General features: G+C 36.8%; 1 protein-coding gene across 1 annotated transcript; it reads right to left on the bottom strand.

Moving 5' to 3' along the window:
• Window positions 1-29,092: 29,092 nt before the first annotated feature.
• Window positions 29,093-56,907, bottom strand: wnt10a (wingless-type MMTV integration site family, member 10a). Its single transcript, NM_130980.1, is given in 4 exon segments — window positions 29,093-29,816; window positions 51,482-51,855; window positions 55,473-55,735; window positions 56,661-56,907. Coding segments are annotated over 4 exon segments (1,329 nt in total). The 5' UTR covers window positions 56,885-56,907; the 3' UTR covers window positions 29,093-29,348.
• Between the last annotated feature and the right edge of the window lie 15,182 nt (window positions 56,908-72,089).

Here is a 72,089-nt window from a genome sequence, read left to right as displayed (position 1 = left end):
TGATCTCACAAGAAAACGTAAGTATTTTACGTTTTGCCAGTTTAGTGGCTAATTCGTACAAATTTGTACGAGTTCAGTCGTACGAAATGGTACGATTTTAAAAAGGAGGCGTGGCACCTGACCCCACCCCTAACCCCAACCGTCATTGGGGGATAAGCAAATCGTACTAAATTGTACGAATCAGATCGTACGAATTCATACGAATTAGCCACTAAATAAAAAAGTTACGAATTGCCGTGAGATTGTGTTGGCAAATCATGTACTTGAGCAAATGTATAGATAATCTAAAAAGCCAGTAACACTTTATAATCCTTTTACAAACATGATCAAATAAAGAACAATACATTTATTACAATATTTGTTAACCTTTGCTAATGTTAATGAAAAAAAAAAAAAAAAAACAGTTGTTCATTGTTAGTTCATGTTAACTCACAGTGCATTAGCTAATGTTAACACTAGGGTTGGGCGATGTTGACCAATTTGGCATCGTACGATGTGTAATGTAAAACATCGCGATGGATGATGGTATTGTTGTCATAGGTGAGGGTGATTTAATTATTTATGAATAATTAATTAATTCATAACAAATAAATTATTTGTAACCGTACATTTCAACTACCTGACACGCATGGTCTTTGTTTTACCCATAACCCAGTCATAAATGAATAAAGGTAAGTTACACACAAATGACCACCTGTCATTCACTTTTTCCACAGGACTCTGGCATGAATATGCAGAGTGATCTGTGTCGTTACAATGGCAGTTGGTAAAAAAGGTGTACAACCAACAGGAAGCAACCAACAGTATCTGAGGTTTTCGCTAAAATTAATTGTTACACGTGTGAAAGCACGTGTACTGATGCTGTGACATGTTAACTGATAGATTCAAAAGACAGAAGAGTCGTTAAATAGAGACAAGATGAATTCACATTTAACAATAGTGAGACACAATCCAGCGGTACATCCTTGATAAACTGTTCGACGTGCGCTGCTCTCTGAGGTTTTGTGCTCGAAGCACCTGCTGACTGCTGGAGCTTAGACATAAGCATACACTGCAGCAGAGCTGGCTCTCTCTATAAGCCTGTCCACACTGAGACGGTGCTCGCTGCAGAGACATTTCAGCAAAGCTGAGCTCCAGCGAGGGGGAGCATGAGCTCTTGCTCATCCTCCTATAAGCTGTTTTAATGCGTACACCAACCCCACCCCTAACCCCACCCCCAGTGACATCACTCGTAGAAGAAGTGCAAGAAAGGATGAGCGAGAGCTCAAGCTCCCCCTCGCTGGAGCTCAGCTTTGCTGAAATGTCTCTGCAGCGAGCACCACATGTCCAAACTCGGCTCTGGAGGGCCCGTGTCCTGCAATGTTTAGTTACAACCCCAATCAGACACACCTGGGCTAGCTAATCAAGCTCTTACTAGGCTTTCTAGAAACACCCTTGCAGGTGTGTTGAGGCAAGTTGGAGCTAAAATCAGCAGGACACCGGCCATCCAGGACCGACTTTGGACACCCCTGCTATAAGCGAACTAAACAACTACTTAGGGCTCCTCGTCCACTAGGGGGCCCCCACAAGCTGCTAGTAGTACGAGCCATTACCTTGCTTAAATCATTTTTATTTGCATTTTATAAATGATCTTCATTGACAGTGCTTTAACTGAAAAAACCTTCACTGAAAAAAAAATCATAATTTTATTGATGTTGAAATTATTTTCGTGTGAAATGTGATCAACAGGAAGCTCGCAGCATCTCTTTCCTCATGTGTTCTCGTAGTTCGAGTTTACTCTTTTAAGGTAACCTTCGAGACTGACCAGTCACCACAAGAACAGGAATCCGTGCAGCCATGGCCTTTGCTTCATTGCCTGACCCATTTATATACCTGATTAATTTGGAAAGTGAACCGCAAAAATGAAACAAATTTAACTTTACTGTTCAGAAATAGAAAAACGGAAGGGAAAATTGATTGAGAAAATGACGAGAAGAGACAAGCACAAAATCATTTTTAGCATCGCTTTTAAGTGCTAATGATGATGTTAAAGACAGAATATAATAGCACTTTTATCAAAAATAGGCAATTCTAGATCAATAAACGTCATCTGCTTGTATGAAATATACAATTTCTTCCTGGTTTTACAGACCCGATTTTTTAAACTTAGTCTAAAATGCATTTTACGGAAATGCAATACTGTCATGGTTGATGGGTTTTTGTGTTCTTTCTGTATGCTATTTGTCACGTCTTGTGTGTTGTGTTCGAGGGTGTGTTATCGTTTACCTTTTGTGTTGACAACGTGCTTTCGAATTCAGCTGACTTAATTAATCATCCTCCAGCTGATCATTGTTTACTGACTATATATTTCAGCCTGTGGTTACTGCTGGTTATCTGTTCGTTGATTGTCCTTGTTCCTGTCTGTTGTTCCTCGGAATTCTTCGCAGTCTGTTTCGTCAGTTGACGTCTACGTTGTGGCCTGTGGCTCACTTTTGTTTTGAACATTTCTTTGTCTCCGGAACATCCAGTTGAATCCTTTGATACAGTCTTTCATTTTTCATTAAAGTACTTGCAATTAGATCCTCTCTGTCTAAATGTCGTGACAAATACTGACACTAATTCTCATATATACTGTGTATATATTTAAAAAAAAAACTCAGGAACAGGGAAAGTGACTAAAAGGAATAATAAAGTTGGTGTTTGAGTATTAACTTTAACTCGGTATTTGTTGCTTTCCTTTTTCTTATGTTTTTTATATTCATATTTTTCTTCATATTTACTTTATATTATTTTCTTTTTGATTTTATTATTTATAGATCAATTTTCGCATTCATGTTAACGTTTTTTTTTTGTTTTTTTTTTATGAGTTCGGGATATATATTTCATTACCATGTAATTCATTTTCAACTTTGGCTAATTGTTGTTCAGTGTTGTTTCATAGCAAGGTTTTTGGTTTTGGAATTTAAAAATAAATAAACAACAACTCAACCTAGAATCCTTTATAGAATCTTTATTCTGTTTGCTAAATTAATGTTTCAAACACTCCAAAAGGACGCAAAGTATGGAATCAGTGGTCCCTTTATTAAAGATTGTTTAATTCTTCATTTAGGGAGCTGCCAAAAACTGTGTCGTTTTAAAATGTCCAATCATTCAGACAGTTACTTTATTAAGTATAGAAGAAATCGCTTTTCTCTTTCATTGCATTTAATAAGAATTAAAATCATTGTGGGCTGGTTTGCAATGGCAATACTCGACTATTTAGATAAAGGTAGGGCCCTAAAATTATTCTGCTTAGGGCCCTCAAATGTACAGGGCCGGCCCTGCGCTGCAGCACATGACAGAGTGTGCATGTGTGTTTATGTGTGTGTGTGTGTTTGTGGTCAAGTGATGTGTGTTTTCAGCAGTGTAGTGTGGAAGGAGGGCTGTTCAGAAATGCTTGGCGAAACGCTAGTGTGGACGAGGATCATTTTCATTTTAAAATGCCATTTTAAAACTAGGACGTATTTGTGTAAACAGGACCAGGTGTGTATTTTTCATGTGCGGGTTGTTGCTGTGACTGGGGCGAGGTCGAGTATCGCGATGCAGTCTCAGCTTTGTGATTTCTATCGCCCACCGTCAATTTTATATTTTAATTAATGCCATAATAAGTGTTATTTTAACAGTATCTGTAATTTATACTATGTAACTGTTGAAATCTTGATTCTGATTTATTTATTTATTTATTTATTTATTTATTTATTTATTTATTTATTTATTTATTTATTTATTTATTTATTTATTTATTTATTTATTTATTTATTTATTTATTTATTTATTTATTTATGTTTTGTTTTGTTTCATTTATTTATCTATGTTTTATTTATTTATTTAACTGTGTTTTATTTATTTATTTATTTATTTATTTATTTATTTATTTATCTATGTTTTGTTTTATTTTTTCTATCTATCTATCTATCTATCTATCTATCTATCTATCTATCTATCTATCTATCTATCTATCTATCTATATATCTATCTATCTATCTATCTATCTATCTATCTATCTATCTATCTATCTATCTATCTATCTATCTATCTATCTATCTATCTATCTATCTATCTATCTATTTATCTATGTTTTATTTATTTATTTAACTGTGTTTTATTTATTTATTTATTTATTTATTTATGTTTTGTTTTATTTTTTCTATCTATCTATCTATCTATCTATCTATCTATCTATCTATCTATCTATCTATCTATCTATCTATCTATCTATCTATCTATCTATCTACCTATCTATGTTTTTTTTATCTATTTATTCATTTATTTTAATTTTTTTTAATTTATCTATTTTTAATTTAATGTAATTTTTATTTATTTGTTTTAGGTAAACGCACAGCTAAAGTGGTTCAAGGCATGTCTTAACATTACAGCTCTATATCATTACACTGAATGATTTCCTTTATTTCAACACCAACAACTGTTAAAAATCTAATCAAGAAAGTATCAAGTGGATATATTCAAGGACTAGTCCTGCGAACAGGAACTGTTTGAGGGAAAACCTGGCAAATGTCTTTAAATAAAACATCTGAAAAGTGTCTTTAGAAGTTTTGACCATTGTAAAAGTTAAATAATTTACTCTACTTTGACAGGCTGTTCAATTATTAGAAAAATAATGCACAGTAGAGTGTATTTTTTAATTATATAACTAAATAATTTAATCCATCATCAATTATTCCTTACACAATACTCTGTTTAGGTGATATAAGCAAATTCAAGTGTGTCAACAATTGGGTTTAAACAGCTCTTTGGTTTTACAGCAGACTTAGTTCACAAACATGCATTGCCTTTGATAAAGATTTGTCAAATGAATCAAAAAATTGACCCCAAGTAGACAATTTTTCTTATGGAGCCAGTCCTGAGTCTCTCTATCTGAATAACAGTTTCATATTAGAAATCCAGTTCTGGCATGAGGGAGGTAAAGTTGATTTCCAGTTATTAAGCATTAAGCCTTGCATTAAAGGCTCTTGCATTGTGTGAGGAAGAGAAGATTTGTTTTGTAAGAAGCCAAAGATGGAATACCAGTCAAAACATGAAGTACCAGATGTCTTGGAGTATCAGTCAAATACTGGATGTTTGTTTACAATCTGTTCAGTAAGGGACAGAGCCAAAAGGTGTGAGCAACCGTGTCCTCTGCTGTTTTACATCTATTGCACATTTGTGAGACAGAAGGAAAGATTTTATGGAGCTTGGCTTTAGTGCTTTGGCTTTGTCCTCCTGACAACAGTAAGCTCTCATTCAGTATAGGCCTACTAAAAGGCTTTGCTTATGGCTTGTTTGGGTCAGTCGCTAAAAAATGGACAAGCAGAAAGGCCAGGGGGAGAAGAAAGAAAGAGAGAGAGAGCTTAAGATTAAAGGGTAAGGTTGCTTCTACATTTTATGTTATTAATGTTGGAATTGCTAATTATACTCTTTAGAAGTTTTGAAGGCTGGTTGATGATGCAGCAATTTAACTCATTTAGTGCAGATAACTTTGATCAAAGCTGTAGAGCCCAGGGTCACCGTGAGAGGGTCGGAGCTTAGAGGTAAATCAGGGGGCATAGACAAGAACACTTGATTTCCAGGATGACCGTGCGTAAACATTTTCAAAGACTGTATTTAAATATGTCAGAATGTGGTGAGGTGGTGGGAGGCCTGTTATCCCAGCCGTCTGCATGCTAACCTCTGCAAAACTCCTCAGAGAGATGCATGCAAATATGTGGCCAAGTTTGAGATAAAGACTCGTTTTCTGATATTAGGCCCTGTTGGCACATTATAAGGTATTTTAGGTATTTAAGGTATTTAAGAGCAATAAGGGGTGAAATAGTTCAGTCATCTTTGAAAGGCTTTCCTGAGAGGAACAAAGATAATCTTTCGTACCTTGCTCAGTTTGTTTTTGTTGTTGTTTTTCTTTTTTTTCTTTTTGAAATCTCAAAGAAGATCAGTTTATTTATATATTATTTCTGAAAGAACATTTCTTAAGCAACAATTTAGGTCAGAACAGTAACAAGACGGGAAAAGCTTGCCAATTATTCAAAATAAAATTAAAAACACAATTGAGCAAAGGTGAAATTGTCATGCACATCTTGTCAGGGAAGCACAGTTGTGTGATCAGCAGTAAATATCCTAAAAGCATCTACTGGACATTTACTAAAACCGGCTTTACAGTTTAAAGAGCCCATATTATACATAAAATAGGGTCATATCTTGGTTGTAAGGGTCTCCAACAACAGTTTAATATGCATGCAAGGTCAAAAAACACCTTAATGGTCTTATAATCTACATTTATTTTTACCTAATTATCCCATCGACTCCTGTATGAATCGTCCAGTGATTCATTTGTTCCCAAACCCCTTCTTAGCGCGAAGCTAATCTGCGCTGATTGGACCAATGACAGTCTGTTGCGATTGGTCGACTGCTTTCAGTGAGAGAGTGAAATGCCCAACAGCTAATCAGCAATATAAAAGTAATCACAGTTCATACACGCTCGATAGTGTAGGTGTGGATTTATCTGCCAGTGGGTCAATGTAAATACAGACTATGGACTTGAAAATACAGACGTCTATCCATTTTATTGAGCAAAAACTCCAAAAACAGTTGAGATCTTCTAGCTTGTCTCACTCTGCTCTTTTCACAGACAACGCGCGCACACACACACACACACAAACACACACACCTCCGGACGACAGCACGCGCACACGCACACACACACGCACACACAGACACACACACTACTCCTCCTCCATGGAGCTCCATAAACAAAGCAGCACGCGTCGCAATTTAAACGTGGCTTTGCACCCTATATGAGAATAAAGCGAGTTAACCTCATACAGTACACGCAGTTACAAGTAACAAATCACAACTAAATACATTTGCAAGCTAGAGTAAACGAGGCAACTTTAATTGCACGTACTAACACTTGAGAAATGGAGGAAGGAACCCATCCTGACGTCCATCAGTAAGTTACTCTTTACTGATCCTTCTTTTAACAAACGCCGATGAAGTATTCTTTGTAGCATGTAGTTTCCAGAAGTTTCCAGTAGTTTCCAACTGCTTGGTTATAATGTTGAGGTTTCATCTTTGGGTAGAGACTCAATAATATCCATCTGCAGTGTGACTTTAATGCATGTTTGTGTGTGTGTGTTTGTGTGTGTGTGTGTGTCTGGGTTTCTATGTTAGAGGGCGGGGCCGCAGGTTTGAAATCTCCCGGGTTTGCGCGTGCACGTGAATAACTTGGTTTTGTTCGTACGTCATGGCGAAACACCTAATGACTCGGTATCAAGGCGACTCGTTTGAAGCACTATGAGTCGACTCTTTTATAGATGAATTAACAGTTTTAAACACTGTACACTAACAGATTTAAGCCTTAGCTGGATACTTCACTTCACTTAGAGCTGTGTAACAAACTACATAGAAGGGCATTTTCAAAAACCCATAATATGGGCTCTTTAAATGCACATGAAATCTGCCTTCAATTATCAGTCAGCCTTAAAGACGGGGAAACAGTTTAATATTTTTTTTTTTTGTACAAAAGCAATACTTTAATTAAATTTAATTAAAAATTAAATGTATTTTATTTATTTATTTATTTATTTATTTATTTATTTATTTATTTATTTATTTATTTATTTATTTATGTATTTATTTTATTTATGCCCAGGGAGATTTAATTTAGAATAAGCATTCTACATTTAAGATCTGGTTTGTTCAAAATCAAAGATCTTTACTGCCTGATTAAGACACAATAGGAAGGGGGTCTAACACCAGACAAGATGTACTGCATTAATAGGTGTGAACCTACACTAGTTACTATTATCGTGCCATTGATTTGGTTCAATTCGATATCTCGGTGCATCACATTGCATTGAGGACTCTTTTCATAGACAATTTATATTTTATCTCACAGCACAACAATTCTTGTATTAAAAAGTATAAATATATTTATATATTAACTGTAACACAATTTTGTCCTTTAATACAAAAAGTCAGATATTTAAACTGTAAACTTCAGTAAAATGCACAGAACAACTTGAGCATTCATGACAAATAAATAAATGTCAATTATATTTTGCTCGCTTTCTGAGCATTCTCGAGCGAGTTCTTACACCCCTTTAATTGCTTACGTGCTCAACAGATAGGGCTGGGATTGGCTCTGGTGCTGTTCACCAATGATAAACACTGATATATGTCAGCGGCAATCACAGCTCATCCGTGATAGACGTGGAGGAGAAAACTCTTTATGGAGACACGCGCTCGTGTCTGGATCAACCTCACACCAGCTAGTCAAAGGTCTTGAGCAGGCATGTTCAAACTTGGTCTTGGAGTGCTGGTGTCCTGCAAAGATTAGTTACAACCCCAATCAGACACACCTGGGCTAGCTAATTAAGCTCTTACTAGGCTTTCTAGAAATATCTTTGCAGGTGTGTTGAGGCAAGTTGAAGCTAAAATCTGCAGGACACCGGCCCTCCAAAACTGAGTTTGGATGCCCCTGGTTTAAAGAGAGACAGAAATTGAGTTTTCTCCACAGCAGGTGCTTCACACACACAGTGAATTGTGCAGTGCATCTGCATTTTTAAGTAGTTGGAGTGTTTTAATTACTCTCAATTGCCTCTCTCGCTCTAGTAAGCTACTGCAACCACAATGAGATAAATGACGTCAGTATGTAATAACAGGTTATGATTATTACTGAACCGATACCAAATTGTTTGCATCTGCATCGCGGTGCGTGGAAAAAACAATTAATTTTGACACCCCTATGCATTGCATTCCTTTAAAATTATGATTATTTATTTTACCACTGTATTTTTTGTCATAATTGAATTAGGCCTGCTTAACTGACATTTTTTTTTTATTAAATTATATTATCAATTCTGTAAAAGGAAATTGATCAAATAGAAGAACCCTTCACCTGAAGTTTTTTCGGTAACTGAAAAACAATTCTTTGCTTGAACCTAATTGCTCATGCTGTTTGTAGTGTGGTCCTGGTACTGAAATGTTAAAAAATGTCAATTATCCGCTAACATTTAAGTGTACATTCTTAAACACAGTTGATTTGCCATAGTGTTCACCAGTACTCAACAGAAATGACTGTGTTTGAGCATGAAGGTCATCACTTCACCGCTCCTCAACAGGTGCAAACACATACACTGGAGCATTTTAAAGCTGCGAAGATGAGTCAGTTCATCAGCGGATTACATGTCTGTGTTTGCACTCGGTAAACATCAGTGAAGTGCGGTGAACTGATGAACTTCACTGCCCTTTCTGGCCACTTCGCAGTCATTTCAGTTGAGCCATGGTGAACACTACGAAAAATTAGAGATGTTAAAGAATGCGCTCAGCACCGCTTAAATGTTAGCAGGGAAATTTGTGTTTTTTTTTTATTTCAGTACAGGATTTTATTATTGTGACAAGTCTTATATAGTGAAAGAATCCGTTCATTAACTTGAGTTTGATAAATGGCATCTAAAATGTATGTGTAACAAAGAAAATGTTAGCTAACTAGTGCCTTTTCCTCTAACTTAGCTGAAAATGAAGGATGATATCCTTTTTATTTTCTCTTTTCATTTAGAATGGAGCTTCGAGTCACTCGGAAACTAGTGAAATGATAAACTTGTGTCAATTTCTCTTCGCTGATAAAATATACAGCTAGGTACACAACAATTCGACATTGCAGACACCGTTCCTGTGTGATTCCAGGCGATACTTCCAGGTGTCTTCCCACCACATCCTCGCTTTCGCTTTTAAAATGGCGGCTGCGTAAAATCAGTCTATAGCCTAATGGTACTGTGCGCCGACATTTATAGCACAAAAGCAGGCCCGTGCAGAGACTGTCAAAAGGTCTTGTGCAGGATAAATTTTTTGAAGACCGGGAGATCTTGTTGTCGCTGTCGTTCTGATCAGCGGTGTTGTCGTGTGCCTACTGTAGGGGGGGGGGGGGGGGGGGGGGGGGGGCTTTCTATCCAAGACTAAAAAGGGCATGTGCACTGCACAGGTTGAGCCCTATGTGTGCATGTGCCTGCACAGAAGTGCTCACGGTGACCCAAGTTCAATTCCCGTCTTGAGGTCCTTTGCCGATCTTTCACCTCTCTCACCTCTCAATGCTTTCCTGACTGAAATATTCATTGTCCTATATCATGGATAAATAAAAAAAAATGATCTGCCTGTTCTTTCTAAGATGTTTCACCTGCAAATATTAAAGCATATGATCTTCGAGGATAGCGTGTAGAATTAAACTGGCAACCACATCTGCTGCATTACATAAAACAGCGTCTGCTGTAAAACAAGGGTTTCTCCAGTGGAGGGTTGTACAAAATATTCCGCTCTGCAAGAACATGAACCGCTTTTAATTCGGTCCATTCAGAAGAGCATGTTTCATGCCATATACTCATTGAAAGCCTGCTGTGTGGGAGCAATAAATATTTACTGAATAAAAAAAAGCCTTTTGTTAGAGTTCTTGCAGAAGATGAAGTAAACAAATAAACAAACAAAAAGTTAACTGAACAAATGCGGTTTTGCCTCTGCTAAGTGATATTTCACTGTTACCAGTCTCCATTAAAACTCGCAGCTACCACTTGAGCATCCATCTTGGCACGCCAGGCAGTGTATTGCAAGTTCTAAAAAATACAGGAGACCTGAGAAAAAAAAAAAAGCGTTTGGGTCTCTGTCAGATCGCAGCTCTCCCGCTGTGCGCCTGAAGAACGTGATGTTCCTTAAGACATGCAACAAGTGACTTAAGGAGCCCATGTGAAACAGAGCTCATGCAGTATTCACCACGGCTCAATACAGAGGGCGCACTTAAATAAAGTCCAGATTTGCTGTTAGGACAGGCGGGGAAACCAAGGAACAGGAGTGGGTAGACTGTGAGCTAAAGGTTTTACGCATGGGGCTGGAAGCAGAGCCTCGCTCGCTGGCCTAAGTCCATTTATAGCACCAGCGACTGGGAAATATTTAACCCTGTTGATCAATATTTCAAAGAATGGCTTCCAGTGTCGTTCCCCATCTCGGCACTTGTGAGGCAGCTGTCACAGAGCCTAATCTAGAGTAAAGTGGAACAGTCGCTGGGGAAAGCGCCACTTCACATCTTCCTTCTCTGAAAATGGAAGTGAATTCTCTGGCAGTGTTGTCTAAGGTCACCCCAAACATGTTGCAAATGGTGTTAAAAGCATGTACTCGCTGGCCCGGTCTCAATATTTCATAAAAACTGCACGCAAATTATCCCTCGCGCTGCCTCAAAAACTCTGCCACACTGATGCGGCCTATTAAAATAATCATAAGGATCAAACTGTGATGTTAGCACAGATCAAGTATTTGTAAAGAAGCTGACAGAATGAGGTATGAAGCCTCTAGGGAAGAGCTGCATGTGACGCAGATGTATATATTAAATTATAGTCTAGAGTTTCCTTTCATTGGAATTTACTCAATTAAAGCTGGAGTGACTAGCATGACCTGGAATTCCTTGAAAATTAGTTGTAAGTTATTGACTTGTTGTCAGATGTAAGAGACTCAGAGAGAGAGAATGGGTAACGGTTTACATTAAAGGCTCATTTGTTGTAGAGCTAGTTCATCTGGAAATTCAAACATTGCCATCAATTTGCTTACCCTCATGTCATTCCAAAACCATAACTCAAACTCATCTTTGGCATCCTGTGGGAAATCCTGTGAGAGGCTGTGATGCTGTTTGGTCACATGCCCTTTTCATGTTTTATTGGAACATGGTTTAAACAGTATTCCATTATTAAAATAGAGTTTTATTTCATGTCAATCTAAATAAAATGTGCAAAGTTTATACTCTTTGCGTCAATAAATATAAATAAATCATAGACTGTAAAAGATATGGACGTAGTATCCGTGACGTCACCCATAGGTTTCTAAAGAGTGCAAATAAAGATGCAGGTAAACGTGGTCAACCGTCGCCATTTTCTTCATTCATCATCACACCAATCGAGGTTTACCAAACAAGGGAAAAGAGGTGGAGCTTGAGCGGAGCTGCTGGCATTTTGCTTAGACTGGCTTTTCTTTGGGAGAAACGCTTAATACTTTATTACCTGCGACTCGTTTTTGTTCTGACCACATGTGCTTGTTTGTACACTATATCAATAAAGTGTTTAGTCTTTTAAAAACACTTTTGTAAAACAATAAGCCACTAAGCATTGTACTTATGATGCTTTTCTACAGTAGGAAAACACAAATAACTTCCAAACAATTCAAATATAGTCTGTGTTAGTAAATGCAAGATATAACACTGTATCGCAACATTTCAGATAACTGTTCTATAGCCTACAGCTAATCAATCTGTCAGATTCTGGAGTGCTTCACAGGTCTGAAGAAAGTTATAAATGATAAATTATCTTAAATAACACAAATAAATTAATATATATGGTATATACGTATATAAGAATTTCCCTCACCTGGGAAATGGAGGCCACTTGAATGGTTTGTGCACTCAGCTTGCAATATTATCCGATTATTGTAAAAAAAAAAAAATTCCAAAAAGCAATTGACTATCACATAAAACAAAACAAAAATATGATGTATATGCCGAGTTCAGCGGCTAATCAGCCGAAATCAGCTGAGATGACGGCAACCAGCAAGACCTAGCTGTCACTCAAGTGTCCACAGTCCAAAGACATGCGCTGTAAGTGAATTAGATTGACGAAATTGGCTGTAGTGTATGAGTGTGTGTGAATGTGAGGGTGTGTGGGTGTTTCCCTGTACTGGGTTGCGGTTGGAAGGGCATCTGCTGCATAAAAAACATATACCATTTTAATGTTTAGGGGTTTGCCTTATGTTTCAAATTTTAGTTATTTAAATATATATGTATATATATATATATATATATATATATATATATATATATATATATATATATATATATATATATATATATATATATATATATATATACATACATACGTATATATTTTTGTAAATGACACAGTATTGAACTGTAATGTGAACTGTATTTCACTGTAGGACAGTTATGCAGTATGTTACCGTATTTTAAAACTGCATTAAAAAAAATACTGTATATTTTACAGTAAAGATATACAAGACTGTAAATGCATATATAGTGAGATATTGCTGTGAATGTAAATACAGTATTTTTGCTGTAATTGATTTAAAGAAAGTTACTGAAGATTCTACAGGACATTAGTAGCAATGCACTATTAATAATTTTTGTAAAATACACAGTATTTAACTGTAATGTAAACTGTTTTTTTGCTCTAGGACAGTTATGCAGCATGTTACCGTATTTTGGATTGCACTGTGAAAATTACTGTATACCTTACAGTAAAGATATGCAAGACTATAAATGCATATAAAGTAATATAAATAGTGCTGTAAATAAATACAGTATTTTTACTGTAAATGATTTACAGTAAGTTACTGGTACTGCTGCCAGTAAGTTACTGTAGATTCTGCAGCAAACTGTTAACAGTGTAGCAAATAATTTTATGTCCCATTATCATTGGCACTGCGACCCGGTGGCGCAGTAGGTAATGCTGTCGCCTTACAGCAAGAAGGTCGCTGGTTCAAGCTTTGGCTGGGTCAGTTGGCGTTTCTGTTTAGAGTTTGCATGTTCTACCTGCGTTCGCGTGGGTTTCCTCCAGGTGCTCCGGTTTCCTCCACAGTCCAAAGGCATGCGGTTTTCTCACTGCCATTTTTGCAGTGTTAACAGGAACACTACAACAAATAAAACCCTACTAAAAATGTAAATAAAACAATAATAATAATAAGAAGAAGAAATGGGAAAATGTGAGCTATAGAAATTTAATACAAAGTTTAAAGGGGGTGGGGGGGGGGGGGTTGTTCTGACACCACAACTTAACAGAGAAAATGAATACGTAGATCCTCAAGTCAAACTCGATGATTGTGCAGAATGGGATAGTTGGAACAAAGCACATCTCGGGTCTTCAGGGTGCACTGAAGTGAGATATTGCAATATAATCTTGATGTATAAGTCAGGGCTTAAGATGATTAAGTCTGCTGGTGTGCGTGAGTTCTCTTCTGATCATGCACTGCAGGCTCGATCGCGGCTGACTGTGGCTTATCTTAGAGCTCATCCACCAAACCTGAACTCCTCTAATCGCCTCCAACCGGATCAGGTGCTTGTATTTGCTGTAGCCCATGACCACCTATACACTGCCAGATCTGACTCCATGCACCTTTTTCCTATTTTTACAGTAATCATTATTGAAATAAAGTTGCTCCAAAATGTTAACTTATTTCATTATTCTTTTGATATTTGCAAGATTTCTGAGACCAAACAAAAAAAATCTGTACACTCTTTATTATTAGATTGAATCATCTTTTGGCTTCAGAATATGGCTGGACGAATTAATCGATTATTCGAAGGCCATTTTTATGCGCATTTTGTTACATAGAGTTAAAGTAATGTAAAAAAAAAAATAATAATAATAATTTGTCTATAATGGCATCCAGATAATCATTCTGTGAGAATGACAGCTGTTTGTGTCACTTCTTATTGAATTATAGCCTCTGGTTAATAAATGCTATATATGAAATGAACATATAAAATAACATGGATTTCCTTCAAACTTCAACTGAGTGAATTAATGAAAGCATTTAAAGCTTCCTTGGATTTCCTTGTTCTTCATGGGTGTTTTGGAGTTTCCGCTCAATGCTGCCCTTTGGCTTTCATTGGAGATTTACTGTGGATCACGCAAATGTGCTATCCTGACAAGATGTACATGACAATAACAACATAAGATTTTGGAATTTCATTACAACTAAATGCCCAGCCCTTCTTTAGATCTGCTTAAATTCATCATGGCATGTATTCAACAAGATGCTGGAAACATTACATTTTGATCCATGGCTTCATGCAGTTTCTTCAGATTTGCTGGTTGCACATTCGTAATGCAGTTCTCCCTTTCCACCACATCCCAAAGGTGCTTTGATTTGAGATCAGGAGAATATTGAAGACATTTGAGTACAAGAAAGTCAATGTCATGTTGAGAGGATTTGAGCTTTGTGTGTTCAGTGTGGTTGTAAAGAAAAACTTAGGTTAGGCTGTGGTGTTTAAACAAATGGTGCTCATATTTTAGTAAGACCACACTAGAGTTATTTTGAAGAGACTGAGGTCCATATTTTCAGAAATATGGGTCCAGTAGTTTGGTGTGCATCGAAGTTCAGATGATAGTAAATTGCACCACGCTAACAGTGCAATCAAAGAGCATAGAATCACCAGGAGGCGACACTCTAGTGCGATTTAAGTAACAGCTACTAGATGCCGTGGCGGCCATTTTAGAATGAAAATTCCAATAAAACAACAGCATATTATAAGTCAGTAAAAAATACTATAAAAAGTGCTGATGATTGTGGTAATGAGTGTTGAATTGTCGTCTTTCAGGTTGTATCTCAACTTTAATGCGCTTTTTAAATAAATAAAAAAAAACAAAAAAAAACAAAAACAAAGCAGCTGCTTACCAACGCAACCGCAATAAGATACAATAGACGGCTAATCGCTTTCACTCCAAAATGGCGGAATCCGGGGCTGTTGCTGAGCGTTGCTTTTGCAATGGAACGTTTTATCGAGTTTTGCCTCTTGGTGATTCTAAGCTCTTTGGTGCAACCAAACAAGATTTTTTTAAACCATAAACAAACCTACCAAATGTAAACACATCCCTTGGCATTTGAATATTTACAGTTGAAGTCAAAATAATTAGCCCTCCTTTTTTGTGTCTTTTTCAAAAAACATTTCCCAAATGATGCTTAACAAAGCAAGGAAATATTCACAGTATTTTCTATAACAATATTTTCTTCTGGATAAAGTCTTATTTGTTTTATTTTGACTAGAATAAAAGCAGTTTTAATTAACAAAAAAAAAAAAAAAAAAGAAGACATTTTAAGGTCAATATTTTTAGCCCCCTTGAGCTATTTTTTCCCCGATTGGCTAGAGAACAAACCATGGTTATACAATGATTTGCCTAATTACCCTAACTTGCCTTATTAACATAATTAACCCAGTTAAGCCTTTAAATTGCACTTTGACCTGAATACGATAGTATCTTGTAAAATATCTAGCAAAAAATATCTAGTAAAATATTATATATATATTTTTTTTTTATTTCTGTTTACTTTTCCCCGTAAACAGAAATATAATAATACAGGAGGGCTAATAATTCAACTGTATATTTTGTCTTCTCATTTGACATTGATATATAAAATTGGGTTGAAATGTGGATCATGTGTTGCTTGCATCATAACCATGACAATTACTAAAGGTCCCATTTTCAGCTTTGTTTTCCAAAACAGGGTTTGTGAATGCCATGGAGTAGATTGTTCACTTATTTCAAAAGAGCAAGGAAAATGTTATTCCATGAAATGTCTCATTCCGTCAAAGCAAACATTAAAAAAAGTTACTGAAAACTGCAGATCAGTAGTGGAAGAAAAGGTATCGCCTTATAAAAAAGTTAGCGGTTAATAGTTTGTTCTTTCTGCTGTTGCTTTGTGTTTGACCTTTCTAGTGTCTGAGTGTGGAGAATTCCCTGCTTTCTGTCTTTCTGCTGTCTCGCTGTGCGTCATGCTTTAATCCTTGTGAGGCCTATTGCAAATCAAGGGTCTGAGCCTTGTTTTTTTGTCTTTGTTTTTCACTTTCACTATTTTATTTTTTAAGATATCCAAAATCTTCGTAATGCCATTAAGAGGGCCGAGCGTTCCTACCTGGCACTAAGATGTACTTTTTGTGACCCAGAGATCAGTTGAAAAAAACGAAAGAACAAAATAAAAAGCAAATATTGTCAAGAACTGAATGAGCGTATAATAGACCAAAACTGGATAGCGGTGTGGTGGGTGTGCTATACAATAAGAAAAAATCTTTAACAAGCTCAATCCTGCCTGTTCATTTTGAATGTTCAGAAAATCACACGCATCACAGAGCCACAGAATTTCAGGGGGCAGCTGTTGCATGCAGAGCCTGACATTCGCACAAAGGGTGTTACCAAACATTATTACAATGCACGATCGCAAGAAAAGCTTTGATTGATCGCATTGATAAAAGAGGAATGTGCTCGATTTCCTCTTAATTATGATGATGTCAATATTTATTATAAATGAAGCAATCATCATGTTGACAGCAACCTTAAAGGGACAATGACATGTAAGAGTGTTCAGAAATCTATTCAAAACTTGTCAATAAAGTCTTAATTAATTCAATAATTAATTCAACACAAGTCTTTGTACATGAGGCCCCTGGAGATCAGCTGAATAGTTTAAATAAAAGGTGAAACTGTTTAACTCCTGGGAAGTTATTTTTGTACAAAAGTGGAGTTGTAATATTTATAATATTTTGGATTAGTAAACAGGCTGAATAATTCAAATGAATCACTTCTGCTCTCTTCATTAGGTTAAAAAACACAGGTTTCTTTACAATTTAAATGGCGTAAGTGGATATTTTTCTGCTGGAGATACTGTTGTCCTAAAAAAAGAAATTGAAATAAAAATTCTTACACATACCTTAGGAATGGTATTAAAGAAAATGTTGACAATTTTAAAACCTTGACTTTTACAAACCGCGATATACCTTGAAAACGGTTATCGTCCCGTGCCTAAATATATGTTTCATTTTTACTCAAAAAAATCTGTAATGTTGAATGAACATGAAACCTTATTTCATCTATATACCGACATTTTATTTTCCCTAGAGGTATAAACATTCATTCATTCATGCATTCATTCATTCATTCATTCATTCATTTTCCTTCAGCTTAGTCTTTATTTCAGTTGTTATTTCCAGCATATGTTTTACGTAGCTAATGACCTTCCACTTGCAACCCAGTATAGGGAAACACCCATAAACACTCGATCACACACACACACACACACACACACACACACACACACACACACACACACACACACACACACACACACACACACACACACACTATGTCCAATTTTGTTGACCCAATTCGCCTGTATTGCACGTCTTTGGAAACTTGAAACCCATGCAAACACAAGAGAACATGCAAACAAAGAAATGTCAAGCTCTGATTAGTCTCTATTTCAGAGGTCGCCTCAACAGAATGAACCGCCAACTATACCAGTATATGTTTTATGCAGTGGATGCCATTCCATCTGCAACCCAGTACAGGGAAACACCCATACACACTTATTCACACACACACACACACTGCAAAAATGCGTTTCTTGCTTAGATTTTTTGTCTTGTTTCTAGTCCAAATATCTAAAAATTCCTAAATCAAGATTAATTTTCTAGACAAGCAAAACATATTGCCTTGTTTTGAGAAACAATATGCCAATATTAAGTGAACTTTTCCTTAAAACAAGCAAAATAATCTGCCAATAGGGTAAGCAAAATAATGTTACGTCAAAAGAAAGAACAAGACTAATTTGCTTACCCCATTGGCAGATTGTTTTGCTTGTTTTAAGGAAAAATTCACTTAATATTGGCATATTATTTCTCAAAACAAGACAATATGGTTAGCTTGTCTAGAAAATGCTTCTTGATATAAGAAATTTTAGATATTTAGACTATAAACAAGACAAAAAATCTAAGCAAGAAAAGCATTTTTTGCAGTGCACACACACACACACACACACACACACACACACACACACACACACACACACACACACACACACACACACACATACATTACACACTACGAATATTTTTTTTTACTCAATTCACCTATACTGCATGTGCTTGGACTGTGGGGGAAATCAGAGCTTGCACATGCAGTGTGAACCAGGTGTGATATATGGAAGTGCTCCATATAAAGTTCTGTTCTGATGGTCATGGAGGAGTGGAGCAGGGGTGACTGATTCCTGTGAGACTCAAGGGACAGACGAGTCTTCGCTGACGTTCAGCATTCTCCAGTCTCCGGCACCTAGACTGCAGCTCTGCACAAGACGTTTGGCCATAGGAGAAATGTTAGTCCTCAACTGAGCCTGGTTTCTCTCAAGGTTTTTTATTCTTCATTTTTACCGATTGTTGAAGTTTTTTCCTCGCCGCTGTCCCCACTGGCTTGCATGGTTTGGGATTTGTAGAGCTGCGCATTGATGGATTTGCTCAGCAGTGAATATTAAACCACACTAAACTGAACTAAACTAAAATAAACTCAACTGAAATGACACTGTTCCAATTCCCTATAATCTTCTTTATGAAGCTGCTTTGACACAATCTTGTTAAAGCGCTATACAAATAAAGATTAATTGAATTGATCAGCTTCTGTACATGCGATTTGACAAGGGAAAGTGGTTGATTTGGGATTTGGGTGTGTTTTTAAACATACAAATACATTAAATCATATGTAAACATCTCCATCCTGATGTCTTTTATTTGAAACACAAATAATTTTGTCTTAAATCAGCACAAACAGTATGAGAGTAATCAAATATTTTTATTATAGAGCTGTGCATAGCTCTCCACGCAATGCAAACACAAATGCTTGATCATGGCCCAGCCTGACGCAGATACAACGACATAAATATATTTTTCCTACATTATAAAAACCGAGACAGTTGTATCGCCCTGACATGAAAAAAATGCATTATTACATCAGCAAATCAAATTTCCCCCTCATATTTCTCTTAAATTCACCTGTTGAAAGAAAAACAGTAATTTTTGTAACCAGTGAGGCGCAGTTAAACCACCACCCAAAGACTGTCAGTGTGTTTGTCTGAATTCCTCACGTAAAAACAGCAGAGCGATACCTGCTCAAACATTCATGTGTGGTCTTACAGTTCACCCGTGTTTGCAAACACATCATTTAAATGAGCCTTCGACTCTCAACATCATGGTCAAACAACCATGGCCAAACGCTCTCCCTGCCTTACGCATGCCATGCTTTTGATTCAGCTAAGAAAATAATAATGACTTCTCACCGGCTGCAAGGAAAAGTGTGTCATTGGGAGCTCAGTCTCTCCGTCTGTTCTGTCCTGTGCTTGTAGAGACTGGCCCATCACTTCAGCTTGACGTGATCCACCCTTGGGGAAAAACGCAGAACATTTATTTCACATCAGGCATTGGCACTGAGGTGCTTGTTTTTTCCATCGGCTGCTTTCCCCAGCTGGCCCCTATTTTTTTTTTTCAATGTCTGCTAAAACTTTTCTATGATTGTCAACTTCCTTGCACGTCTTTACACCCATGTTGGTTTTGATAGTTTTTTGAGGACTCTCCATAACCGTAATGTGTTTTATACTGTAATAATTATATGCTTTTACCATACCCCAACTCTTAACCTCCCTCCTTAGAAGAAAATGTGGCATATTTTGAATATTAAAACACCTTGTTAAGAGTGATTTAAAAAAAAAAAAAAAAAAAAAAAATATATATATATATATATATATATATATATATATATATATATATATATATATATATATATATATATATATATATATATATATATATATATATATTATTTTGAATTATGGGCGAGGCAGTGGCGCAATAGGGAGTGCTGTCGCCTCACAGCAAGAAGGTTGCTGGGTCGCTGGTTCGAGCCTCGGCTCAGTTGGCGTTTCTGTGTGAAGTTTGCATGTTCTCCCTGCATTTGTGTGGGTTTCCTCTGGGTGCTCCGGTTTCCCCCACAGTCTAAAGACATGCGGTACAGGTTAATTGGGTAGGCTAAATTGTCTGTAGTTTGAGTGTGCGAATGTGTGTGAATGTTTCCCAGAGATGGGTTGTGGCTGAAAGGGCATACGCTGTGTAAAAACTTGCTGGATAAGTTGGCGGTTCATTCCGCTGTGGCGAGCCCGGATTAATAAAGGGACTAAGCTGACAAGAAAATGAATGAATGAATAAATATTTTGAATTATGAAGTCTCAGCTTATGTCCTCATAAACCATCTCAACATTGTAATAACTAGATCAGACCCATGATATTATACAAAACTGTCCTCAATAACTGCCAAAACCACTACACACACACAGCACTTTGCTGACTGATATCAAATTAACAATATATGCAAATGAAGTCTTTCTTAGTGACATGAGTTTGAATGTATCTTCTACGAATCTATCAATGCGTACTGTATATACAGTAACAATATATATATATATATATATATATATATATATATATATATATATATATATATATTTTTTTTTTTTTTTTTTTTTTTTTCTTAGCTTTTTTCTGTGCAGGATTTAGTTTTGCTTGCAACTGGTCAAAGGGTGAAACAGTTTTCGATTTTAGTCTATTACACACATGCATAGTTTTTGTAAACAGCTGAAATGTGCGTGCAGGGATGTGACATCAGAATTAATAGGTGAAGATTAAACTGACGTCTTCTGTGCGCTGGATAAAATTCAGATGCTGCCTTTTTGAAATCAACAGCACATTTGCATGAAGACTCTGATTCGGTGGAGCTGTTTGTGTTTAGCCTCAATGTTCTGTTCAGGAAAGAACAAAACAAAGGAGATCATATGAATATTTGGTTTCAGGTAGATTTTTTAACACTACGTTCCATGTTACACAGTAAATTCCATTTTAATTTACAATTAAATAATTATTTAGCATTAAAGTTAATAATAAATGTTATTAATAGTGAATAATAGCACTTATAGCACATCAGTTCTGCACTGTAAAAAAATACACCGACCGGCCACTTTATTAGGTACACCTTACTACTACCGGGTTGGACCCCCTTTTGCCTTCAGAATTGCCTTAATCCTTTGTGGCATTCAACAAGGTACTGGGAAATATTAATCAGAAATTTTGGTCCATATTGACATGATAGCATTACGCAGTTGCTGCAGATTTGTTGGCTGCACATCCATGATGCGAATTTCCCGCTACACCACATCCCAAAAGTGCTCTATTAGATGGAGATCTTGTGACTGTGGAGGCCATTTAAGTACAGTAAACTCATTGTGATGTTCAAGAAACCAGTCTGAGATTATTTGTGCTTAATGACATGGCGCGTTATCCTGCTGGAAGTAACCATCAGAAGATGGGTACACTGTGGTCATAAACAGATGGACCTAGTCAGCAACAATAGGCTGTGGCATTGACACGATGCTTAATTAGTGCTAATGGGCCCAAAGTGTGCCAAGAAAATGTTGCAGCAGAAATCAAGACTCATCAGACCAGGCAACGTCTTTCCAATCTTCTCTTGTCCAACTTTGGTGAGCCTGTGTGATTTATAGCCTCAGTTTCCTGATCTTAGCGCCCGGTGTGGTCTTCTGCTCCTATAGCCCATTTGCCTCAAGGTTGGATGTGTTGTGTGTTTAGAGATGCTCTTTTGCATCCCTCAGTTGTAACGAGTGCTTTTTTTTGAGTGACTGTTGCCTTTCTATCAGCTGGAACCAGTCTGGCTATTCTCCTCTGACCTCTGGCATCAACAAAACATTTGCACCCACAGAAATGCCGCTCACTAGATATTTTCTCTTTGTCAGACCATTCTCTAGTTGTGCTTGTAAATCCCTGTAGATCAGCAGTTTCTGAAATACTCAGACCAGCCCGCCTGGCACCAACAACCATGCCACGTTCAAAGTCACTTAAATTATCTTTCTTCCCGATTCTAATGCTCTGTTTGATCTGCAGTAGATCATCTTGACTGATTTTTTGCATTAGCGAGCAGTTGGACAGGTGTACCTTATAAAGTGGCCAGTGGGTGTATACAGGTAACACTTTAATTACTAAGTACAGTAAGTAACTGGCTTATTACTTTCCTGGTCACACTTTACAATAAGGTTCATTAGTTAATGTTACTTAATCCATTTACTAACATGAACAAACAATGAACAATACATTTACTACAGTATTTGTTCATGTTAGTTAACGTTAGTTAATGAAAATACAGTTGTTCATTGTGAGTTCATGTTAACTCATGGTGCATTAACTAATGTTAACAAGCATGAGTTTGGATGTTAATAATGCATTAGTAAATGTTCAATTATGATTAATAAATGCTGTACAATTGTTGTTCATGATTAGTTCATGTTAGTAAATGCATTAACGAAAGAACCTTATTGTAAAGTGTTACCACCTTCCTAATATTAAGATATTAACTTTTTATTACCACCTATAAAGTATGATACACTAATCCTTCCCAATGCCTAAATCCAACTACTATCTTACTAACTATCAATACTCAGCTAAGTAGTAGTTTATTGAGCTAAAAGTCTTAGTTAATTATTTGTTAATAGCCTGAATTGTTCATTAAAATATAGTGTGACCAATATACTGTGCATATAATCAATAAGTTATGACCACATGTTTTTATGTACATTATAACTTATTATGAAGTAAATACTTTTCTTACTTTATTTATTTTTTATTGTACAAGCTACTTTAAGTTGGTTTATTCTAATTTAATCCAATGGTTATGATTCAAATGGTTAATTTGAGTGAACTTAAAAATAAGGCAACCAGTGTGATTTATTTTGATGTTTTTTTTTTATTTAGCTCTTTATACTGTTAAAGGAACTACATATTCATAATGTTTGTAAATATTTTGTATAATTTAGTGCTATGAGTATCCTATTTCATACTCACATTGTTTCTGAATGGAATTATATAATTTAACTTGTACACTATGGTGACTTATGTGTTTTTGTTTATCTCTGAACAATGTTTTAAAAAACAATATTCTGGAAAATATGGTAACGCAATCAGTCATTTATTAATGTTTACTTATTTGCCTATCATGTTCACACAGCAGAAATTATGCCTGTGCACTTTTCATTTGTCAAAGAGCTTTATTATGTTCTCAGTTCTTGAGTTATGACTTTGTTCTCTATGACAATTATGGGTTAAAAGGTTTACTTGGCTAATTTTTTTGCTACATCATGTTTATATAAAGGCACCGACGATCAGTTTTGCTACTCTATAAATGGCTGTCGACTGACTGAAGCCCCGAGGGTGTCTTTCTGCAGGCTGCAACAATGTACATGCAAAATACTTTACTTTAGCCACAGATCAGGAAAGATGATTTCTCCTCTGTGCTTTTGTATTCTCTTTAACTTTCCAGAAATGTAAAAACAAAACAAATGTGCATAACAGGATGTTGATCTGAATGATGACCAACACAAAAGTCCTGTATAATGTGTGGTTTTCTTTCTTCCTGCTGCATATGCAAAGCAGGGCAATGTGAAAGCTGGTTTGCAGGAATGTTAGCATCACCCATCAAGCATGTATAATTAAGGTCTTTATTGTTTACAAATATTAAGTTATCCACAAAATAAAATAACTTATATATATTCAAACTTAAAAAAACAAACAAAAAAAAATAAACATTATACCATTCAAAATAAACAAATGCATATTATCGCGTTCACCCCACACAGTATTTCCATGTCAGTCATTTCTCAGGATAGTTGGTCTAATTGTGCAAAGAATCAATCTGAACTAAACATCAACGGGAACTCAAATCCAACTGACAAAATACACTTTTGATGGTTAGGTATAACATCGAGGAACAAAAATCACATTAATAAATAAATACAACAACAAAGCAAAACAGAAGGACAGAACAACATTTGCAGATTAAAGTAAATTCTTCTTCTTTCATTATGGGACTAAAAGCTAAATTACTAAATGAAACAAACAAAGGCTGATGTTCCCTTTAAAATGTTTTAAATAATTGTGAATAGTTCATTAGATGCTATATAATGAAGTTTGGATGGGCAAATATGTTTAAAAGCTTTTTTATGTATAAATATTACCATTATTATTATTATTATGCAGAAACTTCATACTTTTTTCGAATCAAAAAGTCATCCCACACTTTCCCAGCAGGCGCAGGATGTCAACATGACGTCAGATTGACGTTGTACCCCAACATTGTGGGACATTGCATTTTGTTTTGAAATGAAAACTGTTTGCCGTCAGAACCTAACGTCAGAGCCGACGTCAATGTCCAACGTCGGACACAGTAACGGATTTAGGCATGAGCAATATGGGCGATTAGCCAGAGTGGCATCTTGCTGAGGGCGGCACAGGGAGACGGTGCAGAAAAAAAACAAACGTGCCCCAAAAAGCTTTGAGAGGTGCAAGTAACTTTATGCAAATTTATTAATTAAAGGTGCTTTCACACCTGTGAATCGATTCAGTTGTTCCGAAACAGAGATTACAATTGTTACATTGTTGCTCTTTGCTCTTGGAGCGGTTCGCTTTCACACTGCAAAGTTTCTAATCGGACCAAAAGAGCTAAAACAAGTCACGTGCAAGTAAACTCTCCTCACATTGGTCAGAGTGTCAGGGTTTATTTTGCAGCGTCCTGCTCAGCTGTCAGGAGAGGTGGTGGTTTGGTGGTGACTGACAGGGTGCACGCACTACGTGACTGAAGAGAGATGCGGTGGGGAGGGGTGGGGAGGGGTGAGAAGGGTGCGCGACGATGCCTATTTGAGGACCGGGAGGGAGACGCAAGATTACCGGGAGATCATCACTCGTTTGTGGGCATCCGGAGACTCGCGAAACTTCCCGCCCTACTCATAATTATCTCTTCATATAGCCGTAAGCCTATTACATATCCATAAAACACTGTGATTTAACCGCACTCGGATCGGATCGCTTTCTCACTGCAATCGAACCGCTCCAGGGTTCGTTTCAATCGAGCCGAGACCACTTCATTCAAGCGATCTCGGAGCAATTACTTTGACGCAGAACAGAGCGCGATTGCCCTGTTCACATATGCCAAACGAACCGCACTAACTTGGCAAACGAGATACGTTCCGAAACAAAAGTGTAGGTGTGAAAGCACCCTAAGAGTGCTAATCCCAGAATCCCGTCTTTTGCATGCGCAAGTTTGTTTTTCTAGACATGCACCTGAAGCAACGCTGGTGAAAGCAAACTGATGTTTGCGTGCAGAAAACTATTCCTGCGTAACGCACGCACTGCTCCTTCTCTTTTTTACTTGCACGATGATAAAATATGCTTTGCTTTTTCATTCATTCATTTATTAATTAATTAATTAATTAATTAATTCATTCATTCATCTTCTTTTCGGCTCACTCCCTTTATTAATCTGGGGTATCCACAGCGGAATGAAGCCCCAAATTGTCCAGCATATGTTTTACGAAGCGGATGCCCTTCCAGTTGCAACCCATCATTGGAAAACAATCATACACACTCATTCACACACATACACTACAGACGTTTTAGCTTACCCTATTCTATGCGCTGCTAATGCACTGTGAAACCGGAGCATAGGCCTTTTCTTTTACTTTTATAGCACAATGTGTCGACAGGCAGCGACTTTTGCAAGTTGACAAAACTAAAGCGGATGATGAAGATGATGATCTTATTTTGACTAAGCACGTCTATGAAGCAGAAATAAGGGATAGGGTCAGGGATGTAAGACTTAATAACATTAATTTTAGGCCTTGAGCCAGGTCAACGATGAACAGATGATTCTATAAAACATATTTTTTTTTGTATTCTATAGTATTGTTATAATTAATATTCATGCGGAATATTTTGTAAGTGATCTTAGCATATCAATGCAGTTTGTCTGTATATTGTTTTCCAGTTACATTTAGGATGGTCTAGAATAATAATTGTATAATAGTAATATTAACTTATTAATATTTACTAAATATTAATATTTTGAATAATCTCAATAAAAAACCCCATTCTGGTTTTCTCTATATTTTACCCAAAGTTTGGTCAAAACAATAAAATTTTATTTTAGCATGTACATGTTTAATTAGATGGTTTTGAGAAGGTGTGGGGGTCATAAATGGGGGTGGATTTGCCCAGGGTGCCATTTAAGCTAGAACCGCCACTGGACGTTACCAATATCACGTCTATCTGACGTTGGATTTTGGTTGCCATACCTGACAAATTATTGTCAGTATTTGACGTCATATGACGTTGTTTTAAAATGTTGGCTTAACGTTAAATTTTGGTCACTGTCCAACATAAAATAATATCAACAAAATATCAGCGTCATTTCACGTCATTATTGGACGTCAAAATAACATTGTTCTTAGACCTAAATTTAACCTAATATTAACGTCTTATGACATTGTGTGTCTGCTGGGTTCTTTCACTGATCATGAACAGTTATTTTCATAAAATATACAGTGATAGTTTCAAAAAAGCTAAAAAAACAAAAAAAAGTCACACTGAACAGTTGTGTCACCTGAAAAATGAGCTGGCAAAGCTGAGATATACATTTTATATCAAGTTTGGTGAGTTGATAGGGGGGCTAAAGCTACCACATTTCGAGTGTGGTGATCAGGCGGTGACTATATTGTCTAAATATCTACTGACTGACATTAAAAGCTCTGGTGAAAATGTTCCTGTCGCAGTGAAACAGCCAGCCATTTGCAGGGAAATGTTCAAGACAAAAACATCTGCAGAGGTTTAGTCCAGCTTCATCCATACATTTAGACTCCTCAGTAACATTTTGTGGTGTATATTTCATGCCTTCGTCCATAACACATGTCCATATTCATGTTTCAGTGTCAAGAAATGATCCATTTCATCTGGCTGTGCTTAAAAAGTGTCACTTGATGGGGCAAACAAGCCTCTGAAGGCCAGCCTGCACTTTTACCAGCGTTAAAGTGGTTCTATATACAATCGCTGGAAATCTAAACAAACATGCTGGCTTGATATTAACTGGTATATGATACCGTTTTTTTATACTCAAGAGCTTATTTGGCAAACTCTTCTGACAAATGGCTCTGTGCAAAGGTAAATGGAATATCATGGATACACTTAATATATAAATCGTCACTGTCAGGCAGAAACCTTGTTTTTTTTTTTCACAAATCAGTGCTTTTGGTCACTTTTCAAGTCTATCTGTGGGTTTATAAATATTTAACCAATAAAATGTATAAAACGAGATTTTGAATAAGCCTTGAATCCTCAAACTGTCAGTCAAACCTCATAGTCTTGAACATTTCTGCTTGTTTGCAGTGCACTGGGTTAATAAAGAACTGGCTGTTTGAGCGAGTGCAACCTTTTCCTTTTTCAGTAAATATTATGTATGTAAATGCTATTAATTTACAAATTCGAGAAGCAGAGAAGAGTATCTTGTGTGCTGTTTACATCAAGTACTAGAATGCAATTCGATTTTTTGTCACAGCTTGATACCATTTGAACAACATAAAATCCAAGTGTAAGTACAGGCTGAGAAGTAATGAACTTAACAACTTTCAGCCACTTCCAGAGGTAGTCAAAAACTCATTTGACTGGATTGCAATCATAGAATGTCTTTGAACTGCGACAAAAAACAAAAAACAAAAAAACTAGCTATTCTTAATGATCTTAAATATTACGAGATATGTCGTTGACGCATGCTAAACAGATTTTGATTGTGTCATCTGAAAAAAAAAAAAATATATATATATATATATATATATATATATATAGATATGTTTGGTTTCAAGGCAAAAAACAAAACAAAAAAAAATATTTTCTTCCTAGTCCTGAATCTAATATAAACCCACAATATTTGGTGTAGTTTACAACTAATGATAACGGCTGCTCTTCAGCTGGTTTTTTCATGTTAATTGTGGAATCTCATTTCATAAAATAAGATTTAAAAGTCTAACAAAGTTAATGTATTAACCTTCTCCACTTAGTGAAACTTGGGAAATTGGATGAAAGAGTTAAACTTAAACATCAGGTATAATCAGGAATGTGACTTTCTCGTCTACGTGTGCACAAAACAGATCATAATACCAGTTGTAAACTGATCCTACTATTTATTTTTCTTAATTGCATTTTATCTTTTATATCATGAGATTCTGGCCAATTGTATTGTATAACTTAAGGAGATTTGATGATGAGGCGGACAACATATTTTCAACATTCACTGGTCAAAAAAGTTTTATCTGTATCTAAGTATGATTTTGGTACGTTAATCAAAGTGTCTGACCATTTGTAAATCTACACTTCCAACTTTAACAATACTGTTTAATTAAAAAAATAATAATAATAATAATAACAGTAACAGTAATAGGTTTGGACATGCAAGGTTTCTGTCTGACAGTGATATATTCTCTTCTTTAAGTACCGGAATCCCATGCGTCTGCTTGGTGCTATATTACAGGACTACGAGCCATTGATTTTTTTGAAAACCGAAACAAAACGAACACAACGCCGTGTCGATGAGTGCTCTGTTGGCAATATACTCCACATTATATTCATATTCTTAATTTATTTAAATTAAAAATACTTTCTGAAATTATATGCAGTGCAAGTCCAAATTCAGTCTGAAATCTTGTGCTTGGACCCATGCAGCGTGCAAATACTTGCACACTTCTCTAGCACTCAATTCATCTCATTTGTGCTTTCCATGGGAATCATGGAAACGGCAGTCCATTGCGCAAGGGAGGGATCTTTCCAGTCTATCCCTATATTTAGTGTCTGTTTTTGTACGTTTCTTAGATGCTTGCTTATTTCATTTGCAGACACTGACCCACTCTGTTATCCTGCACTCTTCGCACACTACATAACAGCACCAGTGGAACTTGCAATTGCAGCGTTCGCTGCGAGTCTGCTGTAAGATGTTGTGGCCCCGGCCGCAGCAAAGGCTCTCACAGTTGTCCATTCCCTGGCTGGTCTTGTTACAGATCCGGCCTTGCGTCCCGGCAGAGTCCGACCCAAGGTCCCTCTCACAGAAGTCAGGGGACTTCTCGAAGTAGACCAGATCATTGATGTTGGCTCTCCGCCGGTGTGTGTGGTGGGCATTCTCCACCTGACCTGTGTTTCTGTTGTGGGCTTTGATTAGCGTGGCCACGTTGAAGCGCTCCTTCAGCAGCGAGCCCACCGTTCTGAACTCTGGAGTCACCTGCCAACAGGTCTTCAGCTGACAGCTGCCCGATGTACCATGGCATTTGCATTTCCTCCTCATGTGGTCCACCACAACCTGGACACAAGCAAAACAGATGGGGAAGTTGTTAATATCTGGAAACCGCAGCACATCTGGAGAATAGCTGCCTAATGCAGACCTTGCTTTGCATTCACTTGGACAAAAATCACCTACTGTAAAAGAAAAGAAGAATCGCTCATTTGTTAAATTTGGAAAATTATTCAAAGTTGATCGATCAGTTGATAACATATGAATGTTCACAGTTTTATGTATTTCATTTTTAAAAAGAACCATAGCCTTGTGAACTCAGAACCTTGTGATGCAGTTGCATTTCAGGCAACTCAAGTTCAATTCCTTGCTCGAGGTACATTCCCCACTCAGTCCAATTCCCTTCTTTATTCTATCACATAATTTCCTGTCTGTTGTCCGCACGACAAGTAAATAAACAAAATAAAGACACAACGGCTTTGTTTAAACAAATGAATAGATCTGGAATATAATAGTGATGTTGGAGACGATGATGCCCTACTCACAAGTTCAGACCTCCCATTCTCTCAACAATGCACTCATCTGTCATCCCCAGATATAAACTTTTAGATCCAATTACCAAGAGGAAGAGGGGCCACCCTCACTACTGACAGATGCCCCAGCACCCACCCATATCAACAACACAAGCACAAACATTAAGGCTTAGCAATCCCACATTTCACACTGTCTCAGGCTTTCCAGTGCTCAGCGCGGGACAAAACACTGTGTGAACATCTTTAGAGATAAGTCAAGTTTTGTCTGTCAAAACTCAAGGGATTAGGTTTCACTGTACAAAATGAAGCGGTGTTATTTTGTGTCACTCAGCCATGGCTTGCATGTTTTGCTTTATTATCTTCGGTCTCCCCTTCCCCCATCCTATGCTGTGGTGTTGTGATCCACAACATTTTTTTTTTTTTTAAATGTCTCGAAACAACTTTCCAATCCTCCAGAGCTACAAGTCTGCTAAAACCGAATGTTCTGACAAGTGTTGGCGTTCACCTTGAGTCGCAGGTCACTTTCAGCCGTTGTCAGAAGCAGACATCTGCTATCCCTGAAGATTGAGAATTTGGTTTGCATGCCAGCGGTTTCTATTTCAAGCTTTTATCCACCATATACTGGCTAGGTGCGTATGCAAATTCAGCTGGTTTGTTTTATATGAATGGGCTCTAAGAGTAGATATGAAACTGATATCAAACCCTCATTGAGGCCAAAGATAACAACAATCAATCACAACAATACTCCCACAATGGCAAATCAGGTACTGCAAAACTGCACAACATTTGACAATAATTTCAACCTGATCTCCCTCAATCTCAACTTGATAGTGCTCAAATTAACCCTTGGTCATGCAAAACAATGATTAACCACTCAGGCTCCAACGTTTTCATACAGTCAGCATTGTTTCGAGAGAGTGCAGCCTTCCAAAAGGAAGCCAAATCAGTTGCCCGAGGGCCAAGGCAATGCGGGTACAGACAAATAAAGATATTCAAATCCCTACGCTTGAGTGCAGAGGACCTGACGGGAATTTAAATATCTCACCTACAGCATTTAGGAAGTAGACCTGCCTGCTCATGTGCGGCTCATGCTAATAGAGCTGGGTTGAAAGATGGCAGGGTTTGATTGCTCTTCTTCCTCCTCTGCGTCGAACTAAGGGCATGAGTGGCGCGGGTGTTTGGCATTGGAGGAAGCGAAGAAGAGACAGGAAATGCTCTCTTGGAAGCTGCCGCCCTGCTTAAGTGACAACAGGATAATCTGTCGGGTGTGTGAAGAGGTGGAGCGTCTGAACGAAGCCTGGCAGCCCGTCTAGCCTGAGGAGCTACAGATGAAGTGCAGGAAGCGTAGCTCATTCCTGTGTCTGCCATGAACAGACTCATGTCCTTAAAGTGAAGCCTGTCAAGCTTCTGCACTGCTCTGCTGGCACAGGACGAGACTCGTTAAACAATGGACTTAATTCATGTCCTATACAGGGATTCAGGGTTTTTACAATAAAGAAGAATAGTTGATGATAGGATGTTGAATATTAAGTATGACGAGGCATACTATTTTTGAACAGGAGGTATACCTTTTTGTTTTGAATCTTTGTCTATAGATTAAATACTACACATGACGTGTCACTCAAATGGTTTTGAATGGGGAAAGTGTCAATATGGCCACATTAATGAACGAAGCCCCGCCTTCTTGTAAAACAGCCAATCATTGATCGATATTGGCTAAGAATTCACTGGAGGAAGGGTTCAGTCCAGACATGTGTCCTTTCAAACACTTTTTGCACCTTCATTGTTATGAACCCTCTAGGCCAGGGGTGTCAAACTCAATTCCTGGAGGGCCGAAGACCTGCACAGTTTAGTTCCAACCCTGCTCCAACACACTTACCTGTAGGTTTCAAACAAGCCTAAAGGACTCAATTAGTTTGATCAGGTGTGTTTAATTAGGGTTGGAACTAAACTGTGCAGAGCTGCGGCCCTTTTGGAACTGAGTTTGACACCTGTGCTCTAGGCTTTGCAAATGCACTACACTCACTCACTTACTCACTTTCCTTTGACTTAGTCCCTGCTTTATCAAGGGTTGCCACAGCAGAATGAAACACCAATTACTCTGACATATGTTTTACATGCTGAATGCCCTTCCAGCCACAAGTCAGCACTGAAAGGACAATCTTTAATGCTGGGAAACACCCATACACTCTGGAAAAGCACTTCAATCTCAGCTAATACTTGCTTCACAGAAATGAGAAATATATCTACATAAAGCTTGACATATACTACTTTTAAATGAACCAGCTACACTTGAAAACAAATGTTCTCTGGTTTTGTAATAAGTATGAAATGAATGCGAGGTACAGTCTGTCCTGTCTGACCTCATGAATTCCCACCTGTGCCATTCAAACATAAATCTCATGACAGCAACTACTTAAACGCCTATAAACTTGTAATCAAAGAGGCTGCTGACATTTTGGGAGATTTGCCATCAAGGCCAAGTTGGGAATTACCTCAGAAAGCTAGTGTTATCAGACGAGGCATTATTCAGAGGGTGATATCATGTAACTTGTAAACAGAATCAGCCATACATGCAGTTGGTGTTGTGATCTTGTTCTCTTCTACACTTCCTGACAAAAGTCTTGTCACCTATCCAAGTTTTAAGAACAAAAAATAATAACTTGACATCAAGTTGATAATTTGGTATTAAAAGTGAAAAGCAATATAATATAGAAGGCAAAGTCTTCAAGATTATGCTTCTGTTACCAAAATAAAATATGATCATGCCTTGATATTGAATCTTTTAATTAGGACAGTAAGGTCAGACTTTGCTCAGACAAAAGTTTTGTCACTTAACAAAAATAATGTACAGTATAGGATATAAAGTCATGGTGCAGTGGAAAATAATTAATATTGTGTATGACTCTCATGAGCTTGTAGGACTGCATTCATACATCTCTGTAATGACTCAAATAGCTTACGAAACAAACAAAAAAAAAAAAAACATCTGGAATGGCAAAACAGTGTTCCTGCAGGACTCCCAGAGTTCAAGATTCTTTGCATTCATCTTCAACGTCTCCTTTCTTCATCTTACCCCAGACATGCTCAATAATGTTCACCTCTGGCGACTAGGCTGGCCAATCCTGGAGCACCTTGTCCTTCTTTGCTTTTAGAAACTTTGATGTGGAGGCTCAACTATGAGAAGGAGCACTATCCTGCTGAAGAATTTGCCTTCTCCTGTGGTTTGTAATATAATGGGCAACACAAATGTCTTGATACCTCAGGCTGTGGATATTGCCATCCACTCTGCAGATCTCTCACATGCCCCCATACTGAATGTAACCCCAAACCATATCTTTGGTCCATGTGGGTTCCAGTAGGTCTTCTGCAGTATTTTTGATGATTGTAATGCAGTTTAACCTTCTTTAAAGTACCTTCTGCCACTTTTCCAAATGATCAACTGGAAGTCAAGTTATTGTTTGTTGTTCTTACCTCTGCGATCGATGACAAGACCTTTGTCAGGTAGTGTAGTGTGCATGCACATTACAACCTGAAAATAATGCAATTTTGTGTGTGTGTGTGAGTTGAACGTTTGGAACATAATTAAAGGGAGTTGTTAATGTTCTTGGTGATTTCTAATATGAAATTTAATCTTATGCTCGGCAAACAGTTTTGGAGAATTTGATGTTTCCCCATTCAAAGATTATATATCGTATAGGCCAGTGATGTCTAAACTCGGCCGTGGAGGGTCGTGTCCTGCAAAGCTTAGCTACAACTACATTTAACACACTTCCCTGGAAGTTTCTAGTATACATAGAAAATGCTTGATTATCTGGTTCAGGTGTGTTTAATTGGCTTTGGAACTAAAATATGTAGGACACTCGCCCTCCAGGACCGAGTTTGGGCACCCCTGTTATAGGCATTTTAAAGATGCTTACTGAAAAGAGTGGCCTTGAAGGGACTTTGAAAATAACTAGCAGGCACAAGACATCAACATGACGTCAGACTGACGTACACAAACATCATGGGAATGTAGCATTTTTTTTGGAAATTAAAATCGGGTTGACCTTAGAACAACTTTCAACGTAAAATCAACCAAATATCAACGTCCAATGATGTTACAGCTTGATGTTGTGTGGACGTTACCGTTTTTTGTTGCCATACTTGATGAATAAATGTTAGTATTTGACTTTGGTTTAAGATGTTGGCTTCACATTGGATTTTGGTCATTTTCAAACACAACCTAAACTCAAGCAAATATCAATGTCATTTGACATCGCTATTGGACGTAAAAAATAATGTTGTCCTTAGATGCTGGCTAGAGATTAAATTTTGGTCAGCTGACATTTCAACCTAAATCTAACCTAATATTAACGTCTTATGATGTTGTGTGCCTGCTGGGAACTATAATGCAATCGAAAAATGCCGGGACCTAGCTGGTCATTTTTTGAAAATAATTACACAGCCAATCAGAAAGCATTCAACGGCCCTGTAGTGTAAGTGACAAATACATGTACAGTACAATCATACAGGTTGTTCTGGAAATTTAGAGGTTGTCAGGACAGAACAATCCTAAAGGCATTTTTTAAACGGGAGCAAGTCTTTTGGTCTGACATGTCTTTGGCAGAGGTGAATGAAGAGTTGTAGTTATTCATTCAGCGTTTGATGCGTACAACTCCAAAAACTACAGTAACACAGCAGAAGCCACTATAAATGGATTTGCAAGCAAAACATATTAGGGCCTATAAATTTGCACATTTTCTTTTTTCCGACATGAAGTGGATGTGGATGTTTTGAAGAGTGTGCTGTGATTTCATTGGCGCAGAGAAAATTGGGAACCACATCTGGGCCGCTTTAATTGAAGCAAAAGTGAGACAGGCTCGCTCATAAACTGGCACCAGACTGAGATCAAGTAAAACACATTGGTAGCACATTTGGACCACAGGCAGTACACAGCAAAACAGTTGTAAATGAACAGCCTCTCGAGTCAAATGCTTTTTCCTCCACACTAAATCAGCTATAAAACTACTGTAATATCTTAGTTTAAAAGCTTCTACAGTCAGTCATTTGGACGTGTTAGCTTTTAAATACCATTGAAGTCTCTGATAGCATGTCAATTAACGTTCATAATGTGCTGCATTTTTTGAATGGGACTTTATATCTGTATTTCATTAAGATTTGTTTGAAAAAATATTATATAAAGTCTAAATGTAATGCTTTTTTTTAAGAGGAACAACTCTCTCTGCTCTTATTGCATACAAAAATAAAGGGATTCTTGCACAGGCTGTTCGTCTTGCTTCATAAGACTTCAATGTACCATCAGGAGTCACGGGTATTCATTTTGTTTTGTCTGTATGTTGTTGGTTTTTATTCTCAAAGTGCCAGTAGCCATCCACTAGCATTTATGAGTCACCAAAGAACATGATTTCAGCGAAACATCTTTAAAGCTTCACTGTAAAAAAATTGATTGAGGTTAAATTTAAAGCACATTTTTATTGTTAGGTTGAGTGTATTATTGGTTGACGGGTTTCAAACAACTAATTTACTTAATGCCTTTTTTTACATTCAACTATTTCACAGTTGAAAAGAGTGAATCCCTGAGATCTTTTCCATTTGAAAGCCACTTCTAGAGACATATAAGAATATAAGAATTTAGAAAATGCTCTTTTGATGTGCTTGAACAAATAGTTTTAAGAGTTTCATGTATTCTGTAAGTAACTGGCTCCTTATAGTTGGTGCTGATAGCCAAGAGTACATATACTGTAGCGGTATTATGCTTCGGGCATCCCAAGGTTGAGTCCCACCTTGTGGACCTTTCCACAAGAGAGGCAGCATTAGCTTAGAAAGATCTATCCATCCATCTTTGCACCTTTTTCGGCTTTTTCTTTAGCTTTGTTTAAAATTAGTATGATTTTTTTTTTACCACATGCTACAAATCATTGCGCTTTTACTGTAAGTACCCACTTATATAAATACAGATTTTAAATAATCACAGTAATGTAATTTATGTAACTATCTATAGCAATTCCACTGTGGTTTGTAATTGCCATATGGCAACACGGCTGTTTCCTTTCTGATAAAGAGTTTCCACATGGCGGTTCACATTATTTAAATTTACTGTAACAGTATTCCAGATAAAGCTGATCTGTAAACAAAAAGATCAATGCAACTTCTAAAACATTTAGAAATCCAGATGTTGGAGAAGTGTACAGAGCAACAGCACTTTATAGAGTACAGAAAAGGCAGTAGAGAACAATTTAAAAAAGCATTATTGTTTTTTAAGGCATTCCTTTTATTCCAAGGTTAGTGTGATTTCATCAAGTAGAACATTTCCCTGGATTAACATCTATGTTCATCCTGGAACAACATTCCAATCAGTCAATCAGAATTAAGGGATACGTTTACAGTTTAAGTTATGGTTATGGTTAGGCTTATGTACTTCTAAATGATTGTTATCTAACTTTTATTCCTCTCTGATTTTGGAAATAATTTATAATTATGGTTGGGTTTAGGGGTAGGAAATAGGTACTGTATGGATTACATTTTCAAATGTTTCAGATTGGCCCCAATAGCCTTGTGGTTAAGTGCACAGACACATAGTTCCATGGTGCTCATGGCGAATCGAAGTCAAGTCTTTTGTCAGCCCTTCCTTTTTATCTTATCCCAATACTTTTCCATCTGTAACCTTCATTGTCCTATCCAAATTAAAGGTGAAAATTCCCCTAAAAATTAATTATAAAAATGATGTTCCAGGATCAACATCACATTGTACTTCGAAAAATCACACCAACCTAATTCTAACTATGCATTTTTATGATTTAGTGAAAAATTGTAAGGAAATGAAATGTTTGGCATTCGATTGTAAATTGGGTCAATTTTCATTACATTTTGTCTGCACTATAACACTACTAATGTCTAAAAATCTGGATAGATAATTATAGAAATATTAGTATTTAGTGGTGCTACATTTCACTAGACTTATATTGTGTGAAAAAAATAAATAAAAAAACAACTAGTCTAACTCATAGAAATTTCATTGTTAAATATTTGTGAACCAGAATTTATGTACATATACAGTTGAAGAAATTATTAGCCCCCCTGTTTACCCCCCCCCCCCCCCATTTGTTTAACAAAGATTTTTTTCAACACATTTCTAAACATATTAGTTTTAATAACTCATTTCTAATAACTGATTTATTTTATCTTTGCCATGATGACAGTAAAAATATATATATATATTTGACTAGATTTTTTTCAAGACACTTCTGTGACATTTAAAGGCTTAACTAGGTTAGTTTTTTACATCATTTTGTGTGTATCTGTCTGTCCAAGCTAAAGAAGAAGTGAAAAGAGAACAGTCTTTGCAGATTATTCTGTGCTCAAATTGAGTTCACTTTAACACTTCTTGCACTTAAGTTTGTAAAAGCTCGCAGCTTGCAATTGATGGATTGAGGATCACTGAAAATCACATACATCCTGAACTAATATACGTCAGCTATTAGTATTCATTCAGCACTGATTGAGATGATCATATGTGCAAGCACTTCTGCAGTTGCACTGTTAGCTACAAACCAGAAAGTCCACTTAAAATCCAGGACAGAATGATGACAGGGTGCCTGACAACATGATCCTCCATCTAATGGCTCTTGATAAATTGCTGAATGAGAATTGTCCGTTTCCTTTGATGTTTCAGAGGAGGCGTTCCACCAAAACCTCAACGTCCCGACACACGTCTTCATTAAAGTCTCAGATAGACTGTGATGCATTTCATCAATTAACTGTGTTTACATTTAAATCATGTGCTGTGTAAATACCAAAGAAATGTAGAGGAAATGTCACTAATAGTACGTTAAGGTCAAAACATTGTGCTTATAAACTGCATTTCGACTCCTGCCCTTTCCTTGCTTTGCTCTAAAAGTAGAAATGCTGCCTGGCTTTGCGAGCGGTCTTCATTTGAGTGGAAGGAGCTCCAATGAAAACATGCAAAAAATAATTTACAACCCCACTAGACGTTGCCATGTAATCGGCAACTACTGCAAACATAAAAACATGCCCTGTTCTTTTCGCCCCGCCAGTTCATATGATGTTGCCAGAAGCGGTGAATGGCAAATACTAAAACAATACAACTACATTGATTCTCTTCATGAAGTTTCCTTTCTCTCTCTCTCTCTCTCTCTCTCTCTCTCTCTTTCTCTCTCTCTCTTTCTGGCCAGTGACAGACTGTTTAAAAGTTGTATTTGGGGAAGGAAGGGCGAATGTCTTTCTACTTCCCGCTGTGTTTGATGTCTAAAATCTTTTGCTGGCTTTAAACATCTGTTTCCAAATAGCCAGCAGCCACTAATTAGAGCTTTTAACAAGACTGAACGTCGTGAGAACCAGAGGGTGGGCATGAGGCGACATGTACATCCCAGTAAAGTCACTACATTCTTCGACAAGCGACTACCTTTCCTGTGAATAAAGGTGGGGTTGTGCGGTAACATTGGGTCGCAAAACTTGCAAATAAAAAGCTCTGTGGAAATACGACACACGACCCCCCCCCCCCCCCCCCCCCTACATGGAACCCGAGTGTCACTTCATTCATCTGAAAATATTATGGGACCAAATTGCCAATAGCTAGTTTACATCTAAAGATCAAGATTGGATTTTTGCGCAAAACTGGAATATCATAAAAATATTTTGTAAATTTAGCACCATCAAAACCGTCACTTCCTGATAAACTGACACCAAATATCAAAAATAAAAATCTAATTTGCTGCGGTAGACACTGACTATGTTTACATGGACATCAGTAATAGCATTATTTGAGACAATAGCATGATTAAGATGTTTACATGAGTTGCTTTTTGAATGTTCTTTTCATGATCCCATTTTACATGTTATAGCACATAGTTTAATTAACGTCATTACGTCAACGTGTTATCCACTTTTTCTCTGGAGTTTCTTGTAATTTTTTGGGTGTTTCATTCTTAATTTGTCGACTTTGACAGCAGTTTGGCTCTTTTACTTTCATTCAGGAACATTTCATGCATGTCTCTCGTGACAAACAAGGTATTGGATGCGAGTATGAACTGCTGGAAGAGTGTTGTTTTAAAGGAATTTGATACTGCACGCCGTATGGGAGAAAAAACAACTCAGCATTTCACGATGTAGGTGTCTGTGGTCCATCACTGACTCGGTAGGTGCATAGAACAGTGTCAAACAGTGTGCGTGTATAGACTGTCCTGTCGCAAAATGCACTGAAAATCCTACATGACAGTAATAGTTTGCAATGTTTACATGTCTGTACAGCACTTCAGTAATGCGACTGAAATTGGCATACTCCACATGTCTTTATCTGATTTAGTTCCAATTATTACCTTAACTGGATTAAGTTAATAAAAAATTGCTGTTTACATTGTAGACGCTTAATCATATTAAAATCCAATTATTGGTGTCTATATAAACGTACCGACTGTGGGCCTTTTTTCTTATATAATAAATTGCTTGCACTTCAAAAGACCTAAAGGCTGATATATACCGTGTCAAGCACATGCGTATTGTCCGGCGCAGTGCGATCACATACACCTCACCGTGGCTGAAGCCTCTTAATAAATATAACTACATGTTGAAATGACGTGTAGCCCAAGCTCTGTGATTGGTTGGTTTGGTGGTGTTGACGAGTGTAGGCAAGGCAAGACAGCAAAGAGTTGAGACCTGTGGAGTGTTTACCTTATGGTTAAAGTCGTTGCATGTCTGCCGGTTCCCGCAAGTTTTAGCTACTTGTACATTAAGGTAGGGTTTAATAAACAAAACACCCACGAGAAACTCGACACAGAGCAACATAAAAACCTCACTGCCAGCTAATGTTTTGTAAGTATTATTACAGAGCAACACAAATCGCACGCATAAGTATAAACGCACAGCTACATGCAAGGCAGGCGTCGAGGATCAGGGCGATCACTCGATGCAAAACTATAAACCAGCCTTATGACAAAACACAATGAACAGGCAGTGCAATGTATATAGTATCATTTTGTTGACACTATATACATCAAAGTTGTATTATTTGAGAAATATGTTGTATAAAGGCTCATACACACCGGACGCTTTTTCTTAAGCGTTTTTCAAAATGTATTTCCGGATTCAAACCCAATCGATTTTCACTGGCGTCGAGAAGAAGAGTATGCAAATTCACTCCTTGACTTAAATGGCGCTACACAACCTTAAGCTTCTGACACCCGCTTGTAACACAGAAAAAGGAGACAAATTTGACACGCTTGTTGTTATGGATGGTTCAAGTAGCAGCTCCAGCTCTAGCTATGAAATGATTATTGTTCACCAGAGCAATTAGCAGTTTCTCGTTTATATCGCCTCTGCTCCATGCACGTGAACAAAAGTGCCAACCTGATTGGTGGAGAAGGTTTTAACGCGGCACATTAAAACAAAAAAACGAACATGAGCCGATTTTTAAAAAAAAATGATGCTTTTACATTTGCCGTTTTGTGTGTTGGTGCGCACGATCACATTGGTGACCTTTGTTTAGTCACGAGGCATTAAGCGTCGATGGAAAACGCGAGCAAAAAGCATCCTGATGTGCACGGGCCTTAACTCTCATCATCTTTTTTATTTTATTTTCGTTATCATTTTTTTCTTCTCTCAATGCTGAAATAATATTGATTGTTGAGTTGATCTTGTGTGCAATATATTATTTTACTATTATTTAGATATTCTAATGAGTCATAAAACCATATTGTTCAAATGAAACTCTAGACGAACCTGATCTCTGTGTTTGCCGGAGGTGTGAAACCCCTCTTTGGGAGTGGAGCCACTCAAGACAGTTGTGAGAAGTAATAATGCTAAATAGGCATGGGCCAGTATAAAATTCTGACGGTATGATAAACTTGGATATAAATATCACAGTTTTATGGTATTGTGAGTATTGCTCTAAAATAAGATCTTTTTAAATGTCTGAACACTATATATTTTGAGAAACATTTAAAATATTTTGGAGCAGTAAACATGTCAGGCTAAATAATTCAAATTAATCACTGACTTCTGCCATCTTCATTTGTTTCAAAAACAGATTTATTTACAATTGTAATTGGCATATTTGGACAACTTTTCTGCTGGAGATAGTTGTTGTAATAAAAAATGATAAAATGTAAATAAAAAAAACCTTACACATACCTTTTAGGAACGTTATAGCAGAATTTTTTTTACAGTTTTAAAACCTTGACTTCTCCATTTACAGTAATGCTAAACCACTTTGACGACAGACTTTGGCTGAGGGATTTTAGACTGTCCAAAACAGCATTTCAGATGCTTTACAATGTGATTGTTCCACTGGTTTGCCCATTAATGCTGTTCCATTGCACTTATAATATTATTCGCATGATCTGTTAAAACAAAATCACATTTATCCACATGCTGGAATTTATTCATTCGATTTTAATGTAACCATTTTTCTTCCTTATCAGGTATAAAATTGATCCAACTCAGTTGTGTGCTTCCCTTTTTATGCGCATTTTCATAATGTATACACATCTTTTCATTTCCATCAAGCATTTTTTTATGTGATAATCCAAAATGTGCATAAAAATGGGTGGATGGAAACATATCTAATGACACTGAGCTAAGCATAGAAAAACATAAATAGATCATGAAATCTGAGATCACACCCTTTGAAAATCTGTTTAATTAAAGGAAGAATTTGCAGATTATTCTTTCTCATTCTGCTGACACTTACTTGAGTAAACCTGCCAACAGTAACATTTTTCGGTAGCAGCAAAGTTTCTTTTCTGACAATCAGGTTTGGATGCCAAATAGGCTTACTGGCAGGAGAAATACTCATGAACTATGGCGTCTCTCTGTACATCACACCCTCGCTGGCAGCTTGATCAAACGCCACACCTCCTAATTGAGCTTTTCAGACTGAAATCCTGAACTTCCAGCATCCTTTATAGATCCTCCAACATAAATAACAATTAATCAGATTGGAATCCGATAACAGTGAAGATCCTTTGAAGTGTCATCTCTCGGGTTTACAGATTGGATGCCTTTTGCCAGTAAAAATCTCCAATTATCATTATAATTCCATTGGTAAATCATGAAACTGTGACACAGTTCATCAATAACTCTAGAAATACACCAGATTCACAGTCAAAGAAACAAAGTCGACGACTACAGAGTGAGACAGAAATGGCCATGAGAAGTATCAGAAACACATGTACTACAGTATCTGTTACTTTAATGGGACTGGCCAAGTATGTTTTGTCTGAATAATCAAGGGAACCAGAAATCTGATGGAATGATGCAGAGACAAACTGGAAAAGAGGAAGCTGCAAACAATGAACAATCTGCAACTCTGTCTGTGTGAACCTGCCAGTGATGGCCCATCTCAGCTTATCATGGTCACTTACACTTCAGCTCTGTACAGTGCAGATAAAGAGCGACAACAGATGAATCCACGATGATATCTTAACCTCTACATCTACAACACACAGCCCGTGAGCTGTTGTTTGTTGTAATGCTTAAAAATAGCATAGCAGTAGTAGATAAAGTCTGGGGTTAGTATTCTGTTAAAGAAGTTGAGATTGGCTTGATTTTGAATGTAAACTATATCATTTGAATGAAATGTAAGTTGATTTTAGGGTTGCACAATATATTGTTTCAGCATCAATGAATATGCAGTTTCAGGATATGCAATGTGGGTCTGGATTATCATTTATACGTTGTGCATGTGTTTTTAAGGGCAGCGACTTTATAAAGATTTTAAAACATTCAGAAGTTGTACCATTTGTAACTTTAATAACAATTAATTTGATTGAATTATTTGTATTTTTATTATTCAATTACTATACTTGAAAACAGTTAGACTCGGAAAATGATAAAACACTTTCAAGAGCTCACACTTAGATAATGCTTGGTCAATGAGCGTTAGGAGAGATACAAGATCAGGTAGTTCTCGAGAGCTCCCCTAATTCGTCTAGCCTATATCTACGGGAGTAGACCACCAACCATGCTTGTGTGTACGTTTTAAGTGCTTGTGACTGTACTATTATTTAATTCACTCATGTCACATGTCTTTAGACTGTGGGAGGAAACCAGAGTACCCGGTGAAAATCCACAGGAACATGGGGAGAACATGTAAACTCCGCACAAAATGTGCCGAATAGCTCAGCTACTACTTGAACCAGTGATCTTCTTGCTGTGGGGCAGCAGTGCTAGCCACTGATCCCTAGAATTGAGGAGGAGGGAGAAGGGATGGATGAGGGGCTTCCAAAACGAAGATAGGGAATGAAGTTAGGGTGTTAAATTTTGGAATAAGCTGATTAGCTAGCTAATGATTAGTGATAGGGATCAGCTGCGCACAATCATATCACATACTTCTCTCGAAATTAGTTTGTGAAACTTCACTTCACTTTTTCTTTATTGTATTTATTTATGCTTGTAGACGTTTTATTAGATTTTATAAAGCTCCACTTTCAGTTTTCACTAATCATTCTTGAGATGTTTCAGCAGCTTAATTGGAGATCACCTGTGGTAAGTTCAGTGGATTGGACCTGATTTAAAAAGGCATACACCTGTCTATGTGAGGTCCCAGGGTTGACAGTGCATGTCAAACCACAAACCAAGTATGAAAACAAAGGAATTCTCTGTAGACCTCCGAGACAGGATTGTCTCAAGGCACAAGGCTGGGGAAGGTTACAGAAAAATGTCTGCTGCTCTGAAAGTTCCAATGAGCACAGTGGCCTCCATCATCCTAAGTGGAAGATGTTTGGAACCACCAGGACTCTTCCTAGAGCTGGCCATCTAAGCTAAGTGACCGGGGAGAAGGGCCTTAGTCAGGGAGGTGATCAAAAACCTGATGGTCACTCTGTCTGAGCTCCAGCATTATTTTGTGAAAAGAGGAGAACCTTACAGAAGGACCTCCCCACCTTGAATTTGCCAAAAGGCATCTGAAGGACTCTTAGACCATAAGAAACAAAATTCTCTGTTCTGTTGAGACTAAAATGTAACTTTTTGGAGTGAATACCAGGTGTTGCGTTTGGAGAAAACCAGGCACCGCTCATCACCAGGCTAACACCATCCATACAGTGAAGCATGGTGGTGGTAGCATCATGCTGTAGGGATGTTTTTCAGCAGCAGGAAGTGGAAGACTAGTCAGGATAGAGGGGAAGATGAATGCAGCAATGTACAGAGACATCCTGAATGAGAACCTGCTTCAGAGTGCTCTTGACCTCAGACCGGGGCCACGGTTCATCTTCCAGCAGGAAAATGTCCCAAAGCACATTGCAAAAATATCAATGGCTTCACAACAACTCAGGAATGTCCATGAGTGGCCCAGCAAGAGCCAATACCTTAATCCTATTGAGTGTCTCTGGAGATATCGGAAAATGGCTGTACACACTTGCCTCCCATACAACCTGACAGAGCTTGAGAGGTACTGCAAAGAGGAATGGGCTAAAAAATTCCCAAAGACAGGTGTGCCAAGCTTGTGGCATCCTATTCAAAAAGATGGCAAAGGCTGTGAATACTTATGTACATGTGATTTTTCAGATTTTTAATTTGTAATAAATTTGCAAAAATTAAAAAAAATATTTTTTTTTTCAAATTGTCATTATGGGGTATTGTGTGTAGAATTTTTGAGGAAATAAATTTATTTAGTCCATTTTGGAATAAGGCTGTAACATAATAAATTGTGGAAATAGTGAAGTGCTATGAATACTTTCTGAATACACTGTACATGACAACTGTGTTTTGGGTCCTAAAAATGTCAACTTTTAACAACAGGTTTCAAAGCATACACTTTAAACAATGGTATCATTGTTGTCTCTATTGAAATCATATTTTGTGCATATGTTGTATTTGTTCAGACAATTTTTTGCACAAGTACCCAAACAACAAAGGCAAACTACAGAGAGTATGCGAGCAGACACATAGCTGACATCACTACTGGCCTGTCTTTCTTAAAACAGCATTTCTAGTCATTTTCTGTATGACAATGTGGTAAGCAAGGTCAACAGCAGAAATGCACAGATGCTTAAAATCTATTCGAAATCTACCCATAGTGATAATATGGGTGATAACACTGGTGGACGATAATTCTGCCGGTTTGCCTTTTAAAATATTGATAATTAATGAGAATTTAGTTAGAGTAATGCAATCAAACACCTCGTTTAAACAAGCACTTTCAGAGTAACGTTAGATTGGCACAATGTTGTAAGTAATAGATAATGTATATCTAGCCAGTTGTTGAGAACAAGAATCTGAGCTATACTTCCTATCCCTTTATTTAAAAGTAAAGCTTGTAGAAAGTATTAGTTAGGATTAATTAGTATTAATTACTGTTATCTGGAAATAACAGACCGTATAATGTTGGGATTGACCAATATGAATCAAGTATTCCAGAGAGTCATGTAATAAATGTTAATGATGCTAAGTATTAGTTGACAAATCAGTGCAGTTTGCAGTACTAATAAACAGTAATGTGATGTCAGAATGGCCTCAAACACTGAATCAGGTGACAATGGGCCTGGAAGAGTCGTTATTGTTTTTACTTTCAATTAACCTTTATTATCAAATAGCTGATGTTTATAAAAATTAACAAGTTATTCAAAAAAACTCACATGCACGCTCATATTGGAAGTTTAACCCTTTAAGTGCCCCACCAAGATAAAAAAAAAAATCTTAACTACTAATGTTGAGATTATATTTAAAATAAAAACTTTTTTGAATGCTAAATCATCTTTATTTTTCGAAGCGTAGCTTTTTCAACATAAAATATTTCAGATTTTTAAGTGTAGTGAATCAACAATGCGGTGTAGTGTAAACCATTATATACATTACATTTCTTTAAATGACTTTAACAGTCATTACTTAAAACAGTCTAAATATGGTCAGCCATTCGGTAAAGCAGGCAGTTAAAGGGTTAACGGTGACTTGTCACACTTGTTTTTAAAATTAGTTGCAAAGAGTACATCGGTAATGTGCATATGGGATGTGCATATGGGTAACCATGCATAATGGGATGTTATGATGATGAAAATGTTTCAGGCGTATTAACCCATTAATTGTCTTGGAGAATCTTTTTTCATATCAATACAACAATGAAAAAACAGGGGCAAAAATATTTAGCACATAATTGCTTATTTGTTGCTGTCCCTCCAGAAAAATGAGTGTAAATGTTTTACTAAATCATTTGAATATATTTAACTTAGTCTCTATCTGCATAAAGCAGTCATGGTAACTTTGTGATGCCCTTCAGAGTTCTTCTAAAATAAATTAGTAACCAGAAACCATATCATATTTGAAAGTTTTTGAGGATCTATGGCTCATGAGCTATGCATGGCTTTTTGACAAAAATCCTGTGGCTTGCCAGGTTTCTCACCCTTCACCAGCATATGATAATTAAAAACGTAATTAAATTCAGTTTCCCGCAGAAATCGTAAAACTGCTTTGTTGCACAGCCAAACAAAGTTACTGGAAAGTCAAGGTACGATAATATTAGGTATTATTATTATTGGAATATTTATATATTACAAATTTCTGATCAATAGTACTTACATTTTTATAGCTTTACTCACACTGTTTGTGTTGTTTAGATCTGCCCACTTGTCTCTTAAATGAAAAGTGCATTTACTAACAGATCTGATTCTTGAAATGTTCGAAACTTTGATTCAGTATGTCATTTGTATCAGGATGCAGCAATCGATGTGCACATTATTGACACTAGAATGCACATTGGCTTTTTATTTTTATGTTTCAATTTCTAGTCACTCAATTGATTTTTAAGAAGCAGTGGTACTGAAAGCACTTTTTAAAACATACAACGCTGCTTAGGATCTGTTCTGCACTAAATCATCCATCATAGACTTGTCAGTCATCTCTCCTTACTCTCCTCTTGTGATCAATGAAATCCGAGCCGCGCTGTGTATACGGAGCAGAGCTGATGTTTTCAGTTTATAATTGAAGCGTCTGTTGTCCAGCTGAACATGCAGCTGCCTAACTAGTTTGTGGGAGACGGTAACGAGAATTTAAAGCAACATAACAAAAGAAAAGAGAAAGCGACAGCTCTGCATAATTAATTCCACACTGAAACATTGCTTTGTTATATTTCGGAGTTGGCAATAAAACGAACAATAAAACTGTTGTCGAAATGTTATTAAATTAAAAGTGTTTTAGAAGAATAACAGTGATGACAAGTTTTTGCATTTGCTTTTTAAGAGGACAAAAAAATGTTTCTTTGGTGGAAAATGGTCCCAGAACAATTACTGTAAGGACAATTGTGCAACAATTACCAGTGATCCTTACCAATGATTGGGCCCACACGGACACACACACGCATTTTAGCCCATCAAGTCTATTTATTTACTTGTGCAAATGTGTATACATTTATATTTATTCAGTTTTTAAATAATTTAAGTAATATTGATGACTAATATGAAAATGTTTATATGATTTATTTACAATACAGTTTGTAAAGTCATCTTTTTTGTCTTTTTAGTACATATAATATATGAGAGAGTTTACCAAATAATTGGATTTGAATTATAAATATTAAATAAACATTAAAAAGGTTTTATTTTTTGTTTCACATATTTAGTTTTTAGTTATGATACTCCTAAAATCATTCAGACTAAATCCGCAGATTTTTTACAAAATTTTCACCAGAAATAGTCAGAAATGTCTGCAGATTCTGTCTGAGATTTACAGGGATACAGCACTACTGAAACCTTTTGGACACTTGAGACTGAATTGGCATTTGTCACTGTTTTAAAGCGCTTGTGCCTGAAACTAGTTTTGTAGAAAAATATGATTTGTGTATTATTTTAGATTAGATATTATGTGTGTATTTGATATTAATCATATAGCTAAATTTAAACTGCAATGGAGAGTAACAGAAAAGCAAAGAACAAGCCTAAAATGACTGATTTAGTGACAGCTTTTCTTAAACTTCTGTAATCTGCTGTAAATATTAGGGCTGCATGATTAATTAAAAAAAGATTACAATCTCTATTTGACCCCCCACACCATCTTTATCCAGCATCTTGACCATTCAGCCAATTATATTTTCAAGTTTGGGAGAAGCATAAAGGTGGTCGCACAAGTCTTGTTCACATCGTTTTACATATATTGTTCTGCAATGTGAACACATCCAAATGGTGCTAAAAGCATCACATACTGTATTTATAAGGTATAATTCACCCAAAAATGCAATTTGGGTCTTAATTTAATGATGTATTCACTGCCAGGAAATAACTTGTGAGCTGACACTGTTTGTTTACTATCGAGAGGATGTGTGCGTGCTCGCGAATGAAGCCTACTTTCAAGAGTTCACACTTAGCCGATGATTGATTATAAAGCTTATTTGGCATGCTGTCCCAGAAAAGAGCCCTGAGCTCATAAAATCCTCGAGCCTGTTCATGCTGTGAGGCAACAGTGCTAACCACTGAGCCACCATGTCACTCATATAGGAAAGGAGGAGTAGGGGTGGAAGGGGGGTTCTTCAAAATAAAGATGGCTGTTATATGGAACTTAAAGTATTTATAGTGGCTTAGGAATCTTCTGATTGATGAATCATATGTTGGAGACCGCAAGCAATTATAAGCATGTGATCCTCTCGAAATTAGTTTATAAATAAAATGCACTAATGCCGAGTTCAGACTGGATGTTTTTTAAAGCAGTCTTGTCACAGATGTTTTTACACCTCATGACTATCTGGGCTAGCGTTTTTTTGCTGCTTTGTTTACACTGCAAGATGAATCAGCGACAGGGGCTTTCACATTGCATGACTTTACAATAGTAAGAATCACTGACAACTTTGTCCAAACTACGTCTCACAGCCAAAAATGCGTAGTATATCTTTTGTTATTAACTACATAACGAGAAAGAAGCATTTAATGTAGAAAATGTACATATTTGCTCACTTGGGTTTGAAGCGAATTAGCAATTTCTCCTCAACTTTCTTTTTTAAGCTTCTGTATGAAATGTCAAACAGAGCCGGGTACTCCTGTTAAACCTTCACTAGTTTTTCTTCTATTTCTTGGGTCCAGAAAAACTAAAAACGCTTTTAACTTCTCCCCCAACCTCCTTCTGGCCTGCAGCTACACACACACTAGTGCTGCTCTCTCATTGGCTGTAGGTGATCGCCGGTGTTATTTTCAATCAAAACTTATTCCACACGGCATAATTTGAATCGCCGACAGCTCCAGATATTAAAACGCCAAATATCTCAAAGGCATTCTCTCAGATCATGTTTTTGTTAGTTCGTATTGTGTAATTGTCACTTGCAAGCACGAGCACCGATCTGCCTGTGATTTTAGGCATTTGATGGTGATTTCTCTAAACCTGTCGGCGAGTCAAAATCAGGGCTAAAATCATGCAGTCTGAACTCGGCATTAGTGAACAGAACCTGCATAGGCTGTGAATAACAGGTGATAAAGTTGTAAATAATGTTTAGTTTGTTGCACTGAGCGATTGTTTGGGAGCCACACGGGAAGTATCATTTCCATGAATGTTTCTTCCTCAAAGTGCCGGCAGCCATGAACAGCACTCTAAAAACCTAAACCGCACTCATCATTTAAATGTTCATTTCGCATTTTTGAGTTATGATTATGACAAGCGATTGATAGCTTTTTTCATTCATAGGCAACACAAAGTGTTGTGCATGAGAATAAATGTTTAACAGTGTCATATTTAAATGACACTGAAAATAATGCAAGAGGGAATCTGATAATGACAAATGTCCCATTTTACTAGTGATTAAATGGTCTGATAATGTTGTCGATGCCAGATTGCATGCATATGTCTTAAACACTATAATTCAACTTCAGAATTATGAATAGTTGTATTCTGATGTCATCACTTTACTGTGAATTAACAACCAGGACGTATTTAAAGTCTATTAAAGTCCCCCATTCCAAGTCTATACTAAATTTAGCATTTTAAACAACAGTAGATCTACACATAGGCCTAATATTATTGTTGGTTTACCATGTTTGAGAAATAAAAATAATTACAGCCAACTCATATTAACCTTTAATTTACATCTACAGAATTGTGAGAAAATCTGATTTTGATTTTAAGCAAAAAATAAATAAATAAATAAAAATAAATGTGATTCTCATTTAGCCAGAATCGTGCAGCCCTAGTTAAACATACAGTCTTTTTGGCTTAATCTCAAGAATCATTGGGAAAAAAGGGACTGGACAAGTTGCCAGATAGCATGGAATATCCAAGACATGTCAGGATGCTTCTCGTGAAGCAATTTCTATAATTGATAACATAAAGAAAACTGTTATCAATTCTCCAAAAGATCACTGGATAAAATGTCTTGTTTTTTTCAGATGACGCACTGCCTATTTGTTTTCTTTATGAAACACAGGTAACATGTAATCACTTAGAGAGGCCATGGGATCATGTCACGTTTTCCTCAGAGTGCTTTTAACCTAACTACATTACTGTGCCACTAATCTGCCTCTTATTATCTAATTAGTCCGACACAGGCAAAAAGACAGCACCACCATCCCTTAAATCACACGTCGCCACCAGGAGGGACTCTCTGATCAAAGGCAACACCGGGGAAGGCATATTTTGATAAATCTTAAATGCCTTTTAAACATTCCCAAGTCCAAAGATAACACATTTCAGAGAAGCACATGTTTGCTTTTGCTCCAGTGGAGTTATTGCTCATTTAAGTGTTTTGCTGTTGGTAGGTGGTTCGAGGGTGGACAGCTCTTGTGTGGAGATGGGAAAAAGATTCATGAGAGCATCTAATTGAGCGCAGACAGGGCACTAGCTTGTACATTTACTCACAGGCAGGAGCCCAGGCAAAAAGTTCAACAGATCTCTCGCAATGCCAGCGCCTCGCTTCTTGAACAACCATCAAATCACGCAACGTAGGGAACGCACAAACAAAAATGTTACGTTTGGCTTTCAAGCTTTCAAGAGCACAGCTGCAACACGGGCGTCCCTTCATGTTTAACCGCCACTCGGAGTAAACCTGTAGCTTCTAGGTACATCAAAAGGACGAACTCAACCGCTATTGTCTCCTTTAGTACATGTGACACGGTTATAGTATCTCGGTAGAAAAGAAGCGCTCATCTTTGAACAGCGCATTTTAACGCACCTTAAAAGGGAGCGTAAGGCGATCCCCTTTGCACTCTCTGGATATGCAATCCAACACTGCTGATTCATTCAGGCTTAGTGTCACACATCACACACAACGCCGTCTCTCACCTGCCTGCCAACTCTGTTGTTATGAAGTCTCATCCTGGAGTGAATGTCTCTGTACGTCTCACGGGAGTCCAGGAAGTCCTTGGAGAAGCGCTCCCCATACTCCACGTTGGGACTGCAGCCGCCCCACTCCCAGGAGTCCTGGGGGCCGAGTGCCTCGGCCGGAAAGTGCTCCATCACACCGTGCACCATGCCTTTGCCTCGATTGATGGCCTCCAGCTGCAGACGGTTGAGCTTGATTCTGAACGCCTCCTCGTCTCCTCTGCGCTTCTCGTCACAGCCGCAGGCCTTCAGTTTGCCCATGGCACAGGCATTAGACACGGCATGCACCACACCAGCTGCAGCAATGGCATAAGCAAATGCGCTTTCTCTGAAACCTGCCAATGAAACAATGCAATAGATTATTCAGGCAAGCTGCCTTCAAAAGTTGTCCATCCATCGCACACATTTGGTCTTGCATTTGTGGGAGATTTTAATCAGCAAAACCGCAAGAGCCCTGATGTTTGACAGAACTACCAGTATATTCCCTTCACAAAAACAACAGGAGGACCTCACAGGACATATCTAGTGAGCGCGCTTAAGCATCCAAAGCATGCAGGAACAATGGAAAAGGTGTGCAAGGGCTCTGGTTAGAGCAGTTAAGCACAGACATGCTCAGCTGTACACGAGCTTTGCGCTGAGCCCTAAAACGTGGCTGCAATTAACCTGGCTACCGTTAGCAGCCGTTTGATCTGCGCTAATCACATGCCGCTCATCTGGATTTCAGCTCTCATCCACCATGCTCTTTATTGGAACCGAAGTGAGGCAGACTTTAAGGCTTTCCGACAAGATTTAAGAAATTCCTCAGCAAATACATTTGAACACATGAGAACCACATGTAGCAGTAGCAGGTTATATTGTTGTTTTTGGTGTAAGGACGTTTCATTACAATGTTATACTCTCACCAGGGTTTCTGAAGTAAAGAGGGTGCCTCACCAAAGGTGACTGCATGTGCTACAGGCTTGTTGAAGGCTAATGGTCTCAGACTATAATAAACGGAGGTCTCATAAAAGCAGACTCTCCTGAATCACTTTCAGGGACAGATGGGGAATTAAAGACGGCCATGCTCAGAAACATGAAAGAGCCCACTAAAGGCTAAATAGTTTATAGTTCCTTCTGCGTGCTAAAATCAAAGGGCACTTCTTCAGCATGAAAAAAAAAAACCCTCCTAAGTATACAAAGTGCCTGTTTTTGCAGTTAAAATAAAAAAGTGTCATGATTGTTTAATCTAAAACAATGGCTGATCTCAAATATATATGAGATATCAGATGATTATTTTCAAATAATGTTTATTATTATACAAACACTTTACATTAAGATTGTGTTAGTTAATGAATTTGCAAACATAAATAATGAACAATGAAATTATTACAGTATTTATTGATCTTAAAATCAGTTATTTAGATAAAATATATATTGCTAGTTTTTGTAAACTCACTGTGCTTATGTTATCAAGCATGACTTTGGATATTAATGATGCATTAGTGAATGTTGAACTATGATTAATAAATGATGTACAAGTGTTATTTTAATTCATGTTAGAAAATACATTAAATAATGAAACTTTATTGTAAAGTTTGACCATTTTTGTTATGATGTATGAAACTAAAATGAAAGCCTTAAATGACTCTATTTTGCTATATGTAAATTATATATTCATACAAGTATTCAGCATGTCATAAAAATAAAAAAGTGCTTCACCTTGGTTAATGTCAAATATCTGAAAGCATATGTATATTGCGAGGTATACAGAGGAAAAAGAAAGCCCATGACTGCTGTGTTTGATGTTTAAATCATCAAAAAAGAAATGACAGCCTGTAAGTCTAAATAACAATAAAATGATTATAGTATTTATTTATCTTAAAATAAGGGATACATTGTTAGTTCTTGTTAACTTAAAGTGCATAAACTAATGTTAACAAGCATGACTTTGGATATTAATAATGCATTAGTGAATGTTGAACTATGATCAATAAATGATATACAAGTATTACATTAATTCATGTTAGGGATTACATTTACTAATGAAACTTAATTGTAAAGTCTGACCATTATTGTTATGATGTATTTAAATGAAAGCCTATGATATTACTATTTTGCAATAAATAAATAACATAAATACATACAAGAATTCAGCATGTCATAAAAACCCTGGTAAATGTCAAATATCTAAAAGAATATGTATGTTGAGAGGCATAAAGAGGAAAAAGGAAGAAAGCATGACTGCTCTTTTTGAAGTTTAAATCATTAAATAAGAAATAACAGCCTGAAAATGACTATAAATGTGTCTAAAACTGTTGCATGTTTCATATGAAATAGCTGTTTTCGCTATTAAAGTCATCAAAAGAAGAAAAGAAAACTCATTGGTGTGTCAAAGAAGATAGCAGACAGGGGTTACGTGACAACCAAAACGACAGCAATATTAAATATTTTTACTTCTGCACCATTGCCTGTCTACATTCAAATGCATTCGTGTGACCACTTAAGACGTTTACTTTATTGTAAAGGATGCTTCAAGAGAACCAGAAAGTTCCAAGTTTGAACAAGTTTGAAACTGGCTGTGACCCCATGTCTACCACTTAGTAAAGCGTGTATAATGCAGATTGGGGCTTGTCTTATTAGACCTTTGAATGCTGGCCCGCCTCACCTCCGTGTCCTGCTTTGTCCATCTCTGGGCATTACAAATGACTAATGAGCCTTTAAGAAGACTTAAATCAGGTGTGAAGCAGGGTCTGTCTGGTATTTGCTGTTTTCCAAAAATCCTCCCTGATGGCAGAGCTGCCCTTAGGGCTCGGGGACAAAGATCTGAGATAGCCGAATGATGTTCAATTGATCATTTCAAAACACACAGGAACTCACACCTATTAACCCACCCACCCAGAGTGACACACACTCAAGCAGAGGAGACCTGCATGCATGCTGAAACAAACACACTAATGCACACAAACATGACACTAGCCGCTGCTGCTTTTTTTTTTCAACTTTTTTTTTCGTGCAATCCTCTCATGATTCTATGGGGGGCAAACGGCACTTAGGCGCAGCCAGAAGACACGGACATGGAAATGCTGTTTTAGATTTCCTTCCAAGCCAATGAAAGACCTGGAACAAATCAATCTAACAAATAATTTAAAGTGAGAGGCATGCCCGGCTGCGCTGATGGTGGAGGAAGTGGGAAAATGAATTAAAGATTGAAGGAAACTGTCACTTTGGGTTACAGAAACTAACTAAACAGGTTTATGCTTTTGCCACTGAGGGTTGGGAAAGCGCTGAAAGCAAATTCACAGCACTTGCACTGGCAAAGAGTAAAAAGCATCAGCTGGCCAGGGATATTTACATTCCCCCTTTTTAAGTGATATAAGCCTATAACTGATAGAGCTAACTCACATATATGACTGTTGGCCGTATGCAATCTTCGATTATTTACTTTTAACAGTATGGGTCAGTGTCTAGCGAAGCAAACTAATTTAGATGCAACTTACTCATTTTTGCGGCCCCCAAAATATTCACAGACCAAACCTGAGCATCGTAAAAAACTCATTTGGCTATTTGATTTGATTGCTTACCCCTGCTGGAGACCACACTCAGTGTCTTTGAACGAATAAACACTTGACCAAAAGACGTCAAGTAAAAGAGTATAGCTTATCTAAATAGTATAATTAGCTATAACTTATGATTAGTTGTTAATATTTCCCCCTTGAGCTAATTCACTATATGCATTGCTCCTTTTTAAGTGATAAATACCTATAACTGATAGAGCTTTTCTTCTATCGCACATTTATGAGTTGTTGGCCGTACGCAATCTTCAATTATTTATTTTTAACACCATGTGTCAATGTATAGCAAATCCAACTAATTTAGATACAATTAACTCATTTTTTGTGGCCTCAAAAATTTTCACAGACCACACCTTAACTTCTCAAAAAAGCGAATTTGACTGTTTGATTTGATCGCTTACCCCTGCTGAAGACCACACTCTCGTAAGGGATTTTATTCCTGGTCTCCAAACTTGAGCAGTTCCAGCGGTGCCCTCGGAACTGATGCTGGCACTCATGAATGGCAATCTGAATGCCCTGTATGGCTGAGGCCGTCACATCTGGATTTCTCATACAAACGTCCAGCTGTTTCTTTGTCAGGCCTGGCAGGGTCAAACACACCGTGTTGGCATTGAGGATGGGGTCAAAGGGGATCTTTAGTCCCAGGATCTCATTTGAGTCTGCCCTAGAAGAGAGAATGAAACATTATCAAGTATAAAGTAGTAGTAGTTTACTAATAACACATATTGTACACTCTGAAGATGCCAACCTTTTTGGACTTCCTCAAGAAGCATTGACTGAATGGTTCTTCAATGGAGCAGTTTCCTCAACAGTGTGAAGAACAGTTTCATAATTTAAAGAATCATTTTCTACTATAAATAACATTTTGTGAAATGAGTTTCAATGACTTAAATGTTTTTCACAGGACCAACAATGGCAAATAAATAAATAAATAAATAAATAAATAAATAAATAAATAAATAAATAAATAAATAAATAAATAAATAAATCACATTTTGTGTGTGCACAAAGTATCTTTGTGTAATGCTTGAATTGTGGAAACTTTTAAAATAGAAAAAAGGTCAAACAAAACTTCAGTTATAAGTCTAATGCTTGAAAAACTGGCAACAAAATATGATGGTTTAAAAAAATAAAGATATAAATTAAGATTAAGATAATAGATTAAGATAATAATTTAAATTTATTGTAATTATTGTTGCTTAACTGGCAATTATTAAGCACCTGGGCAGCTATAAAGTTAACTTAGTGTATGTAAATGCTATAATGTAGGTATAATGAAGTACCATTTTTAAATTGCAAACAACCAATAGGCTACATTGTACACATTTTATAACAGAGCTTATTTAATTTAAATGACAATTTGGTGAAGTAATTCTTTGTCAGCAATATATTAAAACCTATCAATCAAAAATGAATCAGCCTCAGCAAGTTGTGACACTTCATTTAAAACAGTTTAAAAAAGTTTCAACTTAAAATAAAAACAGCTTTGGAAAGTTTTGGGATTCACGCAAGTCAGAAAGTCAGCGGACGTGTTCAATAAACAGACCTTCACTTGCAGGAACCATGTAGAGACACTAACAAGTTCTTACCTTTGAACCAAAAGCGACGCCAAAGCCAAAGAACAGAAGAGGCGAAATAAAAAGTAATCCATGCTGCTGCTGCTCTTCTGCAAAACTCTTTCACAACAACTCTCCTGTCTGAGGAGAAGATCGGTCCAACACCCGCGCAGCTTTCCAGCGATCCGCTTCACGTCCAAATCTGACGAGAAATAAACCGATGCTGGAGAGTGCCAACTGATGTCGTGAGAGCTCATTCATGGAATCACTTTACAACTTTTTTTTTTTCTGCTGGCGCTTTCACAGTTTGATGAGAATGAATGAAGATGTGAGGCGACGCGGTGCGGATATTTTCATCTGATCTGACACTGGACACTCGTGTATACATGTAGCCTACATCAGTGCTCAGACTGAACGATCTACTGTGTTCAGGACTTCTGATGTTTGCCTTATCTTGATGACTACTTAGACTACTCCACTTTAACTCTCTGCCAGCCCACCTCTACGTCAGCGCGCGAGCGCGCACACACACACGCAGACTGCCGTAGAGGACAAGTGCCTCATTAGACGAATACAGATGTGAAGCGATCATCAGGGAAGTTTGACCTAATGAGAAGTCTTGTGAGGGATTATTGAGGGAATGAGATAATCTAATGAGGTACTTTCATGTCTTCAGTATGGATAGACATGGAAGTTGTCTGTATTAAATTTGATTTGATTGAGAAATGTTGTATGATTTACCATAAAGACAGATAAAACATCAGACAAACAGTCCCTCCAGGATTTCGGGAGTCCAGTGGTTCTTGAGATAAAAAAAAAATACATATATTTTACAAGATTTCTTTACATCAAAACAGATAGACTGAAGCCAATAATGCCCTACGTTTTGAGAAAGCCATCACAAAATCAGTAATTTAGGCTGCATATACAGGCCTGTAGCCAGGGGTGGTTCAGGTGGTTTGAAAGACCCACACCTTACTGAGAAAGGTCCAAATTTTGCCCCATACATGTGCTCATTTTTACTATTTTGACTGGTACGCATGCCATGATAAATTGTTAAAAATACCCATGAAAATAACCCATAAAGAAAGCTTGAAAACCAAGCGGAATCATGTGTTGGTTGTTGCACTAGTGTGACTGAGAAAAGTTGAATGTGCTGGGTAGTTTGTTATTTGCCTAATAAATGACAATGGGCTAGTCTTTAGTTTATAACTTTAACAGATTCCTATTTTTTTCTGATATATGATACTAACTCTGTACTGAAAAATTAAGTATTGTTTTTATGTTTCTTTAATCTTAATCTTGTGACGTGTGGTTATGATGACCATGATAAAAACGTGTGCTAATGATGACCATCCGACAAGCTAATCCAGCAAAAATAGTGCTTAAAATGTCACTAAAATGCAGTGTTTATAATTTTTTAAAATATATTTTATAATTAATACTTACATAATTAAATAGAAAATGAGACATAAAACAGCAAAAAGGTCCACTTTTGGAGAAAAAGAACCACCCCTTTCACCAGACTGGCTACGGGCCTGATATATAACAACAAAAAAAGTCTGCATATTCCTGGAGGGACTGGCAAACAAAATGTCTATCAAAATAAGTCAGAGTCAAAAATTCATGAACACAATGTTTTTCTTTAGAAAGAGTTTTATATATGGTGTAAAAGAGCTGCTTTAAAAATGTAATATAACAATAATAAGCCGTCATCAAAGTTTGTTACTAAATGTAAAGAAGTGAAACTATACAGTATGATTAAATAATAAAGATAAATAGCTTTAAGTTGTTTCCATAATTATAAGAGTGGGACACATGATCGTTTATTAATTATAATATTTTTTGTTATAATATTTTCCGGTTTCCCACATGAGTACAAAGACATGTGGTATATTTTAATATTGATGTAATATATGTCTAATTGCTTATTATTGTAGCACATAATAAATTAAATGTTACATTTTCTGCAAAAGTTATAGAACTACATGAAAAATGCTGTATTTATCAACTGTTCTTCATAAATTGCTTTCTTTAAGATTGTGCACTGTAAAATTCAAGTTAAGGCAATTCAAACTCTTTAATCAATTGCAGCAAACCATTTAAGCTTAAAAAAACTAATCCTATGAGTACTGTGAACTCAATCCATTTCACCAAACAAAGCAATCTGAGCGCAGTAAAACCCAATAAGTGAAGGCAACTCAAACCATTCGAGGAAACCGATTGTTACAAACCATTTGACTAAAAAAAAAAACTAATCTATATGAGCACTTACTCCTTTTTATATGAACTTACTCTATTTAAGTTAAAGAAATGAGGTATTTAATTAACTCATTACCTTCAACACTGAGTTCAAAACTCTTTTCAAAGTAGAATTTACTTTCAGTCAATTTTGAGTTACTACTACATAATAACTACACTTATTTTATTTGATAAAGTTGACTGTTTGGTTTTACAGTGTGGTAATTATGTAAATATTTTTATATTTTTAAAAGGTCAAAATCAAAATCATATAAAAAGAAATTATATATATATATTCATTCATTTTCTTGTTGGCTTAGTCCCCTTATTAATCCGGGATCACCACAGCAGAATGAACCGCCAACTTATCCAGCTAGTTTTTATGCAGCAGATGCCCTTCCAACCGCAACCCATCTCTGGGAAACATCCACACACACATTCACACACTAAGGACAATTTAGTCTACCCAATTCACCTGTAGCGCATGTCTTTGGACTGTGAAGGAAACCGAAGCACCCAGAGGAAACCCATGCGAACATAGGGAGAACATGCAAACTCCATACAGAAACACCAACTGAGCCGAGGCTCGAACCAGGGACCCATCGACCTTCTTGCTGTGAGGCGACAGCACTACCTACTGCGTCACTGCTTCGCCCTTATATGTATATAAAATCAATTACAATTGAATAAGAATCATTTAAACTTGTATAAAACTATTATGTAAAAAGAAATCAGTTTATCCTTAAATTTCTTTTCAAAATACATGTTTTTAGAATAATAATTTAACTAAAAATGCAATGTTTGCCTAATTACTGTAAACTTTATGTTGCCATGCTCCTATACTCTTCTTTCTTGCTGTTTATGTTACCTGGAAACCCAGGCACTGAATTTATACTATAGTAACCCCATGACAAATGCAAAATGCAACCACATCTTAGATGCTGAGAAAAGAGCCAAAAGCCCATTAAAGCTGAAACCTTGCCGCAGCTTTTGTAATGTTTGAATCCCATATGCTTCTTTGTAATTCTTCATTTCGAGACTTAAATGAAGAGTGTGTGCACAGTGGTATCAATAAAGCCAACCACAGAAAGTTACTCCGATGTGGCAGGGAGGTTTTAGTCACAGTGAAGTCACAAGGAGGGAGTCGGTACAGTTTTAAACTTAAGTCTCGAGTCTCCACTGACTACCAACCAATTGATAATCACCGCTGTCTTCAATTAGGCACCATCACAACTCAGCTTTTATTACGAGTTCATGACAAGCTAGAAACATTACAATGGACACATTCCCACTCGAACGGTTACCAGCAAGATGTCCCAACTTTCAGAAAAACAAGAATCCATCTGGTGAGGATCCTTGCCAAGAGATCTGTAGTCAAGAATTCAACACATGTTGATTCTAATTGTGTCCTAGTGTTAACTGGGGAAACCCTTTCTCTGTGATCTCTTTAATCGTACAGCATTAAGATAATTTAGTAACGACATTTATCCACGGCCGAATAACACATCTTCTGATGTGTTAATTTGCTCAAATGGCAAAATCATTACAGCAATTTTACACTGATTAATCACATAATGATTTCTGTCTTGTGATGTAATGACTCATATGAGTTAAAGTGTTTTGTTCATTGATTGTAGTGATTACCAGAAGAGCCGCAAGGCAAAAGACAATGCTGAATTGGAATTTCCCACAAAATAGAGGTGCGCTTAGGACTAGTGCGCACTTTTCCTTGGTGAAATGGCATTGTGGATGCTAACAGCTCGTGTGCTTGTCTAAAAGTCCCACTTGTGACTTCTGAATTATTCACAGTCTGTTGAGTTTTAGAACTTCTTCAGGAAACTCTTCACGACTGATCCAATATATAGACTGAGAACACAACAACACAAAAATGTGTTGCCATCCATTTATTGTTTCCTCCCCAAAAAATATTTAATTTTTTTGAGAATTTTTTAATATAATTATTTTAGTTGTGAGCTCTAAGGTTGTATTTATGTTTTTTTTTTTCTGAACCCATCTGTTTGCGTTATTTAAATTGATTTGTATAAAAGTCTGCCAATCAGAAAGCAAAACACACCAAAAAACATACAGTGCATGCGGAAAGTATTCATAGCGCTTTACTTTTTAATTTTTTTATGTTACAGCCTTATTCCAAATGGATTAAATTACTTTATTTCCTCAAAAATCTAAACACAATACCCCCTAATGACAATGTGAACAAAGTTTTTTTTTTCTTTTAAATTGTTGCAATTTTATCAAAAACATAAAACCTTAAAAAAAATCACATGTACATAAGTATTCACAACTTTCGCTGTGAAGTTTTAAATTGAGCTCAGGTACATTATTTTTCCACTGATCATTCTGAAGATGTTTTAGAAGCTTAATTGGAGTTCACCTGTGGTAAATTCAGTTGATTGGACATGATTTAAAAAGGCATACACCTGTCTATACAAGGTCCTAGGCTTGACAGTGCATGTCAAAACACAAACCAAGCATGAGGACAAAGGAATTGTCTGTAGACCTCAGAGACAGGATTGTCTCAAGGCACAAGGCTGGGAAAGGTTACAGAAAAAAATCTGCTGCTCTGAAAGTTCCATTGAGCACAGCGGCCTCTATCGTCCGTAAGTGGAAGATGTTTGGAACCACCAGGACTCTTCCTACAGCTGACCGGCCATCTAAGCTGAGTTACCTTGGAGAGGTACCATTTACCAGAGAGGTGATCAATAACCTGATGGTCACTCTGTCTGAGCTCCAGCTTTCTTCTGTGGAAAGAGGAGACAGAAGGACAACCATCTGTGCAGCAATCCACCAATCATGCCTGTATGGTAGAGTGGCCAGACAGAACACTCCCCACCTGGAATCTGCCAAAAGGCATCTGAAGGACTCTCTGACCATAAGAAACAAAATTCTCTGGTGTGATGAGACTAAAATTGAATACTTTAAAGTGAATGCCAGGCGTTACTTTTGGAAACCAGGCACCGCTCATCACCAGGCTAACACCATCCCTACAGTGAAGCATGGTGGTGGCAGCATCATGCTGTGGGGATGTTTTTCAGTTGCAGGAAATGAAAGACTGGCCAGGATAGAGGGAAATGAATGCAGCAATGTACAGAGACATCCTGAATGAAAACTTGCTTCAGAGTGCTCTTGACCTCAGACTGGGACGACAGTTCATCTGGCTTCACAACAACTCTTTGAATGTCCTTCAGTGGCCCAGCCAGAGCCCAGACTTAAATCCTGTTGAAAATCTCTGGAGAGATCTAAAAATGGCTCTATACAGTCACTTCCCATCCAACCTGATAGGGCTTGAGAGGTACTGCAAAAAGAAATAGGCAAAAATTTCCAAAGACAAGCTTGTGACATCATATTCAAAAAGACTTGAGGCTGTAATTGCTGCCAAAGATGCATCAACAAAGTATTGAGCAAAGGCTGTGACTACTTATGTAGATGTGATTTTATTTTTAAATGTGATTCTGATTTCAACTGTAAATTGAAATTGATTTTTTTCTTTTTTTTAAAACATATTTTCCAAATGATGTTTAACAGAGCAAGGAAATTTTCACAGTATGTCTGATAATATTTTGTCTTCTGGAAAAAAGTCTTATTTGTTTTATTTTGGCTAGAATGAAAGCAGTTTTGAATTTTTTAAACACCATTTTAAGGACAAAATAATTAGCTTCTTTTAAGCTATATTTTTCCTCAATAGACTACAGAACAAACTAAATAAGGCATGCTAACAGGCTGCTTCCTGTTTAGTGTCAGTGATGTTGTTAGTGTATTTTAACATCCTAGTTATACAGTTGATTGTTGTTTGTATTTTTTTAACACAAATAGCCAACAGTATACCCGAGCATAAACAGGAAGTAGCCAGGTTCATCATTTCATTGGGTCCACCAGATCGGAGTGAGGTTTAAGGGGTGAGTGTAACAGAGGTCAGCTAGTGAAGTGCTGTGCATGTAAACCTCACTCCTCTCACCTCTAAAAGGTGCTCTAGCGACAGACGCTAGAAGCCATGGTCTTTAGCCTCCTTGTAAGAGGAACTGCCTCTCAGGCGAAGAGATGGCGGTTCGATTCCAGCTTGGAGCGGGTTGGGTAGTGTAGGACTGGCGGGTTTGCATTGGTGCCGTGACCCAAATTGGAGTGAGGTTTAGGGGTGAGTGTAACAGAGGCCAGCTAGTGAAGTGCTGTGCAGGTAAACCTCACTCCTCTGAACCCAAAAAGATGCTCTAGCGATAGATGCTAGAGGCCATGGTCTTTAGCCTCCTTGTTAGATCAACCGACTCTTATGCGGAGAGTTGCCAGTTCGATACCAGCTCGGAGCAGGTTGGGTAGTGTATGACCAGTGGGTTTACACACGAACATCTTGTTTTAGTGCGCTCTCTCATAATACATTTTATAAGGATCACAATTTTGTTAATAGAGGTAGTTATTCCAAAAAGCTTTGTTCCCTTGAACAAAACATGAGATATTTTGAAGAGCTTTGAAAACTTGTAAACATGAAACAAAAAACCTAAGTCAGTAGTTACAGGTTTTCAACATCCTTCAAAACATCTTCTTTTGTGTTCAATTGAAGAAAAAAAGCCACTGTTTATCAACTGTTCAACTGTTTATAAGTGAGAATGTGATGACAGAATTTTCATTTTTAGGTGAACTATCTCTTTAATAGTTGAACTGCTGGTGTTCTGTGGCTGTTTGAACTCATTTAACTATTTACATTAAACAATCCAATCAAAAACTCTCTCATTTGTCAAATCTGAATTATTAAACAATTTGCAAAGCAACTGCCTGATGGTGCTTTAGGCGTCACAGTGTAAAACTAAAGACACTGTGACTAACAAACACACATCACATTGCACTCCTACATAAAATACATACTTTTAAACATGGACCTTTGTGTTATTTGTATTGTGCATGTGTGTGTTTGTGTAATGTGTATATGTTGTTTTTTGTCAAGATTAGCATTGTGTTTAAGTAAAAACTTCACTTATGTCAAACAATAGCCCATATCAAAACTGAAATAACCACAGACACATTTTCTTTTAAACTTAATTTATTAACCAAACATAGTGAGTTTACATATACTTACCAGTTTCCTATTCTCAGCACCATACCTGTTTAACTTTCCAAAAAATAAAAAAAGCCATTTATACAGATTTTTCCCGCCTTCACTTTGGAGCAGCCATTTTCCATGACATCATCAGGGTCACTACCCCCTGATCGGTAAATAAAAATCACAGTTTTGTTGTTTAAATTTGTATTGGTTATTTGTTGTGTTGTATTTTGAGTTTTGTATGCATATTCATTTACTTGCGTTAATTTATACTTTTGTTGAATGTCTTTTTATGTATTTTTTTTTTCTACATGTCAACCCACAAAAAGTAAAATGGTTTAACCCATGGGCGGGGCCAATACAATAAAATGGCCCTAAACATTCACTTGGTGTGGGTAGTTGTAGGAGAAGATTGTGTTTGTGTCAGTATTGGTAACAGATTTTTTTTTCAGGCCATTTACTTGATTTAGCTGAACAAGCCTGTATATACATTGTAAATATTGAATAGTTTATTTTTCTTTATTGTTATTTTGTCACTTTCACCTTTTTTGCTGGGTTTTTGTTTTCACTTTGTGTAAATAAATCACTCTTCACTTTTACCAGCGGCTTCTGTGACACCTTTTTGCCTCCATCCACCCGGTCAATCGTAACACATGGCCCTTTAATAATTATTTACTTTCATGAGTAGGCAAAAGATGTGATATTAGGAGAAACAGAACAGAGGGTAAAAAAAAAATCAACTGTGCAATTACTGGGACTCGGGCAGGACGTTTCACTAAGAAGGTTTTTAAAAGAATTAGAAAGTTCAACCCCCTGCAGTGGAGCAGAAACACATCTGTGGAGAAATGAGTTGTTTTTTGAGTGGAGAGTAAAGATGAGTACTAAGCTTTGGATGTTCCGACTGGAATATTCATCTTTTTTTTTTTTTTTTTTTTGTCGAGCCATTAGAGCATGATGGGAAAATAACTTTTTGATTGGCCTAATGGTGTAGGTATTGGCTCGTAAGAGACAAAAATTGAGGAGACTCAAATAATAGATGAAAATAAGCAGCATGAGCAGTTCCCAAGAACTTTCTGATCTGATTGTTGATATGCGGAGACAAGAACGGTTGTAATCAATTACATGTTCATTGTGTTAAAGGAAAAAAAAAACCATTTGGGGATTAGAGAAGTTTTGTTATTGACTGTCTTAGCAACCCAAACAAAGAGGGTCTTGTGTTATTTAAGAGAGGTCTTAAATTGGCCTCAGAAGATCTTTATAGGCCATGGAATGATGCGGTCTGTTTTGATCATAGTTAGATCGTTTGTGAAATGTGTTCGCTGCGGTGTGGTATTAGCGGGTATTTATAATGCAAGCTAGTTTGTTGGACTTACTAACATGCAAGCTGACTTTGAAAACAGCACAACGGGATGTTTTCTCTTTGATGGAGACCTGTACTTAATTAAGACACTCAGATATTCATTTCAACAGCTGAACGGAAATCCTTAAATATAAACATTTCAATGAGCCACTGCAGATGTAGTGTACATGGTAATACAATTTCAGAATTACTGATAGATCAAATATTTATTTAACCCTCATATATATATATATATATATATACACACACACACACACACACACACACACACAAGTAACCTCATATATAAATAACACTAGATATATAAATATGTGTTATATGTATACATGTGTATTATATATAGATATATAAAATAGTCATAAAGGGTATGAAACTTACTACTTGCAAAAACCTTAAAATATACATTTTTTCTTAATATTTACATTTTTAAGAGATATAAGCATCACAAAACTGTACATGATAAGGTCATTTTAGACCCCGTTACTTATACAATATATATAGCTTAAATGTAGCAAAATTATTATATAGGTTCAACATTCAGAACCTATAATGGATCAAATTTTTCCAGGAAGATTTTTTCAATTACTTTCGCCACATGTCACATGACCCTGCTCTGTTAACATTCTACTTCTGCAGCTGATTTCTACCTCTGCAGCCACTTTGCAGCCACATCTGATCTCTGGTCAAGTAGAACGATGGACTCATTCTTGAGCTTTAATTTGCACTACATTGACAATGATTGGAAGCTGCGCCAGTGAAGACTTTGACAGCATGTAAAACTTGTCAGTAAAATATGAGGGCTAAAAAAAAAAAATAGATAAATAAAATAATTGTTCATTAATTGAGTTAAAGTGTTCAATTAATCAAGATTTTGATTTTAGGCCAAATTGCCTAGCCTTACATGGAAATGACACATACTGTGAGTCTCAGACACTATTGTTTCTTTGTTCTCATGTAAATCCAGTTAGAAATAACTCCCGTTAAAAAATAAGACAGACAAGCGATTCATACCCAGTTTGCAATTAGCTTTAAATGGTTAGTTTAGCCAAAAATCTTAGTTATGATAATGCTTTTCTTTTTTTTTGGTATTTTTATGGGTTTTTAGCTGGTCGGGAATCTTGCTTTCAATGAAGGATAAGGAAGCTTTCAGATAAAAAAAAAAAAAAGAAATACCAAAATATCAAATAAAGGTCTTAGGGGTTTGGAACAACATGAGGTTGAGTAATTAATAACATACATTTAATTTTTGGGTGAACTATCACTTTATGGAGCCGTTCTCCACCAGCCATCTGTTTATAGGACGTAAGAATGCAAAATGCAGAATATACAAGGGGTAATGCATGTTTATGCATCATGTCATATCACACAGCTCTTTATTGAAACCAAGCAACACTTTATATACTTTATAAAACATATCTGTTTACATATAATGTACTAATCTTTTAGTATATCAACATGTTTACGTAGATTGATCTGTAGGTTGAATATATGCCACATTTAACAAAATACATTGACTACTTGCAATTTCATGTCAACTTACTCTGCGAACTTAACTCTAAAAAGAGTTACTTGACCTAAAGTTTAAAAAATTATATATAGCCAACAGAATATCAAAAGGATAACATCAAAACAAAGCATAACCAAAATCTTGATTAGGAGTAAAACCACATAAGCCAGCATGAAACATGAAGAAGCAACTCTGCCATCTGTTAATAATGACACTAACTAATGTCAGAACATGATTTCTGAAGCGCCTTTTATTGGCCACATGTGCATCTCAATCTGCAATGAAGTTACCAGAGATGCTTCATTTGTGTTTCATAACTAATTTTTATTGTTGGTGATGTTCAGATTTGGCCATGCAGCTACTGAGTTTGTTATTGAAAAACAGCAGAGTGCTGCTTGTTTTCTTTACCGCTTGTGTTGCTGCTATCACTAATTGAGTAGAATTACACCCTGTTTGCTTGCTTTTCTTGGTATTGTGAAGATGTTTGGGTTACTGTTGCAGATGATATGACTATAAAAGCATGTTAAGCAGGAGAATGTTTCGGAGATGAGCGTCTTTTGCTACTCAACAGAAATATTCTTGCAGGGCCATGATTTTGTAATAGAGCACATAAAGAAAAATTGACATTCTGAAATTTTTTTTTTTGCATTAGTTAACATGAACTAATGATAAACAATAGATCTGTTTAGCATCACTTAATATTGGGTAGGGTTAACATATTGTGTTAGTTTATGTATATTGTATTAGTTAATATTATTTTAATTTTAGCATTGCAAAATCTTTGTTAATGTTTACTTCAATTATGTTTCAGTAGCTAGAACGATGTGGTGGTAACTAGAAAAAGCATGTTGCGAGAACTACAAAAATATACTATGAGAGCTATTAAGTAATGAAAACTTGAAAAATTAAGTTGTGGTTAAAAAAATGACATCACTGAGAACTGCAACAGGTATGTTATGGGAACTACAAAAAATAATGATTATTTTTTTATATAATTATGATGATTAGAAAAATTAAGATTTAGTAACTAGAACATTCTGAATGATCTTAAAATCCACCAACTACTCTTTAATAACTGTTTTGTAATTAATGCGATTAATTTTCTAATGAAAAGCCCATTAACAGAGTATCAAAATACAAATTAGTTTACACATTTGTATGTTGTATGTGAGAAATGTGTTGTGAGTGAGTATAGGGTTATATTATTCACTGTCAAGCCCAACAGTCAACTTTATAATTGTACTCTTTTGAAAAGAGTTTTGAACTAAATGTTGAGAGGAAAGAGTTAATTAAATACCTCATTACTTCAAATTAAATGGAGTAAGTTCACAGTACTCGAATAGATTAGTTTTTTTTTAACTCAAATGGTTTGAATTGCCTTTTCTAAGGGTTTTACTCTGCTCAAATTGCTTCCTTACTCAAATGGATTAAGATCACAATACTCATTAGGATTCTTTTTTGAAATGGTTTGTTGCAATCGGTTACCTCAAAAGGTTTGAGTTACCTTAACTTATTTGGTTTTACAGTGTTGAAATGATTTTAGAAGAATGTTGGTTGATTAATGGAACACTAAAATATTTGATTTGTATGTATATATGTGTGTATATTTTGTACAATTGTGTAATATTACTGACAAACTCCATAAACACCTACCTGTCTGGGGACTACAGGTGGAAATTGCATTTCGCTTTTGATTGAAATAGGTGGCTGTTTTTTGTGTATTGTCATTGTAGAAATAATAAATAAACAAATGAGGGTTGATATGTAATAAATAGATTATAAACCTTACCATTTCATGAGTAAGTGCACATTCTGTGTTTCTAAATGTATTTAAATTTCTGTCGTGTTTCAGCCAAATTGCTTTTCACAGCGTAACTCGTCACGAAGCGTGTTGTTAAGACATGTGGTTACAATGTAACCTGCTCCATCTCATGTGTAACTAAGGGTGCTTTCACACCTACACATTTGTTTCAGAACCTGTCTCGTTTGCCCAGTTAGCGTGGTTTATTTAGCACATGTGAAACCACCAATCGCTCTCGGATCCACGCCAAATCAATCGCTCCGAGATCGTTTGAATGAGGGCGGTCTCGGCTCGATTGAAACGAACTCTGGAGCAGATCGATTGCAGTGAGAAAGCGATACGATCCGAGCGCAGTTATATCACTGTTTTATGGATATGTAATAGGCAAATGGCTATATGAAGAGAGAATTATGAGTAGGGCGGGAAGTTTCGCAAGTTTCCGGATGCCAACAAACGAGTGATAATCTCCCGGTAATCTCGCATCTCCCTCCCGGTCCTCAAATACGCACCCTTCTCACCCTTCCCCACCGCATCTTTCCTCACTCTTCAAACACGTCGCGTGCACCTTGTCAAACACCACCAAACCACCACCTCTCCTGGCAGCTGAGCGGGACTCTGCAAAATAAACCCTGACACTCTGACCAATGTGAGGAGAGTTTACTCACACGTGACTTGTTTTAGCTCTTTTGGTCCGATAAGAAACTTTGCTGTGTGAAAGCGAACCGCTCCAAGAGCAAAGAGCAAAAATGTAACATTTTTAATCTCTGTTTCGGAACAACTGAATTGATTCACAGGTGTGAAAGCACCCTAGATCTGCGTCTCATTTCAGTGTCTGCTACTGTCCACTAGAGGTCACATTTAGGTCACAGCACTTTCAGAGCCTTTCTGAATGAATGAAGTTTTTTGTTTTCCACCAAGGCAACCCAGAGTGCTGAAATATAATTGGCTTAACTGGCATTGAGCAGGTTAAAATTACCAAAACAAAGACAGCGTTCAGGCACAAAAAGCACATTTTCAAAGCAGAATATCCAACACAATCTCACGGCAATTTGTAACTTTTTGATTTAGTGGCTAATTCGTATGAATACGTTTGATCTAATTCGTACAATTTAGTACGATTTGCTCATCACCCAAAAAGCAACTTCAACTCGCATTTGTTAAGGGATTACTAGTACCTTCATTTAGACTACTCCAACATTATCTAATTTGTTAAAACCATTGTAGTATTTTTGTTAACATGACTTACCCTACATTAACTGATGTGGTACTAGCATCTATGGGTTCATTACAAAGCAGTAATTATTGACTTTACTGGACCTCAAATCAGTAAAAAACATTTGCACATCACGTTTAGAAAAAAAAAATAATTAAGAACAATAACGTTTAGTAATAAATCATGTTAAAGAATCGACAAATGTTAGCAACACATTATGTTGGAATAGTTTAATAGTGTCATTGATTTGAAAGGGAAAAAATCATGTTTTAAGGCATCCAATGTTTCATTTTTTGAAATTCGTATTGTCTGATTGGTGATTTATAGGGATTTAAGAAGAATTGAGTCATGAAAATATTTTGCTTATCGAGTATTTTAATTATGTCTCAGACTAAGAAAATTAAACAAAAAATATGAATGATGTATTTAGTAATTACATTTTTAAGTAAACACTTAAACTGAAGCTCAACACTTGTAACTGTATATTACAGCTTGAATGTACTGTAGTACTGAATTTAGCATGGCTTCAGAGTGTAAATAATAATAATAATTCCTTACATTTATATAGCATTTTTCTAGACACTCAAAGCACGTTACACATTGGGGCAATCTCCTCATTTACCACCAATGTTGGGACCTTGGTTTAATATCTATTCAAAATATATAATATTAATAATTTATATTTGTAATTTATATTAATTATATTCAAATATCTATATCAAAAGAAGGTGCTGTACAGAGTCCCCTTCACTATACTGGGGCATTAGGACCCATACAGACTGCAGATTGAGTTCCCCCTGCTGAACTCATTAACACCACTTCTGACAGCAACCTACTGTAGCTTTCCCAAGTGGTCTCCCATCTAAGTACTGACCAGGCGCAGCCCTGCTTAGCTTTAGAAGGCGACCATGTGAGTGTTGCAGAGAGTTAGCTGGCAGCTAGTACCTTGTTGTAAACAGAACTTTGTTTATTCTTTAACCTTTCCTTTACATCCAGGTGATAATTACACTCTAAATCCCAGATTTTCATGTGGCTTCACATATGTTAACCAGTAAAACACTGTGTGCTCAGTGTGTAGTGTTGTGTCGTCACAGGGGATTTGTTCTTCAGATCTGTGCTTCTGTTATTCATTCGCGAACAAAGCATTTATCCAGAGAAGAATGAAAGCTCCAGTCCAAGATGAATACTGCATGCTGGAGGTTTATAAATTGAAGAAAGAGAGACTGAAAGGAAAGAGAGCAATGAGACAATAGCCCCTTTCACACATACAGACCTTTCCGGAAAATTACCGGCAATTTTCCGGAAAGGTTGTATGTGTGAACAGGTCCTTTTTGAAAATACCGGTAAATTCGTTCTGGCTATTTTCCGGAAAGAGAAGTTGTAACATTACCGGCAATTTGCCGGAATGCTGCGCTGTGTGAACGCAGAAGGAATATTTCCGGAATAAGCGCGTGCACGTCTAGAACGTGCTGACGTAAGACTTCTGCTTTAGCCAATCACAACAGTCAGACGCATTTACGTCCGCGCGGTTGGTGAGAATAAAAACCTTTGAATATTTTTCCAGACGCATTTAGCTGCTAGAAGTTAGTCAGATCACGTTTATATGTTCTCCTTAATGCCAACTGTGCAAATAATCATCGATAAGATGCTTATGATAAGCCGTTGTTTGTTTACCTTCAAGCTTTGCGTGTGCCCATGAAACAGCCTGTGAGCGGCAGCACACGCACATATTATGAACATCTCGACATGCGAATATGATCCTGTGAAAGTTGTTTACAATATTGATCATCAAAAGAGTTTGTAATTTAGTCAAATGTTTACAAATACAAGCGCAGCCGTTTAAAGCTCATTTGTGGTGAATGATGTCAGAATTTACCGGTATTTTGGAATGGATGTGTGAATGCTCTTTTCCGGAAAATTTCCGTAACGTCCTCGCCTGTGTGAACAGCGCTTTTTTGAACATACCGGTAAAGTCGTTCCGTAAATTTTCCGGATATTTTCCGGTATCACTGTGTGAAAGGGGCTAATGGCAGACAGAGTGTATAAAACTGAAGGAGACGTTTCACCTGTGAATTGTGGCCATTAAGATCATGGTGAAGATAGCAGAAGCACAAGTTATTCAGAGGTCATATGCTCTCAACAGCTGGACGAGCTGAATGTTTCTGACCCTGCAGGACGTCTACATCAAGATATTGTGCCTAAACCTCCCACGATGCACTGCACTCACCATATGCAGTATCAAAGAGCTCAGAATCACCAAGAGGCGACACTCAATAAAACGTTCTATTGAAAC

This window comes from Danio rerio, chromosome 9, assembly GCF_049306965.1.
Source record: "Danio rerio strain Tuebingen ecotype United States chromosome 9, GRCz12tu, whole genome shotgun sequence".
NCBI lineage: Eukaryota > Metazoa > Chordata > Actinopteri > Cypriniformes > Danionidae > Danio > Danio rerio.
This window is presented reverse-complemented; position numbering and strand designations above follow the sequence as displayed.